The 70,044-nt window shown below is 51.3% G+C and overlaps 1 protein-coding gene and 2 long non-coding RNA genes across 4 annotated transcripts in view; all 3 read left to right on the top strand.

Annotated features, from left to right (window-relative positions):
- Positions 1 to 1,411, top strand: part of LOC138994543 (uncharacterized) — a 3,641-nt gene extending 2,230 nt beyond the window's left edge. Inside the window, exons 2-3 of the long non-coding RNA XR_011468447.1 lie at positions 1 to 204; positions 1,248 to 1,411. The exon at positions 1 to 204 is cut by the window's left edge and continues 21 nt beyond it. This is a non-coding gene — a long non-coding RNA (uncharacterized lncRNA). The remainder of the gene's footprint in view (positions 205 to 1,247) is intronic.
- Positions 1,412 to 9,280: 7,869 nt separating this feature from the next.
- On the top strand, positions 9,281 to 20,764 carry LOC138994473 (uncharacterized). 2 transcript variants are annotated; one of them, XR_011468439.1, is made up of 2 exons: positions 9,281 to 9,530; positions 19,849 to 20,764. It is a non-coding gene; the product is annotated as an uncharacterized lncRNA (long non-coding RNA). The 2 variants fall into 2 exon arrangements; XR_011468440.1 differs by lacking the exon at positions 9,281 to 9,530 and adding an exon at positions 17,555 to 17,594.
- An 18,292-nt stretch (positions 20,765 to 39,056) lies between these two features.
- LOC138994414 (transient receptor potential cation channel subfamily V member 2-like) lies at positions 39,057 to 59,706 on the top strand. Its single transcript, XM_070394315.1, has 15 exons — positions 39,057 to 39,095; positions 41,006 to 41,215; positions 43,242 to 43,375; positions 45,378 to 45,671; positions 46,243 to 46,541; positions 50,385 to 50,558; positions 50,861 to 51,016; positions 51,584 to 51,679; positions 52,525 to 52,595; positions 53,086 to 53,251; positions 55,216 to 55,282; positions 55,388 to 55,725; positions 56,630 to 56,757; positions 57,589 to 57,668; positions 59,532 to 59,706. Exons 2-15 carry the CDS (start codon positions 41,034 to 41,036, stop codon positions 59,624 to 59,626), a joined length of 2,280 nt encoding a protein of 759 aa, XP_070250416.1. The 5' UTR covers positions 39,057 to 39,095; positions 41,006 to 41,033; the 3' UTR covers positions 59,627 to 59,706.
- The last annotated feature ends 10,338 nt before the right edge of the window (positions 59,707 to 70,044 follow it).

The raw sequence follows: 70,044 nt of genomic DNA, 5'->3' as shown, positions 1-70,044 counted from the left end.
CCCCAGGATGGCTTCCGCCTCTGGGCCCCCGCCTTTCAGGCTGGAGACCTATGGAGGCTGGGAAGATGGAGCTGATGTGCACACAGGACAGTGGGGCCTTGGGGACGTGCTGCCCCCCATGGAGTCACCGTATGTTCCGGAAGACCAGAACTTCTCCCCTCAGATCAGAGTGAACCTCAACTACCGAAAGGCAGCAGGTGCCAGGTAAGGCAGTAAATGGGGGTGCAGCTCGGGGTCCCTCACTTCCAGCAGAGCACTTGGTGTCCCTTCCCCCACAGCCTGCAGGGTCCTCATTCTGACTGTGACAGCTCCTGGCCCTTTGCTGCCCCTAGGCTCTGTGCCTAGAGTTGCTGGGCTGGCACGGACTAAGGGGGCCCAACTGTGCAGTGAAAGTTGGAATTGCGGGTTACCTTCTATGTGGAGCCTGTAGTCTAAAAAGTTGATTTTAAAGAGGAAGGGAGAGGGAGAGAGAGAGAAACAGTGGAGAGAGAGAGAGAGAGAAATGGCAGTGAGAGAGAGAGAAACATCAATCTGTTGCCTCCTGAGCTCACCCTGTGAAGGAAAACCCCTATTCTGTAAAACTACTGTTTGGAATTCTCTGCTATTCTTTAGACGGCCTCTTATTCTAAAAAAAAAAAATAACTTTGCTTTCTAGCCTGCTTTAGCCTACTTGAATAATGAGGAGGATAAACTTAGCTGTCTGACCTTGTAGGCCAGAGTCTAGATATGCCCAATGCCATGCCAGGTGCATTTTTTTAATTGGATAGAACTGTGTAGTTTTCAAGGCCACTTGCCAGAGTCCATTCATTGTCTTCACTAGCTGAGTTTAGACAGAGACCCCCAAAAGCTAGTAACCTTTGAATTCCTAGCAAAGGTCAGAACTGCACCACCCAGTTAATCTAGGAACCACCCAGTTAATTTAGGTAATAACAGCTGAAGCATCCCCACCTTAGTTCCCTTAATTCCTTAGATACTTGTGTAGATCCTTGTTGATTATTGTTGATCAGATATTCTGCCTATTTCTGGAAATTGTCTACCAATGAGCTGATCCATGTGTCATTCAAACCTCCTTACCCTAAGGCTACCTCAGACAAACCTCCTTACCCTAGGGCTACCCAAGACCAAATAAAAGCTTGGAGTGGCCTGAGCATCGGTGGAAGTCCTTCGGGACTTGCCCGCCTGGTCCCCCAATATTGCAAAATTATCTCGTGTCTTTTTCTTTCACTTGTGTGTGGCTCTTCTTTCAGATACCGAACCCTACTCCACGCAGAACGTGGAGGGAGTGTTACTCGACAGCCACTAGCAAGATAACCATAAGTGCACATAGGGCTGGGTCTTTCATAAAAAGTGATGTTCTGCTTGTAGCTTTGCTTAGAATTTGAATTCATTTTCTCTAAGTCCACCGCGGTGAATAAAGTGTAACTCCAAACTCTCTGAGCATTGCTTGGTTCTTCTCCGGTTTTTCTGTAACATTATTGGTCCCCTGACTCGGGAAAACCAACCATACGTGGCCTCTTGACCTCTGGTGTGGACTGGGTTTGGGGACCGGGGGAGCCGGGTAGGCCCCCGGGAGGCGGCACTCTGCTGATTTAGCTGAACTGAACCAGGGGACTCCGGGCGCTCCCGGACCTCAGCCCAGGACCCGGCCTGCATCTGGAGAGAGCGGACGGACACTTCTGGACCTGTCGACAGAATCGGTAAGGTAGGGGCCCCAATCAGTTTGGCCCACTCCAAGTGAGTGGCAGGGGAGCTTGATCATCTTCCGGGAAGCCATAGAGCTCCCTTAGGCAATTAGTTAGGATTTGGGTGGATTGTTTAAACTCTGAGTGAATGTCTGGTGAAAATGTGTGAGTGTGGAGGGAGAGGGCCTGCCCTCTCCTCTCCTTTGTGTGGCTCCACGACTTCGGTTACGGAGTCTCAGTGGGCCCCAACCTGCAGTTCCTTGATTCGTCATATAGCATAAGGGTGACTCACCCCCAGGTGGAGGTGACCAGGCCCGAGGTTTATACGGGTGCACCTTAGCTAAGACGAATCTAAGATCCCAAGGGACGCGGCCAGGCGGGCATCTGAGTGGGGATTTGTGAAAACAGGTCACCCCCTCCCTTGTCTGTCTCTCGCCACTGATCATTATGGGGTCGGGACAAAGTAAACCCACTGTTCTCAATTACATGTTGAAAAATTTTAAAAAGGGATTCAATGGGGATTATGGAATTAAAATGCATTCTGAAACATTGAGGAAATTCTGTGAAGTAGAATAGCCAGCCTTCGGGTCGGCTGGCCCTCAGAAGGCTCTTTAGATGAAGGATTGTTCAGGGCGGTCTGGAATGTAGTCACAGGAGACCCTGCACACCCAGGTCAGTTTCCCTACATAGACAGCTGGTTAGGAATTGCTCAAACCTTGCCACTTTGGGTCCGGTTCTGTGTGTGTAAGAAGGGACAGAGTAAGGTTTTAGTAGCAGGAGTGGAGAGGCAGGCAGGGCAGGAGCAGGCTAAGGAGAGGCAGGCAGGGCAGGAGCAGGCTAAGGAGGAAGAAAAGAGAATACAAAGAAGGGCCAAAGTAATAGCAGCAGCTTTCAGAGGTTCCGGCCCCCAGACAGCCCAACAAGGGAAGCAAGAATACAGATCAGGAGGGAAAGGAAGAGCAAGCCTGAGACGGGACCAGTGTGCCTATTGTAAGGAAGCAGGGCACTGGAAAAATGAATGTCCTAAAAAGCCTAGCAAGAAAACAGGGCCCCCTTTTCCACCCAGTCGCTATCAACCAGAGCCACCTGAAGCAGACCTTATTGGGCTGGCAGCAGCTGACTCTGACTAGGACAGATGGGGCTCTTTTCAGCTGAGCCCCCACAAGCCCATGGTCAGAATGAAAATTCGGGGCCAGACTGTGGACTTTATGGTTGATAAGGGAGCGGAGCACTCAGTGGTCACACAGAAAGCAGCACCTCTTTCAGAAAAGAAAGTCACCATTATTGGAGCTACTGGGGACCAGACCCATAGACCATTCTGCCAGCCTCCCCGATGCCAACTTGGCGGCCACCAAGTAATTCATGAATTCCTGTACTTGCCAGATTGTCCAGAACCTTTGATGGGTAGAGACCTTTTAGCCAAAATGGGGGCAGAAATCACCTTTGCCCCAGATGGCTCGGCACAGCTACGCCTAGGTGAGGTGACTTCTCCAATGATCCTTCCTAAGCAGTGCCCTGGGAGGAAGAATGGAGACTTTATGCCCCTCAAAGGCCACACCTTTAGAGCCTGAATTAGAGGAAGAATTTCCGCTGGTCTGGGCAGAAGGAAATCCCCCTGGCCTGGCCGAAGACCATGCCCCGATACTAATTGACTTAAAGCCTGGGGCACAGCCTGTCAAAATCTGCCAATATCCAATTCCGAGGCAGGCATGCCTAGGAATTCAGGTCCACTTAGACTGGCTACTTCAGTGGGGACTCCTTAAAAGATGCCAGTCACCATGGAATACTCCCCTCTTGCCTGTCAGAAAGCCTGGAAATAATGACTACCGGCAGGTTCAGGATTTGCAGGCTGTTAATGAGGCCATTATAACCTTGCATTCGGCGATGCCAAACCTCTACACGCTTCTAGGACTCATTCCATGGTTTACATGTGAAATGGTTTACATGCCTAGATCTGAAAGATGCCTTTTTCTGCCTCCGATCAGCCCCCTCCAGCCGGCCCGTTTTTGCTTTTGAGTGGGAAAACCCAACTACGGGGACCAAGGAGCAGTTCACCTGGACCAGATTTCCACAAGGATTCAAAAACTCCCCTACCCTCTTTAGTGGAGCACTAGCATCTGATCTAAGTTCCCAGGACAGGACTTGGGGTGTGTTCTACTTCAATATGTAGACGACCTCCTACTAGCCAGCTCCACAAGAGCTCAGTGCTGGGAGGGGACACGAGCCCTCCTGAGACTGTTAACTGAAACAGGTTACAGAGTGTCCAAGAAAAAGGCACAGATTTGTCAGAAGGAAGTCAAGTATCTAAGCTTCCAAATCATCCAAGGGAAAAGAAGGCTAGGGACTGAAAGAAAGCAGGTAATATGTGCCATACCAGTCTCTATCACCTGGCTGCAGATTCGGGAATTCCTGGGGGCGGCAGGGTTCTGTCGAATCTGGATCCCAGGGTTTTCAGACCTGGCCAAGCCTCTCTATGAAGCTTTAAAAGGGGAAGAGAAGGCACCCATTGACTGGGGCCCTGAGCAGGAGAAAGCCTTCATCAGCATAAAGGCAAAGCTCACGGAGGCCCCAGCACTAGGGCTACCAGATGTGACTTGGGACTTTAATCTCTTCATACATGAGAACAGAGGGGTAGCCCTAGGAGTTCTAACCCAGGAGTTTGGGCCCTGGCAAAGACCAGTAGTCTATCTCTCCAAGCAGATTGACCCAGTTGCCTCCGGGTGGCTCCCGTGTCTCAGGGACCTTGTAGCCACGGCATTATTAGTCAAAGAAGCAAATAAGCTTACCCTGGGACAAAACTTAAATGTAAAAGTACATCATTCTGTTATTACCCTAATGGAGCTAGGGGACAGCACTGGCTACCTCATGCTCGGATGACTCAATACCAAGGACTGTTATGTGAAAATCCAAGGGTATGACTAGAAGCAGTAAGAACTCTTAATCCTGCTACCTTTCTACCCATTCCTGAGGAGGCTCATGAGCATGATTGCCTGGAAGTCCTAGAGGAGGTTTACTCTAGCCAGCCAGATCTAACAGATAAGCCCCTAAACAATCCAGACTTAGTATTGTTCACAGATGGCAGCAGCTTCTTAGATGAAGGAAAAAGACAAGTCGGATATGCAGTGGTATCAAACTTTGGGACAATTGAGGCACAGGCCCTGCCTGAAGGATGGTCAGTGCAGAGGGCAGAACTTTGGGCCCTCGCCAGAGCCTTAGAGCTCAGTAAGGATAAGCGTGCCGACGTCTACACCGATTCACGCTATGCCTTCGCTACCCTGCAAATTCATGGGGCTATATACAAGGAAAGGGGACTCCTGACAGCAGGAGGAAAAGGAATCAAAAATCAAAATGACATCTTAAAGTTACTAGAAGCAGTTTGGGAGCCTAAAGAAATAGCCATATTCATTGCAAAGGCCACCGGAAAGGGAAAGACTCAGTGTCGGAAGGAAACCAGCGTGCGGACGCAGCAGCAAAGCAGGCTGCCAAAGAACAAGCAGCACCGGCACAGATCATGTTGGCCCCCGAATTACCTGAACCTCCAAAGTACACTCCTCTGGAGGAGGAATGGGCCCAGCAAGAAGGGGGCAAAAGAACAAAAGAAGGTTGGTGGATACTCCCAGGTCATAGGGTCTATGTCCCAGAATAGTTAGCCCATAAGTTAGTCCTCCAGCAGCATGAACTTACTCATTTAGGAAAGACTCCTCTCGAAGCTTTGTTAGGCAGATACTACCCGTCTTCCCTCCTTGTGTCCCTCAGTTTCTCAGCGTTGCCTCCTCTGTGCTCAGAACAATGCCAAACAGGGTCCTGTGGGACTGATAGGAATTCAGCGCTGTTGGAAAACTCCCTTTGAGGAATTAGAAGTACACTTTACAGAAGTAGGGCCTAGCAGAGAAAATAAATACCAACTAATCTTTGTTTGCACTTTTTCAGGTTGGGTCAAGCCATATCCCACTTGCACAGAAAAGGGGAGAGAAGTCACTAAAGCATTGCTAAAGGACATAATTCCGCAGTATGGAATGCCTCTGACCATAGGGTCTGATAATGGCCCAGCCCTTGTAGCAGAAATAGTACAACAGGTAACTAAGGCTTTAGGAATTAGATGGAACCTACATACAACTTACAGGCCTCAGAGTTCAGGGAAAGTAGAGCGCATGAACCGTACTCTAAAGCAGGCTATGGCTAAGCTATGCCAAGAGACAACCTTACCCTGGACAGATATCTTGCTTCTTGTATTCCTACCGGTACACTGTGCCCCGAGGGCCAGGGTAGGTTTCTCTCCCTTTGAAATTCTACATGGTAGACCCCCTCCCTTAATTCGGCCAAAGGGAGATTTGGGGGAAATAGGAAACTTAGAAATCCAGAAGCAACTACAAGGACTTGGAAAAACTGTCTTTGAGGTCCACAGATGGGTTACTGACTGACTACCCATCTCTCTAGGAACAACTGTACATCCTTATAAACCTGGAGACCAGGTTTGGGTAAAAGACTGAAAAAAAGAGCCCCTTCAGCCAATTTGGAAGGGACCCTATCCAGTCATACTAACCACCCCCACAGCTCTCAAGGTTGCAGGACTGAACACCTGGATTCACCACTCCCAGGTGAAAGCAGCCCACCAGCCCAGTGACGCCCAGCCTGAGTGGAAGGTGACCTCTGACCAGAAACACCCGCTTCGGATCACCCTCAAGAAGACAACCAACCTGGCGGATCAACCTCCTCCAAAGAATTCAGATAACACCCTGCTGAATTCTTCCTTACACTAATCTTTCTTTCTTATCTTCTCTTAAAGGCAAAATGCTCTGATATTTCTGGATAATCATTGTTTTTTATCTTTCTAGTAATTCTCATTTTGTCTTTTTATGAGTGCCGCCGGAACTCGAGGCTAGTCCCAGGAGGAGAACTCTTCTGCCCCTGCTGGAATACAGAATTCCATAAATTACTGCTTCCTACACAGAAAAGGAACAAGATGAAGCTAAGGCTAACTCTTTTGCTGTTACTGAACTTTCTTAATCTTGACCACTCTCAGGTTTGCACTCTGCCTCTTGAGAGCTTCCTAAGTCCTCACTATCTCTACCAAACGCTTAACCTCACCCTCTCCTTATAGCACTTGGCATTTCAACAGGGGTTAGCACTGGAATAGGGGGACTAGCAACTTCCCTCTCCTACTATCAGAGCCTATCCAAGGACCTTGCTGACAGTTTAGAAGAAATAGCTCAAAGTATTATTGCAGTACAGGACTAGATTGACTCACTGGCAGCTGTTACTCTCAAGAATCGAAGAGGACTAGACCTTCTCACAGCGGAGAAAGGAGGGCTGTGCCTCTTCCTTGAGGAAGAGTGCTGTTTTTATGCTAACCAGTCTGGTATTGTAAGGGATGGGGCCAAGAAACTAGCTGATCGAGCTTCAAAAATAAGACAGGAGTTATCTGAGACCTGGGCTGCATGTGGGGAGGGGGGTGTCTGGAAATGGCTCCTTCCATTGACAGGACCACTGTGAATGCTACTCATAGCCATAACCCTATGACCATGTCTTCTGAATCTGTTAACTTGTTGCCCTAACCAGTTTGGCTCAGTGGATAGAGCGTTGGCCTGCGGACTGAAGGGTCCCAGGTTCGATTCCAGTCAAGGGCATGTACCTTGGTTGCAGGCACATCCCCAGTGGTGGGTGTGCAGGAGGCAGCTGATCAATATTTCTCTCTCATTGATGTTTCTAACTCTCTATCCCTCTCTATTCCTTTCTGTAAAAAATCAATAAAATATATTTAAAAAAAAAATTTTTTTTAAAAATCTGTTAACTCACTTTATCTCATCCCGTCTAGATTTTTTTTTCAGCTCTGTGAATAAAACTTTAATAATGTACAGCAGAAATTGGACAGGCTCATTCATATATTAAAACAAAAGATTTCCTATATTACAACTTATTTACATTTGCATACTGAAGAGGTAAAGTGTCAGTGGCTATTTTACAATCCTTTCTAGTAAAATGTACAAAAACAAACGGAAGTACTGAGAATGCCATTCGGGGGCCTCGATGGCAACAAAAGAACAGGCTTGGCCTTGGTCTGTGAACCCAGAATCCAGAGGTGCAGGTCACCCTAAGGGTCAGGGTTAGCCTCAGGGGGCCAAACACCACGGCTTCAGGCTGTAGTTTCTCCCCAGCTCTCTAAACTCCTAACACTTATGGTTAAGAGTGGTGAGGGTGAGGATGGGAGCTTCCCAAAAAACTGCTCAGTTTTCCCCAGGGGGGAGGAGCCGGACCTACGTGTGGTGAGGACAGAAGGGCCACCTAAGGAGCAGGCTAGTGGCTTGGGAGTCCCTGGGTCGAGGAGTGTTGGCAGATCCCAGAGGCTGGTTGTGATGGGCACGGGGAGTCTAATCCCATAACCACTTAGAACCCGCCAGGTTCTGCAGGGCAGAGGTGAGGAAAGGAAGTCCCCTAATGACACAATTGGTATTCAAGGGAAATTAGTCAATAGCCAGTAAATTGGCCCAAACAGTTAGGGGGAAATCTCCTTTAATGCAAGGAAAGGGGCAACTCATCAGGAAAATAAATAGAAAGGCCAGGGGCATCGGGGAGACAGAAGCAGGGAGACGGCTCCCTCCTCCACAAGCTTTGGCAGCGAGTCGCTGGCTGGAGGCAGGGGTGCTGTGCAGCTGCATCCACACCATCCTCCCCGGGCAGGGAGGAGGCGCAGAAGGAACGCAGTGACTGGGCGCTCGTGCCCACCACCGGTCTCTTTGGCGTGGGAGGCATCCTTGCTCCTCGTGGTCTTCTATGAGAGCAATCATTCCGGCTCAAAGGCTCTCAGAACCAACAACTGTATGGAACTTCTGGTCTCAAAACAGGCACCCACCCACCTTTAAACTTCAAATGGTCCTACAAGCCAAAAGAATCCCCTACAAGGGGAAGAAACTGGTTGATAACCCCTTGGACGTCGTCTCTTTTCAGCAGGAAGCAGTAAAAGATCGATCAACACCCCTGTTCACCTTAACATCCCGTAGTTATTGTACCATGAGGCTAAAAAGCTTGTGGAACAAGGGGGGCGATGAAAAGGCTAACCCCTATTCTGTAAAACTACTGTTTGGAATTCTCTGCTATTCTTTAGACGGCCTCTTATTCTAAAAAAAATAAATAAATAACTTTGCTTTCTAGCCTGCTTTATCGTGCTTGAATAATGAGGAAGATAAACTTAGCTGTCTGACCTTGTAGACCAGAGACTAGATATGCCCAATGCCATGCCATGTGGGAAACCGCCTATTGTCTTCACTAGCAGAGAGATATGGACAGAGAACCCGGAAGGCTGGTGACCCTTGAAGCCCTAGCCAAGGTCAGAGCTGTGCACCCACTGTTAGTCTAGACAATGGTAGCTGAAGCAACTTCCCCACCAGATAGTCATGTAAATCCTTATTGATAAGATAGTCTGTGTGTTCCTGGAACTTGCCTGCCTAAGGGCTATAGGTGTATCCCAAACCAATAAAAGGTTGGCAAGGCCTGAGCACCGGTGGAAGTCCTTCCTCTTGAGTTGGACTTACCCGCCTGGCCCCCCAATATTTCCAAATTATCTCTTGTCTCTTCTCTTTCATTTGTCTGCAGCTCCTTTTCCAGATCCTGAACTCTGAACCACACGGGACGTGGGGGGAAACATTTACAACATCTGGCTCCCAATGGGAAATCTGAAAGTGAAGGCTTCGCCTAGAGCAAAAAAACGAAGTTTCACCAGCAAGGTGGGGAAGAATTCACCATAAAGGTGGGGAGATATTTCGCCGCACGCAATGCCCAGGATCAACTGCAGAGTAGGGTGGGAACATTTTCTTTAGCCAGGCTAATGGGGCAGGATTCGGCTTTAAAAGGGTAAGAGAAACTTTATTATAGACTTTTGATTTGCATGCTTAAGGAGTTAAAATTTTAGAAGGGAATCTCTTATAGTTTTTGCATGTTATTATAGAACATAACCCTTGGTTTCTTGAAGAAGGTACATTAGATCTTGAATGTTTGCCAAAAAGTTAGTCAGAACTTGAAAAAAGCTCAGCAGCAGGAAAAAACTTACCTCAAAACACTGTTTTTCCATGGGAAACACAATATTGCATTTGCTAGAGCCTTTTAGAGAGGCTGAGGAGGAGCCTCCTCACCTGGTTCCCTCCGCTCCTCCTAGAGAGGAGCAGGAAGAAAAATTGGAGGAATGGCCTTCATTGCTCCCTCCACCTCCATGTCCTAATCCTGAAATGTTTAATTCTCCATTAATAGAATCATCTGTGCAAAAAGGTCAAATTATGAAGAAATTGGAATATTAAAAGGTACTCTTTTAAATCAGGCTGAAAAAAGAGTGCCATGGTCATCTTAATGTGGTTTCTTGTCCAAATTAAAATCTTAATTTGTATTTGGAACCTAAAATTTGTAAAAAGAAATGAAACCCTGCTGCCGAATCCACCTCTGGTTTGGAGAGATTCAAAGGTGGCAGGAGAAGGCAGAGCTATCGGCTTGCCCGCAAAAAGACCAGCTTTATTTAAAAATTACCGGAGAACATCTTATGATAACCAAATTTTGGCTAAGATAACCTTGGGTGCTAGCTATTACTTTGGGAAGCAAAATAGGAAAAAATTTAAAATGTCTTTTTCTATTAAGCATGACTTTGGGAAAAAATATGCCATCTGAGTCATTTGCTGAAACTTCCCCCAAAGCAGGATGTGGGGGAAGGGAAGAAGGGAGCACATGGCAATCCAATATGGACGCCCCCTCCCCAAGTATTCTAATTTAAAGTCTCCTTCTTGTAATTGAAAAGTTTTACAAAATTTAGAGATGCATCTGGGATTTTTCTACTCATAAAGAGAGAAACTGGTTCAAGACAAAATGTGCGCACAGTCCGATTTTGGATTTTAATAAAGTCTTGAGCTAGGCTTAAATCTCTCTTTGTGATGGTACAAAATAAAACCCAAGACTGATTATTTCCTAAGAAAAATGGCGAATTTGACCCAGGGAAGAAAGAACTACAGGCTTGGTTCTAGCAACAAGATTGGTATTTTTCCATAATAAAGTGATTTTTGAAATGTTAATGAAGCCTGTTCCAAAGTTCATCTTAAACCCTCAAAGAAATTCAGTAAAATTGTCTCTGTTACAAAAATTTGCTAAAGAATATGCCTTAAAATAATAATTTGGATTTGAATCTCAAGAATTATTGAAATATATATATATATATATATATATATTTGATTAAGATATTACATATGTGTCCTTATCCCCACGTTATCCCCTACCCCCCCACACTCATGCTCTTACCCCCCCCCCCCTCCCGCCCCGTTGTCCATGTCCATTGGTTAGGCCTATATACTTGCATATAAGTCCTTTGGTTGATCTCTCCCCCTTACCGCCACCCTCCCCTACCTTCCATCCAAGGCTCGATAGTCCAATCAATGCCTCTCCATCCCTGGATCAGTCCTTGTTCATCAGTTTATGTTGTTCATTATATTCCACAAATGAGTGAGATCATGTGGTATTTATCCCTTAAAGAATATCCTTCAGCATTTCATATAATCCTGGTTTGGTGGTGAACTCCTTTAGCTTTTTCTTGTCTGTGAAGCTCTTTATCTGACCTTCAATTCTACATGATAGCTTTGCTGGGTAGAGTCATCTTGGTTGTAGGTTCTTGCTATTCATCACTTTGAATATTTCTTGCCACTCCCTTCTGGCCTGCATGGTTTCTGTTGAGAAATCAGCTGACAGTCGTATGGGTACTCCTTTGTAGGTAACTAACTGTTTTTCTCTTGCTGCTTTTAAGATTTTCTCTTTATCTTTAGCCCTTGGCATTTTAATTATGATGTGTCTTGGCGTGGTCCTCTTTGGATTCCTTTTGTTTGGGGTTCACTGTGCTTCCTGGACTTGTAAGTCTATTTCTTTCATCAGGTAGGGCAAGTTTTCTGTCATTATTTCTCCAAATAGGCTTTCAGTATCTTGCTCTCTCTCTCTTCTTCTGGCACCCCAATAATTCGGATGTTGGTGCACTTAAAGTTGTCCCAGAGGCTCCTTACACTATCTTCGTATTTTTGGATTCTTTTTTCATTTTGCTTTTCCGGATGAGTGTTTTTTGCTTCTTCATATTTCAGATCTTTGACTTGATTCTTGGGATCCACTCGTCTGCTGTTGGATCTCTGTATATTATTATTTATTTCAGTCAGTGTATGTCTAATTTCTGACTGGTCCTTTTCCATTTGTTTGGCATTCTCATTAAGGTCCTTGAAGGTCTCACTAAGTTCCTCGGAGGTCTCACTAAGTTTCTCGGAGGTTCATAGAAGATTCTTGAGTAATCTTATAACTGTGGTTCTGAACTCTATGTCCTCCATTCATTTGCTTTCCTCCATTTCTTTCATTTGTGACATGTTTCTCTGTCTTCTCATTTTTGGCTGACTGAGAGAACCCGCTGTGTCGATAAGAAGAACTGCTACAGCGATATCAACAGATTTCTCTGCTTTGTTTGTAGTTTGGAAGTTTTGGAGCTTTCTGATCCAGCTGCAGTTTGTTCCGCTGCAGAAGTGCAGGTGCCTCCTTTGTGCAGCCGATCACTGCTTGGGAGGGGATGTGAATAGAGTGGGGCGGGGTCTCAGGGAGACACCAGGGTGGAGCAAACAATGGTGTCATCACATCTCCGTGATTCCGATTCCCCGAGTGCCGCGCTTCCCCACTGCCACAATGATCCCTGCGAGCAGCTCTGTGAGAAAGTCACCCTCGCTTTCTGACCCACTGCAGGACAGTCCCGTTTCTCCCCGTAGGAGCCTGGGACCCCAGCGTCTCACCGTAAATGAGTTCAGTGCGTTCAAGAGCTTGTATCCCCTTCCGATTGAAAGAAACCACTCCTCTGTACCTCTGTTCTTGGTGCCGCTCCCCTCCTACTCGGTCTCAATGCGCTTTTTTCTTTCCTTCTAGTTGTAGAACTTCCACTCGGTCAGCTTTCCCATGGTTCTGGATGATAGCTGTTTTGTCTTATAGTTGTGGTTTTAATTTTGTTGTGAGGGGCAGCACGTACAGGTTTGTACCTTATGCCGCCATCTTGGTTCTCCCGAAATATCCTATCTAATAAAAGAGAAACATGGTAATTAGCCGTACCTCTGCTACCCTTCCCATTGGCTAATCAGGGCGATATGCAAATTAACTGCCAGCCAAGATGGCGGCCGGCAGCCATGCACTGAAGTGAACAGGGAGGCTTGCTTGCTCCAGTGATGGCAGACTCCAACGTTCCCCACCTGACTTGCCAGCCTCTCAGCTGCAACTCTAAGCAACTATGTTGCAAATATAAAAGCTAAACAAAACCCCAGAAACCTGCTTTAGTCAGCCAGGCTTCAGTCAGCTGGACCGCAACATTGTATCAAATACAGAAGGTAAACAAAGGCCAGAAACCTGCTTTCAGCAGCGAGGCCTCAGAGCTAAAGCTAGCCCAGAATAAAAAAAAGAAAAGAAAAGAAAAAAAGGAGCGGATGGAAGCTTCAGTCACCTGCCAGCCTGAAAACGGCCCTCAGCCCCTCAGCCAGACTGGCCAGGCACCCCAGTGGGGAACCCCACCCTGATCCAGGACACCCTTCAGGGCAAACCAGCCAGCCCCCACCCGTGAACCAGGCCTCTATTCTATATAGTAAAAGGGTAATATGCCTCCCGTCACCGGGATCAGCATGACAGGGGGCAGCGCCCAAACCCCCTGATCGCCCTGCAGCTCTGTGTGTGACGGGGGTGGGGCCACAACCTCCCTACCCGCCCTGCTCTGTTTGTGACAGGGGAAGGAGCCCCAACCCCCTGATCAGCCCTGCTCTGTGCCTGATAGGGGGGAGCTCCCCAATGCCCTGATCGCTCTGCGGCTCTGTGTGTGACAGGGTGCGGCGACCCAACCCCCTGATTGGCCCTGCTCTGTGGGTGATAGATGGCGGTGCCCCAACCTCCCCCACGGGCCCTGCTCTGTGTGTGACGGGGTACAGCCATATCCTCCCCATCAGCCCTGTCCTGAGTGTGACAGTGGCGGCGCCCCAACCCCCTGATCGGCCCTGCTCTGTGGGTAATAGAGGGAAGCGCCCCAACCCCCTGATCCACCCTGCTCTGTGTGTGACAGGGGGCGGTGCCCCAACTCCCCTATCGGCCCTACTCTGTGAGTGACAGGGGGGAGCTCCTCAACCCCCTGATCCGCCCTGCTCTGTGTGTGACAGGGTACGGAGCCCCAACCCCCCTGATGGGCCCTGCTCTGTGCATGACAGGGGGCAATGCCCCAAGCCCCTGATCGGCCCTGCTCTGTGTGTGACAGGGTACGGAGCCCCAACCCCCCTGATGGGCCCTGCTCTGTGCATGACAGGGGGCAACGCCCCAACCCCCTGATCGGCCCTGCTCTGTGTGTGACAGGGTACGGAGCCCCAACCCCCCTGATGGGCCCTGCTCTGTGAGTGACAGGGGGTGGCGCCGCAACTTCCCTATCGACCCTGCCTTGAGTGTGACAGGGGGCGGTGCTCCACCCCCCCAATCGGCCATACCCATCGCAACCTCCTGATCCACCCTGCTCTGTGCATGACAGGGGGCAGCGCCCCAACTCCCCAATCGGCCCTGCTCTGAGCCCGACCAGGGGCTGCACCTAGGGATTGGGCCTGCCCTCTGCGACCCGGGAGCAGGCCTAAGCCAGCAGGTCATTATCTCCCGAGGGGTCCCAGACTGCAAGAGGGCACAGGACAGGCTGAGGGACCCCCCTTCCCCACCCCGAGTGCATAAATTTTTGTGCACCGGGCCTCTAGTATTAATTATAAAAATCTAAGTAGCCCAGGTAAAAGACAGTTACACCCTTTAATTAAATCTGGCTTCCCAAGGCAATTTCTAATAGAGGAAGGGCTAGCCTCCCTTCCCCCAACAGAATAAGCAGGTAGGCCAAAAATCCCTCCCCCCCCCCCTCCCCCCGTCCCCCGTGATAACTTCTAAAGTCAGGCTTGCTTCCTGGTCTCCCATCCTTGGGGCTAGTCACAGTTCCAGCATAATGTAACTACAGTGGGGTCTTGACTTACGAGAGTCCCGACTAAGGAGTTTTTCGAGATATGAGCCGTCTATCGGCCAATTTTTTGCTTTGAGTTGAGTTGCAAGCTAAAATTTGAGTTATGAGCCAGCTTCAGATACCCCACCGCTAGTTGGCACAGCGAACGTCACAGTGATTTGACATATGAGTAATTTGAGTTATGAGCTCCGTCACGGAACGAATTAAACTCGTAAGACAAGGCCCCACTGTAATTTGCATCTTAATAGTTACCTGTTTCCAGTCAAGGGCAGCCCAATACTTTGGGAGTTTGGTAAATTGAATTAGATATTTTGAAATAACAAAATGCTAAAATATTAATCTAAATTTACCTCATAAAAAATCAAGAGGACAGAATTAAATCTATTGATTGTGTCTTGTATTTTTAAAGTTTATTCTTAAAATTTTTGAAGTGTTATTAATCTAAAGAAATGCTAAATATTTAACTTGCCAGCTGAGAGTTTAAAGTTTTAGTTAAATTGGGAGAAATTATTATATTTGTGGTACTAACTAAATGCCTAAAGTATAGAAATTTATTTTTAAGAAAATCTGGTGTTTTCTCTGAAAAAATAGAAATTCAAAATGTTACTAACTGGTCTAATTGAAAAAGAGGATAAATTCTGTGATCCCAGCCAAAAAATTTTTTTTAATAAGAAAAGCAGTTTAGGGGGTAAGAGATCAACCGAGAGACTTGTATGCATGCATATTAAGCATAACCAATGGACATAAGACACTGGGGTGTAGGGGAGGCTAGGAGATTGTCAAGGGCAGAGAAAAAAAAGAGATATATGTAATACTTTAAGCAATAAAACAATTTAAAAAAAAAAGAAAGATAAAGAAAACCAGTTTAAATTTAATTGATATCTCTTACTAATTATAAAAAGTATATAATCTTTAAATCATATACACATATATATTTGATGGTCTTTCAAGTTGGATTTCAAAACTATAACCAAGGAATAAGTTTTAGACATTTCACGGGCCCTGAAATGTTTTCAAACGTTTATTCTCTCTTTTTAAAGGATTTTTTAATTCAACCAAATTTAATATACTTGAATTCACATGGAAAACCTTATCAAATAAAAATTAATAAATATATTTTAACTTTTTGCCTCTAAGAAATGGCAAAACAAGTTATTTTGTTTAATATTTCTTAAAATACAGCAGTGGAATTTTAAGATGTAATTTAAAATAGCAAAAGCTCCTCGCAGCTGCATTTTAAATTAGGCTGGAGGTGGGGCAGCGTTTGTGCCTTGTGAATCATACTTAAAAGTTTACTAAATTTACTAACTTTGCTTTATCAACAAAAATATCTACTTAAATTACTAATTAAATTAACTTTTAAAAATATAATCAAAGTTTCATATAGTTTAAGTTATATGAGAAGCCAATATCTTTATAAACAATTGAATCCTAGTAAATTCTTCTTAAAAAGTTACTGAAGGATTCCCATGATCCCTCTGTATATGCAAATAAGCCGAAAGGGAATGCTGTTTAAAAATATTATTTTAAATTTATTAAAAAGGAGAAATTTTAAAATTTTGAAATATCTTCCACTAATATTTATAGGATAACCTAATAATTTGCTATTAAAATACCAAATCTGAAAATAAGTATAGTCGCCATAAATGTGTAATGACTGACTTGAAATAAGGCCATCAGTCAACATCCAAGAAGTAACCCTGTAGGTTACTTGGTATTAAAAAAAAAGATTTTTCTTTTTTAAATTGAAGTTCTCCAAGTGTAACCCAGCTGTGAGAGGGAAAGGATACTGATTGGAAATTACTCTGCAAGAAAATAATAGAAAGAGGTTTTGCCTTCAAACATATGGAGGACTGTAATTAAATGTACTAGGTTTGATATAGAAAGGTAAATAATTTGGGTGTTTGCCTCCCTGAATATAGCTAGTGTAAAGTTACTGAAAGACTAATTGAAGAAATTTAGTTAATGTCATTTACTGTCCATAACTCTAAAAATAATAAAAATTTAACCTTATTTCAAATTAATTTATTGGCTAATATTATTTAAATCAAAAAAGAAGGGAGATAGTGGCATAATCCCCTGTGAGTAAATTACATCAAGAAAATTTTACTTTAAAAATTATTTTTCACTTGTAATGCATTATAATTCCTTTGGACACCTTGGGGCATTACATGTCTCTGTAGATACCTTTTCAAAAGTCCTGTGGGCTACTGCATCTACAGAAGAAACGGCAAAACATGTTATTAATCAATGCCTAGCTGCTTTTGCCGTCATGGGAATTCCAAAAATTATTAAAACTGATAATGGGCCTGCTTATACAAGCTGTCAATTTCAGGAATTTTGTAAAAGGTGGAAAATTCAGCACATTACAGGAATACCATATAATTCCCAAGGATAGGTCATTATTGAACGACAGCATCAGCGGTTAAAATCCCAACTTGAAAAACAAAAAGGAAGGATGATGGAGAAATCACCTACGGGTAGGCTGCACCAAGCCTTAACTACTTTAAATTTTTTCACTTGTGATGCTGATGGAAAGACACCTACGGAGTTACATTGGTGTCAGAATAAAACAAAAGAAAATCGTCTAGTTAAATGGAAGGATCCCGAATCTGGTTTATGGAAGGGACCTGACCCATTATTAGCCTTTGGCAGAGGGTATGCTTGTATAGTCCCAGAGAATTTTTCCAAACCCGTGTGAATTCCTGCTAGAAATATTAAACTGCAAGAGGGATCCAAGAGAGAAACTAGCCAGACTAATGAGGACATTGCACCTGGAGCCACACCATGCAGCTGCAGACAATCAACTACCTCAGCCACAGAGAGCAGCGACTCCAAGCAGTCCACTGAAGATGAGGAGCAGGAGGAGGACTAGCCAGTCAACAAACAGCCCAGAGACCACCTGGGGCATGGTAAAGTGAAGTATGGTAACAATTATCTCAGGTAGAAACTATAGTTTAACTCTAACCCTGCTGTTTGGCTTCTGTACTTATTTGCTCTGTTTAACAATAGAAAAGTTATTTTGATTTTCTGAATTATATTGTTGTGCCCAGATTTCAAGATTCCCAAGAAACCACATCAGGGGGCCAATTCGATGCAAAAGCATAAGAATCTGTATTTCAAGTTAACTTGGGCTCCCCATCCACAAGGCTTACCGACACCAAAGCAAACCAAGTGGCTGAGCGCGCCAACCCCGCCCAGGGACCGGTTATATGGGGGGGGGTTGGAGTAAGGGAGGAGAAAGGACTGTGCTTTGCCGATTGGCCAGGCACAAGTCGATGTCCCGTTCCTGGGTGTGGCTAGCAGAGTCTTAGACTTCCGTGAAGAAGCTCCTTGCCCAACACGTGGCCAAGGTAAGATGGAGGACGTAGCCCTTACCCTGGGGGAAGGTGGAGGGCGTAGCCTTCGCCCTTTCATATATAAATCATCCCATTCGATTGGATACCCTATTGATTGTAATGTGAAATCCCATTTGTAGTGGTCATACTGGTCTTAGAAAGTACATTTTCCTTTACCTGGGAAGGACAGCACAGTTATCCCAAGGTCAGAGGGATCCAGTTAAAATGTCCCTGCTGACTCAGTGTTCCGAAGAACCAAAATTGTAATTTAGATAACATGCCTAAGTTTAACCCAGGTTACCCAATGACTCTAGATAATGTGTTTACCCAAAACTGTAATTTAGATAGCATGCTGTTTCTGCTTTTGTAAACTGCCTTTTTGCAAACCAGTTTCCTCATTCCAAACCTTGAGACAGCCAGTTTAAAATTGAATTGCCATGGCCTAGAGCAAAGAATATCCTTACATGATATTATTCTACAATGTCATTAATAATTTTTTATATTTTACAACAGCATATTGTACATTTATCCCAAACAAACTTACAAACTAATTCTTTGAATGTTTGGCAGCAATTTAATAAGTGAAAGGATTTAATCCCTTCCACTGTGTGGAAGGCCCCCTGGAAAGGCACTTGAGCATTCTGTATTGGCCTCTCTTGCCTTTTTTGCCAAAAGAGTCCCTATTTTTACAATCCAATTGCCCACAGCTGTTACCTGAGCTCTCTGTTCATGCTGAGGTTGAAGCCTCATGGTGGCTGGTACCATGGATCTGTCTCTCGCCCTATGGTGTGAGCTGGGCCCTCCCTGGAGAAGAAACCTGGGTTCCCCAAGATATGTGATCAATGCCAGGGCCCCACCAGCAGGCGAGGGGATCCCAAGGCAGTTGCTGGGCGTGGAGGCCACAGGGGCATAGGCTATCAAGGAGACAGAACTGAACCTTACATCACCCTGCTTGGCCCCAGAGGATGACTGCTTAGTCAGAGACGGGTAAGATTCCTCAGGGAAGGAACAACCTAACAGGCACAGTCGCAGAGGGGCCATCAGGAGAGAACTTGGAGGTCAACAGAGGTGGGGCACAGATCCTCATCCCTCCTCCAACTATGCAGAGGCTTGAACACTCGCCCCTAATGAGGGAGGTCTCCTGCCCCTATGGCTGCTTCCCACTTCCCATGCCCAGCTCAAATCGGGACCCAGATAACAGAAAGAAACTTGGCCCAGCTCAGATCATAATCTGGATAACAGAGACTTGGCTGACAGCAGCTACTCTATATCTAAATCCAGCCTAACAACAGGAATGCTCAGGGCCTTTTCAAGGATGCAAAATAATCTTTTCTATTAATATTTACAGTGTAAACTAAGATTGTTGTTAGAGTATTAAATTTGACAGTAAAATAGTAGTCAAGTTTTCAGATTTATTAAAATTGGCTAATATTGAAATAAGTAAATATACAAGAAGTATTAACCAAAATTTTCATTTCATGGTAAAATTGCTTAACATGCAATGAACCTAAAACAGTCATATTTTTGTGCAAAAAATTAAAATTTAAAGTTATCTAGACTGCATTATAAAAATTTTCCAAAAGTCTCCTAATAATTAAATTAAAAAAGGGGGGATAGTGGAAAAATACCATGTAAGGAAAAATATCCTGTAACTAAATTACATCTAGAAAATTTTTTTCATTTGTAATGCTAACAGCAAGACACCCATGAAAAACATACACGGTGTCAAAATAAGCCATAGGAAAATCATTTGGGCAAATATAAAAAGGATCCCAAGTAAAATTTCCTTTGTTAAGTTTTGGTAGAGAATATGTTTGTATATTTTCAGAAAACAACTCCAAGACCGTGTGGATTCCTGCAACAGAGAGGAATTATCAGGAATGCTCCAGCCATGAAGACAAGAGGAAAAACAATCCAGAGATGGAAGGCGCTGACGATGCTTTCCCATGCTAGCAGTCAGCAGCTGTGCGTCGCTGCAGGTTGCCCAGGATCAAACCAGAGAGGGTCGGACCTGCACTGCCACCATTTGTCCACCATCTGGAACTGAAATATCATTGCTGACATGTACACATAAGGAACTGTCGGACATTGAAACTTGGACTCAGAACTGTTGGACATTGAAATTGGGACTTAAACATTTTTTGTTTTTATATGTTTATTTCTGGTCTGCAGATACAAGTTTTTTTAAGGAAAAGAGAAAGGGGAGATGTGGGAAACCACCTATTGTTTTCACTAGCAGAGAGATATGGACAGAGAACCCGGAAGGCTGGTGACCCTTGAAGCCCTAGCCAAGATCAGAGCTGTGCACCCACTGTTAGTCCAGACAACGGTAGCTGAAGCAATTGATAAGATAGTGTTCCTGGAACTTGCCTGCCTAAGGGTTATAGGTGTATCCCAAACCAATAAAAGTTTGGCAAGGCCTGAGCACCGGTGGAAGTCCTTCCTCTTGAGTTGGACTTACCCGCCTGGCCCCCCAATATTTCCAAATTATCTCTTGTCTCTTCTCTTTCATTTGTCTGTGGCTCCTCTTCCAGATCCTGAACCCTGAACCACGCGGGACTTAGGGGGAAACATTTACAACAATTGGATAGAACTGTGTAGTTTTCAAGGCCACCAGCAAGATAACCACTAAGGACACATAGGGCTGGCTCTTTCATAAAAAGGGAAGTTCTGCTTGTAGCTCTGCTTAGAATTTGAATTCATTTTCTCTATGCCCACCGCAGTGAATAAAGTGTAACTCCAAACTCTCTGAGCGTTGCTTGGTTCTTCTCTGGTTTTTCTGTAACAACCCCAACCAGGGATCAAACCAAAACCAGGCGTGTGTCCTGACCAGGAATTGAATCAGCAATCTTTCTATGCACTGGGCAAGGATCAGCCCACTGAGCACCCCGGCCAGGGCGTGACTGGCTTCTGTCACTTAGCCTAATTTTTTTAAGGTTCATCCATGTTGAGCACGTACCAGTACTTTATTCCTCTTTGTGGCTGAACAGTATTCCATTGTAAGGAGAGATCACATTTTGTTTTCCCATTTATCAGTTGGTGGACACTGGGTTGATCCACTCAGCTATTATGGATAACGCTGCTGTGAACGTTTGTGTAAGAGTGTGTGTGGGCATCTGCTTCCGTTTCTTTGGAGTACATGGCCCAGTGGCATTGCTGGGTTGAATGGTAACTGTGTTTAACCCTTTGAGGAACAGCCAGGCTCTCCCAAATGGCTGCACCATTTTACACCCACTAGCAGAATATGAGAAATTCCAATTTCTCCACAACCTCACCGACGCTTGTATTACCCATCTCTGTTATCTGGCCATCCTGGTGGGTATGAAGTGGTTGCGTATTTCCCTAATGGCTGTTAGATTGGAGGGAAATCCAGGAGCCAATGCATGCAACCACAAGGTAGATGGTGATGCAGATACTAGTCCCTTCCTGGAACCCGTAACAGACCAGTGCACCAGACAAATGGCAACACAGATACTGATTCTTTCCTGGAACCCATGACGGACCTGCACGCACCGGAGACTCCCACAGCTCATGCTCCCCCGCCCTCACTGAATGGCCCAACTCCCAGAGGGTACCACCTCTCAAGAGGCCGAGCTCATCACGCTGACCCGCGCTCTACATCTGGCCAAAGGGAGGAGGTAAAAATATATACAGACTCCAAATATTCCTTTCTGATAGCCCATTACCACGCAGTTATTTGGAGGGAGAAGGGCTTTCTCTCCACTAAAGGCTCACCTATTATCAATTTTAGACTCATAACCCCCTTACTTGATGCCTTACAGCTTCCCTCCCAGGTAGCCATCATGCACTGCTGAGGCCATCAGACTGACTCCTCGCTGGTTACGCAGGGAAACCCCCGAGCAGACGCGGTGGCCAAAGGCTTAACTCAGGGTGAAGGGCCCCCAGCTCCGGTCCTGTTCCTTTCCCTTTCCTCCATTACTCCTCAAATATACAGAAGAAGAGAAAAATAAACTCCTGCAGTGGGGAGGCTCTCCTGGTCCTGAGGGATGGATCTTTATAAATAACAAAATCGCCCTCCCTCGGGCCCAGGCAGGGGCCATTGCCCAACAGATCCACAGGTCGTTGCACAGTGGACCACTGGCACTTTGGAGGTTCCTCGAGCCCCTCTTCACCTCGCCCGCACTGCGAGAGGCGGTCACGAGTGCCTGCTTCTCCTGCCCGACGTGTGCGGCTGTCTCACCCTAGGGAGGAATGAGCCTCAACTTTCCACCCATTGCCGGAAGCCGGTCCATCCTTGCTGCTTGACACAGTCGCTGCAGGAAAGAAACATCTGCACAGCGTATGTTTCAAGGGACCTGGCATATATAGCATATTGTTCTTTATATGTTTGCTCTCCTTAGTGCCATGTGTTTTAACCAAGGTCACCTCTCTGAGAAAGGTTGTTTCCCCAGGTGGGGATTTTTCCCTGAGGTTAGGGAGGGGATACAACCCCTTAATTAAGTGCCAGGCGGGTAGTTAAGCTACATAATCTTTACTCCCTGGAATGGAGATAAGAAACGCCCTAACCTTTATAATAGAAATTGACAGGATTAAAATCGGCTGGTATAAATACGGATGTCACAAGACAATAAACATCAGATCCTCATCAGATCCTAACCAGATCCTAACCAGAACCTAGTCAGAGAACATGGCAAAAGGTCCTGGACAGAACCTGGCTACAGAACTTCACTGGAGATCCTAGACAGAACCTAGCCAGAGAACCTGGCTGGAGAACGTAACCAGAACTTTGCTGGAGATCCTAAACAGAACTTGGCTGGAGAACCTAGACAGAACATGGCGGGAGAACCTGGCTAGAACCTGGCTGGAGAACCTGGCTGGAGAAGCTGGATGGAGAACCTAGCAAGAGAACATGGACATAGAACCTGGCTGGAGAATTTAGCAAGAGAACATGGACACAGAACCTGGCTGAAGAACCTAGAGACAGAACCTAGCAAGAAAACATGGCAAGGGAACCTGACTAGAATCTGGCGACAGAACCCGACTGGAGATCTGGGCTAGAACCTGGCAAGAGAACCTGGCTACAGAACTTGGCTGAGGAACCTGGCTAGGAGGAACCTGGCTATGATGATCACCTGAACGCTGCCTCCATGTCATTCCTTATTCGCTGACTCCGTCCACACCTTTGGGGACCCCTGGACCTGCTGGGGCTGGACCCCAACATATGGGTAGAGAACCTTGCAACAGAACCTGACTACATGGAGAACCTGAACAGAACCTGACTACAGAACTTGGCAAGAGAACCTAGACAGAACTTGGCTGGAGATCCTGGAGGGAGAACCTCGCTATGCTGATCAACTGAAAGCTGACCTTGTGTCATTCCTTCTTCGCCGACTCCGTCCACACCTTGGGGAACCCCTGGACCTGTTGGGGTTTGACCCCAACATCTGGCGCCTGAACAGGGACCCCTAGGTAAGCCCCCCTGCACTCGGGACGGATAAGGACTCCACCGTAGAAAGAGGGTGGATAGTCTTCGCTGACTCCGTCCACACTTTTGGGAACCCCTGGAACAGGATTCCCCTAGGTAAGCCCCCCCCATTGAGAACCCCCACATTCGGGACGGATAGGACTCCACCAGGGTGCTACAGACCCCCCTATAGAGGATAAGTAGGGTAAAAAGGTGGATAGTACAGAACTTAGATTGAGAAGATGTGCCATACTGAGTCCAAAGAAAGAAGACTCTGTATTGATCTTTAGATTAAGAAGATGTGCCATACTGAGTAAAAAGAAAAAAGACTCTGTATTGATCTTTTAACACATATGCTTGCTAGCAGAGGAGTTAAGGTTACCCCCAGTCAGACGAAATGTTTTATACAAGAAGTATGTCCATGCTTTTCTGAGGAAGGAAAGGTGCCGGAAAGGTAAATGTAGAGGCATGGGAGAAGATAGGCCCAAGGAGCCTTATCCTTAACTCCACTGCAGCCTTTCCACCCCGGAAAAGTGCAGGATTGGAAAGCTCTCCCTGGGGTGATAGATCAGGACTCAGGTAATAGCAGAAAGCGCCAATCCTACTCTTAAAATGGATACAAGAGAGCATTTGGGGTTTTTCTTTTTAATGACTGCCTTGTATTGAGTAAATGCACTACGTGCGTCACCACAATGGACCCAGAGAAGCTCCTTGTCTCATCGTTCCAAAGACTTAGAGTTGCCCCAATGACAGAAAAACGGAAAAAAGAAGAAAAGAAAGGCTATGCAAGGGACTGAGTTGCCAACATGGGGTCAACTGAAGAAGTTAACAACTGAGGCCCAACAGATGGTAGAAAAGCAAGATGTGGAAGCTACTCTCTCAGCCAAGTCCGAGGACTCTGAGTAAATCAGCAAAAGAAACTTTCATTTGGCAGAAACTCACTTATTTCGTCAAATGAAAAGACTTACTTACAGGAGCCTGGAAGGGACCTGATGTACTTTTAACCTGGGGTAGAGGAGATGCTTGTATATTTCCACAGGATGCAGACTCACCTGTGTGGATTCCAGACCCTCTAATCCGACCTTATGTCACACCACCCTCCGTCTCCTCCTCATCCTCCTCCTCCCCGATATCATCCATATCCTCCGACCCAGAGGGCACAGCTGACTCCTCCCCAGACACTGACACTACCATCAAGCACGGCCCTGATGGACCCTTTGATGCAGCCCTTCAACTCGCTGACACTTCGGGAAGCCCATCGCCAATGACGCTGCCCGCTAGCCAGATCAACAAGGACAACCAAACCACAACTTGAGGACAGCTGAAATCCCTTGACTAAAGAGGCCAGCAACCTTCTACAGGAACAAGGCTCCGTGTGCACTCCATCCACTATGTTTATAGCTATGCTCGCTATCATTGCTTGTCAGTCTTCTTCCGAGTCTTAAACAACCCAATCCGAGAGGTGGCCGCTGATTTACATGCACTATCATTTAAAAAATAAAAAGGGGGGAATTTGCCGGGAGCCAGTCCATCCTTGCTGCTTGACACAGTCGCTGCAGAGAAGAAACGTCTGCACAGCATATGTTTCAAGGGACCTGGCGTATATGGCATACTGTTCTTAATATGTTTGCTCCCCTTAGCGCTATGTATTTTAACCAAGGTCACCTCTCCCCGAGAAAGGTTGTTTCCCCAGGTAGGAATTTTTCCCTGAAGTTAGGGAGGGAATAAAACCCCTTAACTAAGTGCCAGGTGGGTAGTTAATCACTTTAACTAAGAACAATCACTCTTAAGCTACATAATCTTTACTGCCTGGAATGGAGATAAGAAACACCCTAACCTTTGGAATAGAAATTGACAGGATTAAAATCAACTGGTATAAATACAGATGTAACAAGACAACAAGACCCAGAACCTAGAGACAGAAACTAGAGACAGAACCTAGAGACAGGACTTGGCTGGAGATCCTACAGAGAACCTAGACACAGAACCTTTGGACAGAACCTAGAGACAGAACCTAGACAGAACATGGCAAGAGAACCTGGATAGAACCTGGCAACAGAACCTGGCTGGAGAACCTGAGGAACCTGGCTGGAGAACCTAGCGAGAGAACATGGCACCAGAACTTGGTTGGAGATCCTGACCAGAACTTTGGCTGGAGATCCTGGCTAGAGGTCCTGACTAGGCTGCTGATCAACTGAAGGCTGTCTTCGTGTCATTCCTTCTTCGCCAACTCCGTCCACACCTTTGGGGACCCCTGGACCCGCTGGGATTGGACCCCAGCAACCCATCAAATGAGGGGACACCTCCCAGGGCAGGACTGGCAGGTAGACTTCACCCATATGCCTCCCCACAAGAAGACCAGGTACCTGCTTACCATGGTAGACACCCTGACAGGGTGGGTGGAAGCCTTTTCCACCCGCAAGGAAACTGCTGAAGTGGTGGCTGAGACCCTAATAACACACATGATCCCAAGGTTTGGCCTCCCCACCTCCATACAATCAGACGACGGTCTAGCTTTTATATCAAGGGTCATCCAGCAGGCTAGCACCTCTCTTGGCATCTCCTGGAAGCTACACATACCCTACTGATCATTGGGTAAGATCGAGAGGATTAATGGCCTCCTTAAAGACCATCTAACTAAACTCTCTCTAGAAATACGCAGCTTCTGGCTGGACCTCCTGCTCATGGCCCTGACCAGAATCCAGGCTACACCAAGGAGCCCCACCTTCTTAAGCCCTTTTGAACTCCTATATGGGAGACCCTTCTTACTCAACCACCATCTCCCTACTGATCCTCCTCCTCCTTATCTTCCATATCTGTCCTTACTCAGGCAATTGCTCCGAGAACACCTGGACAGGTTTCTGCTCATGCCAGAACCTACCGACCAGGGCTCCCAAGGACCAGCCCTTCACCCGGGTGACTCGGTCCTCCTTAAGAATCTACATCCAAAAGCCTTGGAGCCTAGGTGGATAGGACCTCACACTGTAATCCTTACAACCCCCACCAAGGGCAAACTACTTGGCGATCCATTGTGGCACCGCCTTTCCAGGCTCAAGAGGACCCCGGAGCAGCATGACTTCTATAAATGTGAGGTGTTGGGCCCCACTAAGGTCTGCCTTAGTCATCCTTCCACTCCTCCTTCTCCTCCCAACCCTGAGCAACCTACACCCACCCCCACCCGCTTATGTGTGGAGGTTCAAGGTCCATGAGACCTACTACCAGGACAGCACACAAGTCACCCAGCAGGTAAGATCTCAGGACTGCCCTCTGGTCAGATGCCAGGCGGAGATCCTGATGGCTGTTGACCTCCAGTCAGTGTCCAACAGTGGTCGGCCTTATGCCTGTTTTGCTTATGACCAGCAGAACCCAGACAGGTGTAATCAAGATGTCAACACCCATGGGGGTTGCCGCTGGTCAGGCTGTGTCACCCATGATGCCTATAATGAGGTCATGTCTGGCCCCCTTTTCTGGAAGGATGGGACCTTCAACATCAGGGTCTGAGATCCTTAGGACCAGTGATGGGTCACGGGCATTATGAGAAAGCTATACTGGAGTGGTTGGAGCTCGACCCCTTCAGGGACCATCTACATCTCCCGGAAATATGTCTTGGCTCAGGAGGCCCAAGTCCAGGTCTCCAACAGCATCCTACAGGCCGAACAGTACCTTAAAGGGAAGCTGCCCGACTCCCCCCGGGTAGAAGTCCTATCTTCTTTGCTCCAACTTATTCAACACACTCTACTATTCCTCAACGAGACCCGCACCCTGCCCAATGTCTCGCACTGCTTTCTATGCACCTCTCTCCAAAGACCTTTGCTGGCTGCCGTCCCACTCATAACTCCTCCAGGAACCCAGGGGCAAGGTGAATGTCAGTCTCCCTTGGCTGGTATTCCCCTTTGGGAATTTGAAACTCCAAAGCTCACCCTGCCCCCAAGGATATGATACCAGACCAGTAATCCGGTAACTGGGGGACGAGTCACTTGAAACTGTACCCAAAACCACACAGCAGCCAGACCAAGGCCAATGCGGGTACCTTCTTTCTTTATCGCTGCCTCGGTAGGCCTCATGGGGTGGGGGTTGGGGGGGGGGGGGGCCTCGGGAACAGCCTAGTCTCTGCTCAGGATTTCAAGGACAAGCTCCAGATAGACCAGGAGTCTATTACTGCCTCTTTAGCCTCCCTACAGCGGCAAGTAACATCGGTAGCCCAAGTAACACTGCAGAACCTGCGGAGACTCCCACAGCTCATGCTCCCCTGCCCTCACTGAACAGCTGTATTTAAAAAAAGCCTCCACTCCCTTTTGGCGCGACTTCACTGGCCCGCCTTTGAACCCGTGAATCTCCTGCAGGAGTGCAGATGAAAGTTCCTCCTTTGACTTGCCGGACTCTCTGACTTCGTCTCCTGCACCGCGAATCTTACAATGGCTACCGATCCGAGAACTTTTTATGAGCTGCTTTTGCTTTTGGGGTTGTCTGCCCAATTGTCATTGTCACCTGATGTGGTGATGTCTCTGAGGGGTTTGAGGGTCTCCCCTTGCTCTCCGTCCCCCCCCCCCCCCAACAGTATAGTAATGCCCTCTGTGTTATGATTGGCCACCCAGTCTTTCAAAGCCTTCTTGTGCTGGACACTGTTCTGGGTACTGGGGTACAGAAAAAATATAAATAAATAAAAGGTAAGATCTCACCCCATGGAGAGCTTGGTGGGTAAGGGTATGGATCTAGATTTGAATGGCCTGGGAAGTGTACTGGGCTGCATATCTGGCGCTTTGGCCAGACGGGTCATGCTGTGCTGTCTGTTCCTAAAACACACAGATAGGAAGGTACTGACATCAGGCCAGGCCTTGAGATATGGTCTTATGGCCCCTTCCCAGCATGCAGGCCTTCTTTCTCAGAAGGCCCGGAAGTCTCATTCCAAATTTGGGAGACAAAAGACTGGAAAAAGTATAAATAAAGAGAGTTTCCTCCATATTGGGGGGCCCAGAATTTGAAAGACACATTTGTCTCTGGGCCTCCACAAAATTTAATAATAAAATGTAACTCTTGCAGTCTGGGCTGCAGTTCAGCCTCTGCTTCGGCAGGGTGCTATAACTGTAGTCAGCTGGCCAGCTTAATAAAGGCTCTTAAATTTAAATTCTAATTCGGTGGTCTATCTCGCTGAGTGAACCCATAACATTTGGAGGCCCCCAGCGGGGTGAGAGGGACCCCTTATTTAGGGCAGGAAGCTATGCCCCGGCAGGGGTAACAGGAACCCCTATTTAGGGCAGGAGGCTCTCCTCTGGCAGGGGTGAGAGAGACCCCCTATTTAAGGCAGGAGGCTCTCCCCCATTTATTGCCGGGCACACAGTGAGATACCCCACATCCCTGTGGGGAACAACCACCAAGGAGGCCTCCAGTCTCCATCCCGGGTCCCAGGGAGGTGGAGGAGACTCCACCCAAAAACTTTCAATTAGGAAACTGAACCACCTGGACTCTCGAGAGAGGTAAGGACAGGTCGTTAATCTGGAATTGGGACATCCCACGGAAGGACCTATACGGAGGGCTGGACGCAGCGGTACTCCTGGTCCTGACCCGCGGCCACGACGGTGGCCGGGGTCTCTGGTTTGTGTGGCTTTAGGCTGCACCAGGTTTGTTTGTCTGGTTTGTTTTGTCTTTGTTCTTTGTTGTCTTTGTCAAAATGGGTCAGGGTCAGTCATCTTCGTGGACTCCTATCAATCAGGCCCACTCCAAACGAGTGGAAGGGGAGCTTGATCACCTCCCGGGAAGCCATAGAGCTCCCTTAGGCAATTAGTCAGGAATTGGTTGGATTGCTTAAAATCTGAGTAAACATTTGGTAGAAGTCAAAACTCAGACTGTCTGGTGTATGAATGTAAGTGTGAGAGTCTGTGTGAAGCGAAAGCTACTTTGTGCTGTCTGGCTATACACATAAGTGTATTTGTTATCTCTTTCTGTTGTTTGTTTAAAGATAGGGCAAACCCTGCTTTAAGGGGAAGACAGTAGAGAACTTTTAATTGCTTTTCCCTGAGGTATAATTTTGCTGTGTTAGGTTAGAATTTTAGAAGTCTAAGGTTAATTTAAAGGTATAAGGTTGCAAGCCAAAGAAGTTTAACAAAGGCTGGTTAGGTTAAGATAAGTACATTTTCTCATGGCCTGTGTAGGGTGAGGGATTTTTATCATGTGGTCCCAAGACCTGCGACTTGCCTGCCCTTCCTGATAGATTTACAGTAGGTCTCTGTCAGGGACAGCATCCGCTCTGACTGGGGGAGGAAGAGAGCCAAAAACTGCTCCGGAGCAGGTGTGAGATGGGGGAGTGCCAGTAGGATTCACTAAATAAGGTAGTAGGCTCTCAGCCTGCTGAGATGGAGGAACCTTAGGCTGGGGGACAGGGGGATAGTCAGATAGGTCAAAAGAAGTAAAAGAGGAGAAGGATTTGAGCCTCTGGGGCTTAGAGTAAAGAAGGAAAAATCTAGGAGGGAGAGCAGCTGAGGAAATGGTTAATGCAGGAAAAGTGGGGTCGGGGGGCTGTCGGCAGGGAAAGCAGACCAGAAGTTATGTTGATTTTTACTTATCTGCTGGACTCAAGGCCGAAAGCTTCACAGTAAGTTTTTCTCTGCCCTGCTTTGTTCTCTTTAACCCTTCCAAGACTAAATTAGACGGACACAGTATACTTGAAATTGCATAGGGAAGGGAGCACCTGCTCTTAGTAATCTAAGAAATACTGGCTGTTTACTTTATAGTAATCATTAAAGGATTGAGGTTTCTAAGAATAAGGAATTACTGAGTAGAAGGTCTGAGGCATAGTTATGCATTTTTAAAGGACATAGAAAGAAGGTTTAAAGGCTAATTTGAAAGTATGAAATTTAGAAAGGTTGTGTATGTGATAAGAAGGAGAAGAGAAATGTTGAAAGGAAATTAATTGGATAATACAGTAAGCCAGAAAGGGACTGGCAAGGAAAATCAGAAGATCTTAAGGCAGGTCAGTAGCTTTTTCTCCTTATGAAATTCCTCCAAAATTTGGCAATGCTAAATAAGTCATGGCAATACATTTCTTTGCATAAATTCAATAAGACCGGTTTCCAATAGTGGTTTTATTGACCAAAAACTTTGATTGGAGTATCATGTTTTAAGGAGTCCTGTCTGAGCTCTGAAGACTTGAAGCCAATAAGAGTGCCATGGAGAAAGCCTGGTATCTTGCTTGGTGGCCCTGAAAATAGCTGGCGCTGGAGTGTCAGGCCCATGCCCTACCATCACTGGCGGTTGGCCAGAGTAGAAAGGGAGCACGGAACTCCCAAGCACTCTGGGCCGTGATGAGTAGGAGGGCTGCTGAGAAGGGCCTTGAAGCAAGGACAATGGGCAGCAGATACTGCAGGCAGGCCTGATGGCAGCTGGATGGCTTGGCTTCCTGGCCCTATGGGGCACATTAAGATTCAATGATGAAATTCCAGCAAAGGTAGTCAGTTACCATTCTTGTTGTGTTTATGCAAACAATCAGGCCAAATTGAATACAGTAAATAAATTAGTATTTTAATAAACAGGGATAATTTCAAGGAGAAAAACTCTATTTCAATGGAGGTTATTAAAACGGAAATGTTTTCTTTCCCTCCCACCAGACCATTTGTTACAGTTTGTCTCTGCCAGGTAACAAGCCCACCTCCTTCTATGCCCAGGCCTCATCGTCCCTCTGACAGACAGCAAGGATCTCTTGGCTCTGAGAGAAACTTCTGACCCTCCTCAGCATGAAGCAGTTACAGAAGAGAATTCAATGCCCATTTTCACGAAAAGAATTCAGAGCCAGGATCCTTGAGGTAATATAGTAGGCAGTTAGACAGACATGAGCAGAGCAGGGATGATGGGCCAACTAGCACGGACTCCCCAGAAGCAAGAGGAAACTAGGCTGCAGACGAAGCAGCCCAGGAGGCTTCCCTAAAACCAGTGAGGCCTTTACAGGTTCTAGTGACTCTTCCAGACCCTGAACTACTCATCTCACCAGTTTACTCAAGTTCTTTCAGGCTTTACAGTCTACCCAGGAAGCAGACCAGAAGCACATCCGAGATGCTCTGCCTGTATCCAGTTCCTCCCTTCCAACTTGGTGACTCTGTTTGGGTAAAGAAATTTGCCACCCAAGGACTGACTCCTGCCTGGAAAGGACCACTCCCACAGCAGTCAAGGTCGACGGGATCCTGATGTGGCTTCAGCACACCCGGCTTAATTCGGCAAAGAATTCCTGAAGGGTCAATATAACTCCCTCCCCAACAATGACCCAAAAGAGTCAATGATTTGACTCATGTACATAAAACCGGTGGGGAATGTACTGGGCTGCATATCTGGCACTTTGGCCAGATGGGTCATGCTGTGCTGTCTGTTCCTAAAACACACAGATAGGAAGGTACTGACATCAGGCCAGGCCTTGAGATATGGTCTCATGGCCCGTTCCCAGCGCGCAGGCCTTCTTTCTCAGAAGGCCCGGAAGTCTCATTCCAAATTTGGGAGACAAAAGACAGGGAAAAGTATAAATAAAGAGAGTTTCCTCCATATTGGGGGGCCCAGAATTTGAAAGACACATTTGTCTCTGGGCCTCCACAAAATTTAATAATAAAATATAACTCTTTCAGTCTGGGGTGCAGTTCAGCCTCTGCTTCGGCAGGGTGCTGTAACTGTAGTCAGCTGGCGAGCTGAATAAAGGCTCTTAAATTTAAATTCTGATTCGGTGGTCTATCTCGCTGAGTGAACCCATAACAGGAAGGTACCTCACTTTGCCTCGCCTCAGTTTCCTCATCTGTGAAATGAGGTTAAAAGTAAAGCACTTAGCATAGTGTCCGGCACAGAGTGAGTGCTCAGTAGGCATTTGTTACTGTTAAAGGCGAAGCCAGACCATTAATAAATGGTAACAATAATGAATAATGACTTCTGATCAGAGAAGGACAAAGTGTTGTGGGAACACAGAGTGGGGACTCCCAACCCAGTTCATGGTCTAGGACAGGCTACTCAGGGGAAGCGATGTTTTAAATGGAGAGGTGACAGATGAGCAGGAGTTGGCTGGAGTAAGGCAGTGTTTACCTGTGTGTGTGTGTGTGGGGGGGGGGGGTGGTGATTCTGGCAGATGGAACAGCTTGTGCAAAGGCTCAGAGGCAACAGAGAAGAGGCTAAAATGTGTTCAGAATGTCTAGAACAGTGCTGTCCAATAGCATTCTCTATGACGATGGAAAAGTTCTGCAATATGATAGCCACTAGCCAACCACATGTGACTATTGAACATTTGAAAAGTGGGTAATGTGACTGTAGAATTGAATGTTTAATTTTATTTTATTATAATTAATTTGAATTTAAATAGTCACCATGGCTACTGACCACCATATTGACAGCAAAGGTCTAGATCAGTGGTTCTCAACCTTGGCTGCACATTAGAATCACCTGGGAATCTTTTTAACATCCTGATTTCGGGGCCTCATGCTCCGGAAATTCTGTTTCTTTGTGACTAATGTTGTGGCCCCACCCCATAACAAAGAAACAGAATTTCCAGAGGATGAGGCCCAGAAATCAGCATTTTAAAAAGATTCCCAGGTACCCTGAATGGTTTGGCTCAGTGGATAGAGTGTTGGCCTGCAGACAGAAGGGTTCCAGGTTCGATTCCAGTCAAGGGCATATACCTTGGTTGCGGGCACATCCCCAGTATGGGGTGTGCAGGAGGCAGCTGATCGATGTTTCTCTCTCATTGATGTTTCTGACTCTCTATCCCTTTCCCTTCCTCTCTGTAAAAAATCAATAAAATAATGTTTTTAAAAAATTTAAAAAATAAAAAATAATAAAAAATAAAAAGATTCCCAGGTTATTCTAATATGCAGCCAAGGTTGAGAACCACTGGTCTAGAGTGTAACAGGGGTGCAAGGAGAGACCAAGGTGGGGTGACGGGAAGCCCCTCCGGGCTGTGCAGGGCTGTGTGTGGAGGATGCATTTTATTCTAAGTATCTGAGGAAACCCTTGGTTGGGGTGGGCGCAGGGCGTGTCCTCACGGGGTGTGGCCAGTGGTCCAGAGGTCAGTCCCTGATGTCCCCCGGCCCTGACGGGAGAGAGCACCCCCCCCCCCCCATTCCACCTTGCGGCGGGCTGAGGGTGCGGGGTCCCCGGGAGCCCCCGCAGGCTGCAGCCCGAGCTTTGGGTGCCGCGCCCGCCCGGCTGTCAGCCTCCGGCTTCACTTCCTCCACCGCCGCGCCCTGCAGCCCTGGCTCAGCCTGCAGGGTAAGTCGGGGGACCATGCCCCCGTCCCCAGGCCTGACAGCGAATGAAGGGGCGGGGCCCCCGATGGGCCTCTTGCTTCTCCAGGCCGGAGCGAGCAGCGAGCGGGCTCTGCTGGGCGCGCGTCCCTTCCCTGCGGGGACTAGGGGGGCTCGGGCGGGGCGGGATTGGACCCCAACTGTTGCTGGGACGATCAGGAATGGTGGGGTGGGGGGGCCGACCTCGGCCAGGCTGGGTGGGTCTGTCCCCAGAAGCAGCCCGGTGGGGGAGGGGGGGGCAGAAAGGTGGTGCGTCAAAACGGCAAGTGGAGGCAACCAGTGAGGAGCCCGCGCCCCGTTTCTGTGGGAGCCGGAGCCGGAGGGAGAGGCCCCGGTGCGACCTTCTCCCCAAGCACGTCCCCACCCCCCTTCCCTCCTGCGTCCCTGCTCCCAGCCCCCTGTGCCCCCCTGCGGGGGCCTCCCGTCTCTGACTCTGCTCCTTCCCTCCGGGCAGAGTCCGGCCCCTCCCCGACGGGGGCGCCCCGTGCCCTGCAGGTGGAGGGGGCTCCATCCAGGAGGGCGAGGCGCTGGCAGAGCTCCTGCCAGCGGGCCGGCTGCCGGCCTAGGGCGCCGGGCAGCTGAGGGCCCCCTCCTACTCCCATCTGGAGCCCCGAGAGCCTGTGGCGCACAGAGGGGCGCTAGGTGCCTTCAGTGGTGGGGCAGGCGTCTCCCAATGTTGGGGACAGAAGAGGAGCGTCAGGAGGGAGGTGGTGTCGCCAGGCTCGGCCACTGTTGGGGTCCAGCCCCAGCAGGTCCAGGGGTTCCCAAAGGTGTGGACGGAGTCGGCAAAGAAGGAATGACTCCGAGGCAGCGCTCAGTTGATCAGCAGCCTAGCCAGGTTCTCTAGCTAAGTTCTCTCTTTATTCTCCTGTTACATCTGTACTAATAACACTTGATTTTAATCCTATCCATTCTATTCCAAACGTTAGGGCGTTTGTTATCTCCATTCCAAGGTCACTACTCCACTGTTCTGTTAAGCTACAAGGAAGTAACTGAAGGAGATTATCCTAAGCAAAGATTATATAGCTTAAGCGTGATTGTTCGTAGTTAACGTGATTAATTACCCGCCTGGCACTTAGTTAAGGGGTTTTACTGATTTATTCCCTTCCTTAGTCTTGTTAATCCCTAACTCCAGGGAAAAACCCCCTCCTGGGGAAACAACCTTTCTCGCAGAGGTGATCCTGGTTAGAACACATAGTGCTAAGAAGGGGAGCAAACATATTAAGAACAGTATGCCATATACGCCAGGTCCCTTGAAACATATGCTGTGAAGATGTTTCTTCCCTGCAGCGACTGTGTCAAGCAGCAAGGATGGACAGGCTTCCGCAGTCCACAGCTAGTGAACTTGGGGAATTCACTTCCCTTTTGAGCTGCAGCTGTCCTGCAGCAGATGCAGGGTTTCCAACCCCCCACCCCTCCCACCCACCTGCACCCTTGTCAGCGGACCCTCCATGGTGAGAGATGAGCACCCCGCACCCACCCCACTACTGCACCCTCATCTGTGGTGACTCCCGGCCGCTGGACAGAATGTGCCTAGAGAGAGGGCTATGCTGGTGATGCAAACGCTTGCTACCGCCAGGCCAGAGGCTGTGGCCTCCACATCAGGAAGTCCTGGAGGGAAAGTCAGGGACACCACGGCCCCTTCCCGTGGGACAGCGGCAAAGAGGCAGGCCTGCTGGGTGCTGTCCCCCTTCTGAGGGCACCGCCATCCTCACACCAGAACTTCTCTTCGTCTCCTCACTGGGGCCTCTTTCCTTCCTCGCAGCCCATCCCCATCCATGTGGGTGGGTGTACTCAGCGTCTAAACCCCTCTGTCTGCAGCCCAGACAGACCACCTACCCCTCCCTGGGCAAAGGCAGGTGGGGCCTCTGATATTTCTCTCCACAGAGGTTCCCGCTGGGCCGCCACCACCAGGATGGCTTCCACCTCCGGCCCCCACGCTTTCAGGTTGGGGACCTCTGCACTCTGGGAAGATGGAGCTGATGTGGACACAGGAGAGCGGGGCCTTGGGGATGTGCTGCCCCCCATGGACTCACCGTATGTGCCCGAGGACAGGAACTTCTCCCCTCAGATCAAAGTGAACCTCAACTACCGAAAGGCAGCAGGTGCCAAGTAAGGCAGTAAATGGGGTTCAGCCCGGGGTCCCTCACTTCCAGCTGAGCACTCGGTGCCCCTCCCCCACAGCCTGTGGAGTCCTCATTCTGACTGTGACAGCTCCTGGCCCTTCGTTGCCCGTGGGCTCTGTGCCTAGAGTTGCTGGGCTGGCACGGACTAAGGAGGCCCAACTGTGCAGTGAAAGTTGGAATTGCCAGCTATGTCAAGCCTGTAGTCTAAAAAGTTGATTTTACAGAGGAAGGGAGAGGGAGAGGGAGAGAAACAGTGGAGAGGGAGAGAGAGAAAGAGAGAGAGAGAGAGAGAGAGAGAGAGAGAGAGAGAGAGAGAGAGAGAGAAACGGCAATAGGAGAGAGAGAGAGAAACATCAATCTGTTCCCTCCTGAGCTCACCCCAACCAGGGATCAAACCAAAACCAGGCATGTGGCCTGACTAGGTTTTGAACCACCGATCTTTCTATGCAACAGGCAATGCCCAGCCCACTGAGCACCTAGGCCAGGGAGTGACTGGCTTCTGTCACTTAGCCTAATTTTTTTAAGGTTCATCCATGTTGAGCACGTACCAGTACTTTATTCCTCTTTGTGGCTGAATAGTATTCCATTGTAAGGAGAGATCACATTTGTTTTCCCATTTATCAGTTGGTGGACACTGGGTTGATCCACTCAGCTATTATGGATAACGCTGCTGTGAACGTTTGTGTAGGAGTGTGTGTGGGCATCTGCTTCCGTTTCTTTGGAGTACATGGCCCAGTGGCATTGCTGGGTTGAATGGTAACTGTGTTTAACCCTTTGAGGAACAGCCAGGCTCTCCCAAATGGCTGCACCATTTTACACCCACTAGCAGCTTATGAGAAATTCCAATTTCTCCACAGCCTCACCTACGCTTGTATTACCCATCTCTGTTATCTGGCCATCCTGGTGGGTATGAAGTGATATCTCATAGTGGTTGTGGATTTCCCTAATGGCTACCGATCCGAGGACTTTTTATGAGCTGCTTTTGCATTTGGGGTTGTCTGCCCAATTGTCATTGTCACCTGATGTGGTGATGCCTCTGAAGGATTTGAGGGACTCCACTTGCTCTCCCTTCCCCCCAACAGTACAGTAATTCCCTCTGAGTTATGATTGGCCACCCGGGCTTTCAAAGTCTTCTTGTGCTGGCTTCTGTTCTGGGTACTGGGATACAGCAAGAAAAAAAATTTTTTTTAAAGGCAAGATCTCACCCTGTGGAGAGCTTGGTGGGTAAGGGTATGGCTCTGGATTTGAACAGCCTGGGAAGGTACCTCACTTTGCCTCACCTCAGTTTCCTCATTTGTGAAATGAGGTTAAATGTAAAGCACTTAGCATAGTGTCTGGCACAGAGTGAGTGCTCAGTAGGCATTTTGTTACTGTTAAAGGCGAAGCCAGACTATTAATAAATGGTAACAATAACGAATAATGAGTTCTGATCAGAGAAGGACAAAGTGTTGTGGGAACACAGAGTGGGGACTCCCAACCCAGTTCAGGGTCTAGGACAGGCTACTCAGGGGAAGCGATGTTTTAAATGGAGAGGTGACAGATGAGCAGGAGTTGGCTGGAGTAAGGCAGTGTTTACCTGTGTGTGGGGGGCGGGGAGGGGTGGTGATTCTGGCAGATGGAACAGCTTGTGCAAAGGCTCAGAGGCAACAGAGGAGAGGCTAAAATGTGTTCAGAATGTCTAGAACAGTGCTGTCCAATAGCATTCTCTATGACGATGGAAAAGTTCTGCAATATGATAGCCACTAGCCAACCACATGTGACTATTGTTCATTTGAAAAGTGGGTAATGTGACTGTAGAATTGAATGTTTAATTTTATTTTATTATAATTAATTTGAATTTAAATAGTCACCATGGCTACTGACCACCATATTGACAGCAAAGGTCTAGATCAGTGGTTCTCAACCTTGGCTGCACATTAGAATCACCTGGGAATCTTTTTAACATCCTGATTTCGGGGCCTCATGCTCCGGAAATTCTGTTTCTTTGTGACTAATGTTGTGGCCCCACCCCATAACAAAGAAACAGAATTTCCGGAGGATGAGGCCCAGAAATCAGAATTTTAAAAAGATTCCCAGGTGATTCTCATTTGCAGCCAAGGTTGAGAAGCACTGGTCTAGAGTGTAACAGGGGTGCAAGGAGAGACCAAGGTGGGGTGATGGGAAGCCCCTCCGGGCTGTGCAGGGCTGTGTGTGGAGGATTCATTTTATTCTAAGCATCTGAGGAAACCGCTGGTTGGGGTGGGGAGTTAAGCGGGGAGTGGGGTGAACTGGTTTTACTTTTGGAAGATACTCCAGTTGCTGTAAGGAGAATGGATTATGAGGGTGAGGGTGGGGCAGGAGTGAAGCGGGGAGACCAGTGTGGAGGTGGGTGCAGTCTCCCAGGGAGCGATGAATGTGGCTTGGACCAGACACAGAGATACATTTGGTACATTTGCTCTGTGTGTGTGTGTGTGTCTGTGTGTGTGTGTGTGTGTGTGTGTGTGTGTGTGTGTGTGTATAGGGGGAGGGAGAGAGACATCCTAGGGCTACTTGGATGGTGGCTGTGTCCCCAAGCATCCAGGGCTGAGTCCAGACCAGGGCAGTACAGCAACTTCCCCCGCCTCCCCTGCCCCCCACACACGCACACATAGCTGGAAGTCCAGGAGTCCTCTGAGCCCCTGGCTTCGATGGCGGTGGGCCGGGGGGGCAGGAAGGGGGAGGCCCCAGGCGGTGGGAAAGTCCCTTCAAACTCTTGGGTGGTGGGTGGGGTGAATTCCCACAGGCATGTGCTGGGCATGTGCTCCTCTTCTTCTCCTCTGTCCCTCTGTCCCTCTCCCCCTTTCCCTGGGGCCATCCACATCAGCTCTGTCCTGCGATGGGTCAGCCAGTCCGCAGTGGGAGCCACGCGGCTTTCAGGAGGCCCACGGCGAGGAAAGGGAGGGAGGGGAGGTGCCGGTGTGGTGGGCAAGGCTCCCCACCCGCACTCTGCGCTCCAGGGCTGCCCCTGCTCCCCCCACACCCCCTGCAGTGCACCAGGCAGCGGGTGGGGCGGGCGCAGGGCGTGTCCTCACGGGGTGTGGCCAGTCCTTGATGTCCCCTGGCCCTGACCGGAGAGAGCACACCCGATTACACCTTGCGGCGGGCACGCGGGCTGAGGGTGCGGGACCCCGGGAGCCCCCGCCTTCTCCAGCCTGAGCTTTGGGTGCCGCGCCCGCCCGGCTGTCAGCCTCTAGCTTCACTTCCTCCACCGCACGCGCCCGGCAGCCCCGGCTCAGCCTGCGGGGTAAGTCGAGGGACCATGCCGGGGTCCCCAGGCCTGACAGCGAATGAAGTGGCCGGGCCCCCGATGGGCCTCTTGCTTCTCCAGGCCCGAGCAAGAGGGGCTCTGCTGGGCGCACTCCCTCCGTCTGGAGCGGGGGCTCCGGCCTTCCCTGCGGGGACTAGGGGGGTTCGGGCGGGGCGGGATTGGACCCCAACTGTTGCTGCGACGATCGGGAATGGTGGGGTGGGGGGGCGGACCTCGGTCAGGCTGGGTGGGTCTGTCCCCAGAAGCAGCCCAGGGCGGGCAGAAAGGTGGTGCGTCAAAACGGCAAGTGGAGGCAACCAGTGAGGTCCCCGCGCCCCGTTTCTGTGGGAGCCGGAGCCGGAGGGAGAGGCCCCGGCCCTCGACCTTCTCCCCCCGCAGGTCCCTCCCCCTCTTCCCGCCGGCGTCCCTGCTCCCAGCCCCCTGTGCCCCCCTGCGGGGGCCTCCCGTCTCTGACTCTGCTCCTTCCCGCAGGGGCGCCCGGTGCCCTGCAGGTGGAGGGGGCTCCATCCAGGAGGGCGAGGCGCTGGCAGAGCTCCTGCCAGCGGGCCGGCTGCCGGCCTAGGGCGCCGGGCAGCTGAGGGCCCCCTCCCACCCCCATCTGGAGCCCCGAGAGCCTGTGGCGCCCAGAGGGGCGCTAGGTGCCTTCAGTGGTGGGGCAGGCGTCTCCCAATGTTGGGGACAGAAGAGGAGCGTCAGGAGGGAGGTGGTGTCGCCAGGCTCGGCCACTGTTGGGGTCCAGCCCCAGCAGGTCCAGGGGTTCCCAAAGGTGTGGACGGAGTCGGCAAAGAAGGAATGACTCGGAGGCAGCGCTCAGTTGATCAGCGGCCTAGCCAGGTTCTCTAGCCAGGTTCTCTCTTTATTCTCCTGTTACATCTGTACTAATAACACTTGATTTTAATCCTATCCATTCTATTCCAAACGTTAGGGCGTTTGTTATCTCCATTCCAAGGTCACTACTCCACTGTTCTGTTAAGCTACAAGGAAGTAACTGAAGGAGATTATCCTAAGCAAAGATTATATAGCTTAAGCATGATTGTTGGTAGTTAAAGTGATTAATTACCCGCCTGGCACTTAGTTAAGGGGTTTTACTGATTTATTCCCTTCCTTAGTCCTGTTAATCCCTAACTCCAGGGAAAAACCCCCTCCTGGGGAAACAACCTTTCTCGCAGAGGTGATCCTGGTTAGAACACATAGTGCTAAGAAGGGGAGCAAACATATTAAGAACGGTATGCCGTATACGCCAGGTCCCTTGAAACATATGCTGTGAAGATGTTTCTTCCCTGCAGCGACTGTGTCAAGCAGCAAGGATGGACAGGCTTCCGCAGTCCACAGCTAGTGAACTTGGGGAATTCACTTCCTTTTGAGCTGCAGCTGTCCTGCAGCAGATGCAGGGTTTTCAACCCCCCACCCCTCCCACCCACCTGCACCCTTGTCAGCGGACCCTCCATGGTGAGAGATGAGCACCCCGCACCCACCCCACTACTGCACCCTCATCTGCGGTGACTCCCGGCGGCTGGACAGAATGTGCCTAGAGAGAGGGCTGTGCTGGTGATGCAAACGCTTGCTACCGCCAGGCCAGGGGCTGTGGCCTCCACATCAGGAAGTCCTGGAGGGAAAGTCAGGGACAACCACGGCCCCTTCCCGTGGGACAGCGGCAAAGAGGCAGGCCTGTTGGGTCCTGTTCTCCCCTCTGTGAGGGCAACGCCATCCTCACACCAGAACTTCTCTTCGTCTCCTCGCTGGGGCCTCCTTCCTTCCTCACAGCCCACCCCCATCAATTTGGGTGGGTGTACTCAGCGTCTAAACCCCTCTGTCTGCAGCCCAGCCAGACCGCCTACCCCTCCCTGGGCAGAGGCAGGCAGAGCCCCTGATTTCTCTCTCCACAGAGGTTCCTGCTGGGCTGCCACCCCCAGGATGCCTTCCACCTCCGGCCCCCCTGCTTTCAGGCTGGAGACCTATGTAGGCCGGGAAGATGGAGCTGATGTGCACACAGGAAAGGGGGGCCTTGGGGATGTGCTGCCCACCATGGACTCACCGTATGTGCCCGAGGACAGGAACTTCTCCACTCAGATCAAAATGAACCTCACCTACGGAGGGTAAGGCAGCAAATGGAGGTGCAGCTCGGGGTCCCTCACTTGCAGCAGAGTACTCGGTGCCCCTTCCCCACAGCCTGTGGGGTCCTCAGTCTGACTGTGACAGCTCCTGGCCTTGACAGGCTGACCTCTGCTCTGCTCTCTGGGATGTCCCTTTCCAGAACCTTCTCTATTCTTGGCCTTCAGCCTTCTGAGGTCATGTTCTTCTTCAAAGGGACATACTCTTCCAGCTCCAAGTGCTCAACTGACCCTTGCACCCCCCCTGGCCCCCACCCTGTCATGGTCCCTCTGACGGACGATAGCAGGGCAGGGAGTCAAAGAAGATTCTGCACCAAGGCTGAGCCTGTAGACCAAGGGATGTGGACTCTGAGATTGTGGACGGCAGGCTTTTGCTGGGAGCACCTTCACCTTGAGTTCCCTGTGATCTGTATCAGTTCAGACTGTATAAGACCCTGCCAGTAGTGACTCTTCTAGCCCTGCAGGGGGCGGTGCACCTGGCATCCCCCCAGTGTGAGGTCTGACATACAAGGTCTGACCAGGAGACTCTCCGTGGTCCAGGTGGGACTCTGCCAGGGAAGGCCCCTCCTTCCCCCTCATGCCTGGGACACGGTCTCCGGCCTTGGCCTCCCAGCCCAGAGCCCCCATGCTGCCTGTGCTGGAGGCCCACAATCAGATGCAGACCCAGACAGGAGAGGCTGCGCATGAGGCTGTTGGGAGCTGGGTAGCCAGCCCGACAGGCAGAATGGGTCCCTCAACACCCTTTGGTTTCTCAACCTGTGCCCCTGAGGGGCTTCCTACCCTAAGACTGTGATGTCCCCCTGGGAAAGGAAGTACTTTGTCCAAATAGACACTTCCCCTGTCTAGGCTCCCCGCAGGGCTCCCTAGTCAGTTGCAGAGCCCTTGGTCATGTTGTGGCCACGTGGGCTGCGGGCAGATGATGGTGTGTCTGGCCAGGCGAGGCAGAAGTGCAGCTTCCTGGGTGGAGGAGGCAGATCTGGCCCTCTCAGTCATGTGGATATGACTTAAAACACAACTGATCCCAACAATCCCCTCACTCATCAGTCGCCAGCCATCACTTGGTTGGCCCATCCTATGGGAGTTGTGAAGCCAGGACCTGAGGGTCCCCAAAGTGTAATAGTCCCTTTGTCTGTCCCTTCATATCTGCTGGTCATGGTGCCAGGGCCCCAAGGATAAGCTTGTTTCTGTGAATAGTGACAAGTCCAGGAGGGGCAGTCCTTCCCTTTCCTGTCACCAGACACTGCGAGATTCTGAAGATTATAAGGCCCTTCTGGGGGTTTTCCCGGAAGTGTGGCTTCTCAGCAAGATTCCAGTGAGCATCTGCTCGGCTTCGGTGCTGGGCCCATGTGTCTCTGAGAAACCGCTGTCTGCCAGCCTAGAATCTCTCTGGGGTTGAGGGTCAGGGGCTGGAGTTGATTAGACAGGCCCCGGGGGAGCCCTGGGTTCTGCATCATGTGACTGGGGAAGTTACTGTATTGCCTTGTTTGTCTAAAAGAGAAAGTAGTGATTCCTGACCCCCAGGCTGAAGTGAGTGCAGACACTGCATTACTCGTCCAAACATGGTTTCTGAGAGGAGGAGGGACTTTCCTCGATCCCTTTGTCAAGGCCAGCGAGGCACACAGCCCTGATGGTCAGTGGGCACCTCCTGCAGCCCTGTCCTGACCTGACTCTAGCTGAGGAGCCACGACAAGTCCCTATGCTGAGACCCACCCTGTGGGATAGTGAGCCTATTGAGAGATCATCCAGGCACCTTGCAAATGACAAGGACCAATGCTGGGGAACAGCTGTGATGCCTAGAGCCACAGACATGGGTCCTGTTCCCCCTCTCCAGGCAGCCCCCACCCCTGCTCCTGGGCTCTGGGTCGGGGTCTCCCGGTTTGCTCTGGGAAGGAGCTCTCATGGGTTACTGGCATGAAGTGCTCACAGGGCTTCCTGAAAGGGATCCCGGGATGAGCACTTTCTGTGGGGCGTGGATCTTTCACAGCATCAGTCACAAACCACATTCTTGCAGCCAGCTGGACCTAAACCACTTTGACCGTGACCGGCTCTTCAGCGTGGCTGCCCGGGGTGTCCCCCAGGACCTGGCGGGGCTACTGAAGTACCTGCGTGCTACCAGCAGGTTCCTCACCGACTCGGAGTACACAGGTAGGCCTGTCCTTCGCAGAGCCCGTGTCCTTGGCTGTGCTGGGACTGTGCTGGCTGGTTCAGGAGAAGACAATGGATGGGGTTTCCTTTTCCTTTTTTAGTTTTATTTTTTAAGGGAGAGTGTTCTTAGCAGCAGACTCTCCTGCCAGAATGGCTGTAGGGGACCCTGCTGACAGAGCCAAGGACTCCACTTACCTCCCTATCATGGCTGTGCCCACCACTTCCCACCACCCCACTGGCACCCGGGTGCATGGGTACTTGTGGGCATCCTCAATGCTTCCTCTTTCTCTCTGTCTCTCTCTTTCTTTCCCTTCCTTCCTTCTTTCTTTGATCTTTTTAAATAATAGCATTATTGAGACACTAGAGGCCCAGTACCCAAGATTTGTGCACTGAGGACAGGCAGGCGGGGGCATCCCTCAGCCCGGCCTGTGCCTTCTCACAGTCCAGGACCCCTCACTCCTTACCGCCCACCTACAGTGGAGGTGGGAGAGGCTCATGCCACCGCCACTGCGCTTGCCAGTTGAGAGCCTGGCTTCTCACTGAGTGGTGCTTCCCCTGTGGGAGCACACTGACCACCAGGGGGCAGCTCCTGCATTGAGCGTCTGCCCCCTGGTGGTCAGTGCACATCATAGCAACCAGTCATTCCGCCATTCAGTCAATTTGCATATTAGGGTTTTATTATATAGGACTAGAAGCCCAGTGCACGAAATTCATGCACAGGTAGGATCCCTAGGCCTGGCCAGCGATCAGGGCTGATCAGGGCCTTCTGGCTGCTGGCCAGGGCCTACTTTCCCAGCTGCCAGCTGCTGGCCGGGGCTTTCTTTCTTTTTGTGCCACCCCCTGGTGTTCAGCACACATCAGAGTTAGCGATTGGTCTCCCGGTCGAACTCCCTCTGGAACAATTTGCACATTAGGCTTTTATATTTATAGATAATACAGATATCATAGACTTCACCCATCTCAGAGTATTCTTTACCCCAAATCTAAATATCTTTATTATTTGGGGCTAATTAGAAAGATAACTTGTGTGTTCTATAAGATTAAAATAGCAATGAAATGTATAAAGCTGAGGGTAAAATGTCTGTTGTCCTGGACCCCTGTCGATGGTTTGGGATACATCTTTTCAAACTGTTTAAATATGTTATGTGGCCCTGGCTGATGGGGCTCAGTTGGTTGAAGGGGTCCCATGCACTGAGAGTTCACAGGTTTGATTCCCAGTCAGGGCACATGCCAGGGTTGTGGGCTTGATCCCCAGTAGGGGGTGTACAGGAGACAGCCAATCAATGTTTGTCTCTCTCTCTCTCCCTCTCCCTTTCTCTCTCTCTCTCTCTCTCTCTCTCTCTCTCTCAAAAAATAAATAAATAAATAAATATTTTTTAAATATGTTAGGTGTATATTTACATAGATGAGGTCATGTATATACACTCGTTTGTAATGAGCTTCCCCCCTGCTTACTACATCTTGTAGCACAATCCATTTCAGTATATATGCCTGTGACTTAGTCACTTTACAAACTGCAGAGTTTTCCATATTGTAGCTGTACCATAATCTCATTAACTCATTTCTCACTGATGGTTGTTTAGGTTGTTTGTAGTTTTCGGCCTTCGCATAGTGTACCAGGCCTTCTGTGTGCTAAGCACTTTGCATATAATTCCATCTGATCCTTACAATAACCCGGGAACATTCCCACTTCCCAGGAAAACTGAGCTTGAGAGAGGCCAAGGGACCTGACTGAGGAGACAGAGCCATTAAGCAGGGAAGCCACTTAACAAGCGCTGTGCCAATGTTATTGCACAGACAACGTTGCACGTGTGACAAATTACATTTGAAAACAATTTCTAGGGCAGAAATGATAGTCCCCGGAGCCGTAATACCCAGCATCATGGCTGTGCTCCCACCAGTCGCGTGTGGCATCTGTCCTCCCGAGGGGCATTTTGGCACTGGGCCCAACTGCTCCAGGTCTGAGCACCCTCGAGCCCCTTGCCCTCCCCTCATCCCACAGAGGGCTCCACCAAGAAGACATGCCTGATGAAGGCCGTGCTGAACCTTCGGGATGGAGCCAATGCCTGCATCCTGCCGCTGCTGCAGATCGACCGGGACTCGGGCAACCCCAAGTCTCTGGTCAACGCCCAGTGCGAAGATGAGTACTACCGAGGCCACAGCGCCCTGCACATCGCCATCGAGAAGAGGAGCCTGCAGTGCGTGCGGCTCCTGGTGGAGAACGGTGCCGACGTGCACGCCAAGGCCTGCGGCCGCTTCTTCCAGAAGAAAAGCCAAGGCACTTGTTTTTATTTTGGTGAGGAGTCTTGATTAAAGTGAGGCCTGGTGGGCAGAGCGGGGTGGCACACGGTTAATGGGTGGTAGAGCTGGCCCTTAAAACCAGCTCTATCTAACCCTGGGGCCCATGCTGCCAACCCCCAGGCTGCCTGCAGAAGCAGTTAGTCTTAACTTCGAGATGTTTATCCTTGTCTGACCACATCCCCCAGCGGGGCCAGGCCTGGGGATGGCTGCTAGAACTGGCATGTGACCAGAGTCAACCAGACGGCCTGGCTGAAGGGCATCTCCGTCAGGCAGCAGCGGGCCTGGGCGCTGCTGAAGGAGAGGAAGAGGCAGGGAAGATGGGGACCCTGGTGGCTGGCCCCGTGCTGTTCCCTTAGGTGGTAGTGGTTGGTCCCCTCTCCCTGTGTCAGAACGGGTACAGCTGCTGTCACCAGTGTTCACAGAAGGCACAGCTGCCCTCAGCGGGGCCGGGACCTCCGGCCAGTGCTTCATCCTTTCCCCCGGGTGCCTGGCCGGCCTCCAGGAGGCCTGGCCTCTGTCCAGGGAGTGTGAAGAGTAGGCGGTGAGCGCTGCCCCTTGGCCCCCAGGTGAACTACCCCTCTCGCTGGCGGCATGCACCAATCAGTGGGATGTGGTGGCCTACCTCCTGGAGAACCAGCACCAGCCTGCCAGACTGCAGGCTGCCGACTCGCTGGGCAACACGGTCCTGCACGCACTGGTGATGATTGCAGACAACTCTGCTGAGAACAGCGCTCTGGTGACCCACATGTACGACAGGCTCCTCCAGGCTGGGGCCAGCCTCTGCCCTTCGCTGCGGCTCGAGGACATCAAAAACAAGCAGGGCCTTACACCCCTGAAGCTGGCTGCCCAGGAGGGCAAAATAGAAGTGAGTGGCTGCCCCCCCAACTTCCCTCCCCCAAACCTGCCCAGGAAGCAGAAAGAGCCTGAGGAGGTGGTGGAAAGCAATTGTTTCCCCATTTTTCAACTGAACACTCCTGTTCTTAAGAACAGTTCAGCATGCACCTCTGCCATGTGTGTTTATTGAGAAACTGTATCTAACTACTGAACTAATATCTGATCTAATAAAAGAGAAACATGCAAATTGACCGCACCTCTGCTATGCCCAAGCCATGCCCACCATCCAATCAGAGTGACTATAGGCAAATTAACCCAACCAAGATGGCCCCCAGCAACCACCAAGCTGGAGCAAGCAGGAGGCTTGGTTGCCCCGGCGACGGAGGAAGCCAAGCTTCCCGCCTGCCCTGGCTGGCTGTGGCCTCCACTCAAGGCAACAAAGTTTCAACTATAGAAGATAAATAAATCCCAGATACCTGCTTCCAGCTAGCCTCCACTGGGAGCTTGGGTGGCTAGGGGCCATGGCCAGCCTGCAAACAGCCATCAGCCCCTCATCCAGGCTGACCACACCTTCATGGGGTGAGGGTCATCGCTGGGAGGCTTGGCCAGCCTGCAAACAGCCATCAGCCCCTCACTTAGGCTGGCCAGGCACCCCAGCAGGACCCCCCTCCCTGAAGGGGGTGTGGCAAGCCTGAAAACGGCCCTCAACCCCTCACCCAGGCTGGCCAGGTACTCCAGTGGGGACCCCCACCCTGAAAGGGGTGTGGCCAGTCTGAAAACGGCCCTCAGCCCCTCACCCAGGCTGGCCAGGCACCCCAGCGGGACCCCCACCCTGATCCGGGACACCCTTCAGGGCAAACTAGCCAGCCCCCACCCATGCACCAGGCCTCTATCCTATATAATAAAAGGGTAATATGCAAATTGACCCTAACAGCAGAACGACTGGGAATGACTGGTCACTATGACACACACTGACCACCAGGGGGAAGACGCTCAATGCAGGAGCTGCCCCCTGGTGGTCAGTGCGCTCCCACAGGGGGAGCTCTGCTCAGCCACAAGCCAGGCTGATGGCTGCCAGCACAGCGGTGGTGGCGGGAGCCTCTCCTGCCTCCTCAGCAGTGCTAAGGATGTCCAATTGCAGCTTAGGCCTGCTCCCTGCTGGCAAGTGGACATCCCCTGAGGGCTCCCAGGCTGCCAGAGGGATGTCTGACTGCCAGCTTAGGCATTACCCTGGAGATTGAGCCTAACCCAGCAGTTGGACATCCCCCGAGGGGTCCCAGACTGTGAGAGGGCACAGGCCGGGCTGAGGGACCCCCCTGAGTGCACAAATTTTTGTGCACCAGGCCTCTAGTATTATATTATAAAGCACAGGGATTTTCCCCATTTTATTTTTAGTTTTTATTGAATTTATTGGGGTGACATTGGCTTCAGTAAATCACAGGCATTTTTTTAAAAAGTCATTTGGGTCCTAGCTGGTTTGGCTCAGTGGATAAGAGCATCAGCCCATGGCCTGAAGGGTACTGGGTTCGATTCCTGTCAAGGGCATGTACCTTAGTTGCAGGCTCCATTCTCCACCCAATGTATGTCTCTCACATCCATGCTTCTCTCTCTCTGTCTCTCACCCTCCCTTCTCTTCTCTCTAAAAATCAATGGAAAACTATCCTCAGGTGAGGATTAACAACAACAACAAAGTCATTTGGGTTTCTTGATTAGGAGACAATCTATTCACGTCCTTTTCTATTCTGCCATTGGACTTGCTCTTGGGTTTTCTTTACCTGGGTTGGTAAGTGTCCTTTATACTGAACAATTAGCATTTTATTTACTCTCACAGTTGCAAAATTTTCTCTCAGCTCAACATTAAATAAAAATTTTTATGGTGCTTTGCCACACAGAATTGTCACATTTCTAACTTTACAAGTTGTAATTATCCTTTCCTTTAGAGTTTAATCCTCCAGCAAGGTCATCCTATCTAATAAAAGCCTAATATGCTAAGTGTCCAACTGTTCCTTTGAAAATTTGACTGGTCGTTATGATGCTCACTGACTACCAGGGGGCAGATGCTCTGACCAGTAGGTTAGCTTGCTGTTAAGGTCCTGCAGATTGGGACTGGGCAAGGTGGGCTGGACATGCCCTGGAGCCCTCCTGCAGTTCCTCCTTGGCCCCGATTGTGCACCAGTGGGGTCCCTTAGCCTTGCCTGTGCCCTCTCACAATCCAGGACCCCTCAGGGATGTTGGAGAGCCGGTTTTGGACAGATCCCCGCAGGCTAGGCTGAGGGACCTGCCAGTGCACGAATTCGTGCACTGGGCCTCTACTGTTATCTATAACCTTGTGTGTGTGTTTATTCCACATCCTTATTTTCTCCCAGACTTTTGCAGTTTCACTTTCTTTTTGAAAAAAATATTTTTATTGAAATCAGAGAAGAAGAGAGAGGGAGAGATGGAAACATCAATGGTGAGAGAGAATCATTGATTGGCTGCTTCTTGCACGTCTCACACTGGGGATGCAGCCTGCAACCCAGGCATGTGCCTTTGACTGGAATTGAACCTGGAACCCTTAAGTCCCCATTCTGATGCTATATTCATTGAGCCAAACAGGCTAGGGCTGCAGTTTCACTTTCAATGCCTACAACATTTTTTTTAAGTGCCCTTGACTGGAATCGAACCTGGGACCCTTCAGACCACAGGTCAATGCGCTATCCACTGAGCCAAACCCACTAGGGCTATGCCTACAACTTTGAAGTCATCTATAATAATAAAAGTGTAATATGCAAACCGACTGAACGGCTGAACAGTGGAATGACCATCCGGACAACCATGCTATGACACCCACTGGTGCAAGGCCAGCCAAGGCGGGTGCAATGCGATTGGTCAGGGGCCCAGCCATTGCCCCATGAATGCCCTGCAGAGGGAGGCCCAGGCCTGTGGGGTGTGGTGGGTGGGTGGGGCCTCCCTCTGTGGGGGTGATCCATCATGGAGCCTGGGGGGAGGGGGGACCCCTATGTTTTTGGGGAAATTGATGGCAGGGCTCCCAGACCATTCAAGTGTGCATGCTGGGCTGAGGGAGTACATAAATTTTGTGCACCAGGCCTCTAGTTTTGGTATAAAGAGTAAACATGATCCAGCTCTACCTTTTTTCCAAAATGCTTACCAGTTCCCACTATTGTCAGGGCTGGCTTCATGGCTGACACTGTGTAGCTTACAAAGCCCTGAGAGAGCTTAGAACACAGGCACTTTTAAAGGCTAAGATAGACGTAAACATGAGTAGAACTTTTGCTATATTATTTCTGCCCTCCAAGCTCCAGGTGTGGGGCCCTCCCTTTGGTGCCTGGAGGCATGGCTGTGTGGTGCTGTGTGGCCTGTAGATGCTGCTCCCCATCTGCCCCTTCCTTTCCCCCATTTCTCATTTGTGAAACCAAATTATTTCTCTCTCTCTTTTTTTTTATCCTCACCAGAGGAGTGAGGATTTTTCCCCCACTGACTATTAGCAAGAGTGGAAGAGAGGGGAGGGAGGAGAGAGATAGAGAGAGAGAGAGACATTGATGTGGGAGAGACACATTGGTTGCCTCCCACACACACCCTGATCAGGGGTAGGGATCAAACCTGCAACCCAGGTACATGCCTTTGACTGGGACTCGAACCTGAGACCCTTTGGTGCATGGACCGATGCTCTACCACTTGGCACACCAGCCAGGACACCAAATTGTATCTTAACCTGCTCTGGTTAGTGACCCTTTCTGAGCGTTTGTACATACAAGGACCATGTGTACAGGGCGTGTGCACGGCAGCCGCAGTTCTGCAGACAGAGTACTTCCCAGACTCCCAGTCACGCTGGGAGGTGGCCAAGAGGGCCAAGCTCACGTGGTCCCCCCTGCAGATTTTCAGGCACATCCTGCAGCGAGAGTTCTCGGGACCGTACCAGTGCCTTTCCCGGAAGTTCACTGAGTGGTGCTACGGGCCGGTCCGGGTGTCACTGTATGACCTGGCCTCTGTGGACAGCTGTGAGGAGAACTCGGTGTTGGAGATCATCACTTCTCGGTGCCAGAGCCCGGTGAGCCCGCCCTGCAGACACTCCCTGCAAGCTCGCCACCCGGGCTGTCTGCTGGCCAGTGGGGTATGGCTGTAGGTCCTGACCCAACACTCATCCCACACGCCAGTCCCACCTGCTCTGGACAGAAGAGGCCCTCGGCCACTCCCTAGTCAGGAGGGTGGGGTGGAGGCAGGTGGGAGGGGTCAAGTGGGGCTCCCATCCTCTCCTCTCCTCTCCATTCCCTCAGCCCTTGCACTGAGCCCATGAGTGGGCTCCTGTGTACACCTGCTGAGTGTCCCCTGGTGCTCACATTCCCACCCCAGCACCGACACAAAATGGTGGTTTTGGAGCCGCTGGACAAACTGCTGAAGGCGAAATGGGACCTGCTCAGGCCCAGGTTCTTCTTCAACTTCCTGTGTTTCTTGATCTACATGCTCATCTTCACCGCTGTTGTCTACTGCGAGCCTGCCCTGGAAAAGGCAAGGCTGGGGAGGGGCGGGGGCATACCCTGGGGAGGCCCCTGGAAATAGTCCTGGAAGAAGCTGGGACAAGGACACCCCCCAACCCCCAGCCCCCTTTTGTGTTGAGGCTCTGACTGCTGAGTGATCCTCAGGCTTCCCAGCCGGGCCAGTGGGATGCCAGCTCCACAGGAGTTCACACTCACCATATGTGAGAAAGAGTCTAAGTGATTGACTTGTATTCACTTTAATTCAATTTCACAACAACCCTCTGAGATGAACCATTGTCCCCGTTTGCAGTGGAGGCAAGGGAGGGACAGAGGGGCAGGTAACTCACCCAGGCTCACACAAGCTGTAAGTGTGGAGATGGGATCTGAACCAGGCAGCCCGGCTTCCGATTCCCCCTCACAACTGCTCCGCAGGGTGGACTAGAATCCAGCGGGCCTGCCCGGAGCCCAGGTTCCCGCTGCCGCTCCGAGGGGAGGGGCCGCTCCACAGCTCAGGCTCAGAGTGGGTCCTCAGCTCTGGCGCTCGGAGGGAGGGCCATTGGGAGGGGACCCTAGGTCCTACCTGAGTGTCTCCTCACAGGCCTTCCTCCCCATGAAGGGGACAGTGAGAAACTCCCTGCAGCTACTGGGCCACATCCTGATCCTGTTTGGGGGCTTCAACCTCCTCCTGGGCCAGGTGAGGGCTCCTTCCTCTCCCCCACTCCCTGTGGCTCCAGCCTGCCCAGGGGCCACAAGGAGCCTTAGAGCCAGGTCACCACAGTACCTTGGTTTATGGGGAAACAGAACCAGTCCCACCCTGACTGCCTCTGGGCGGTTGAAGGCCTCTCCTGCTGGGGCTGCTACCCTCCTACTGTGCTTTCTAGAGCAGCAGTAGCCAACCTTTCGGACCTCATGGGCCACCGGTTGGCGACCGCTGCCCTAGAGTGCCTGTGGTGTGGAAATGGCTCCTACGACTCCTTGTCAGTGCCAGCTAGCGCCCCCCCTCCCCCCGGGAAATCGAGCTGGAAGCCCCAGCCCCTAGGTCCCTGGGCTGGGGCATTCCTCCCTTCGGGAGCACAGAAGGTGGGGTTCAGCCCACTCCCCCAGCCGGGCTTCAGCCTTTGAAAGTGCTGCAAGCTCGCAGGAGACAGCTGGGCTGGCACTGACTCTCAGAGTGGGCAGAACCTGGGCACCAACTCCAGGTGGGTTGGAGCCCAGGGTGGTGCCGGGAGGCAGGGAGAGGGAGGGCAGGGAGCTCCCCGCTAACCATAAGCAGTGTTTGAACTCTGGTTCCGGATCCACACAGAGCCAGGAGGCCCTGGCATTGCCTCGGTGTCTGTGGGTGGCTGCACTTTTTGGAAACAGGGTCCTAACCTTTCTTAGCTATCAGCAAAATTCATGAGCTCCTCTGAAAAGTTGCACAGGCTCCCACATGGCGAGAAGGCAGGGGCAGGTGGGGGCCCTGCCAGGGCCTGGGGGGTGCGGGGAGGGCTGTGTGTGGCCTGGAGAGCAAGTTTCCCACGCCTGTCCTTCCTCCCGCAGCTGTGGTACTTCTGGAGGCGCCGTCTGTTCATCTGGATCTCGTTCTTGGACAGCTACTTCGAACTGCTCTTGTATGTGGGGCCTCGCTCCTCCTCCATCTCGGGCCCTGGAGCGGTGGTTGTGGCAGAGGGCCCCCCGCAGGCTTTAGAGGGGGGGACCCAGGGCCGAGGGGCCCCAGGGTTGGAACCAGAGGCCAGACTCATGAGTCCAGCTGTCCAGCTTGGGGTTCCCTGCGCTTCCATCCGAGTAGAGCATTTACTGACCCTCACTGTGCATGGATGGAGCCTGAACTCTTTCTATGTCTTGTCTCATTGAATCCTGACAAATGCTCTGTGGGTCAGGTGGTTACTGTTACCTCATATCCTGGGGAGGGAGCTGAGGCCCACAGGGGTGAAATAACTGCTTGGCGTGGAGGTCAGGATCTGATGGGGTCTAGACAGAAGGAGAACTCACCTATCAGACTGCAGCGGGAGAGGCAGTGGTGGTCAGCATTGGCCAGTGGGGACTAAGAGGGTCTTGTCAAGTGGCCTGCAAGCTGACCCTGTCCCTGTCCCCATTCAGCCTGGTCCAGGCCCTGCTCACGTTGCTGTCTCAGCTGCTGCATTTCCTGGCTATTGAGTGGTACCTGCCTCTGCTTGTGTCCTCGCTGGTGCTGGGCTGGCTGAACCTGCTTTACTATACACGCGGCTTCCAGTACACAGGCATCTACAGCGTCATGATCCAGAAGGTGAGAGGCAGGGGTGGCCCCACTGCAACCGACTGGGCAGGGCTGGGCACCACACTCCAGCGGGACTCCTTCGGCCTCAGCAGTCAGGTGACTTCTTCCACAGCTCACCTGGGCAGAGAACATGAGTATGTGCATCACAGACCCAGACACTCGCGGAGTGTCAGCAAGAGTGTGGGTGTGCACATACCTGCTCTCAGGGGTCTGCGCTCTGCCTACAAATACCTGCACTTGTGTGTCTGCAAGTGTCCACATGGGAGCACGTGCATGTTTGCACACTGAAGGAGCAGAGACTATGCACACAAGCCCATTATATGTCTGGACAGCTGGGCATATGGGTGTGTCTGGATTTATTTATTCAACAAATGTTTAGCAAGTCCATACTATGGCCAGGCCCTGTTTTAAGTGTTAGGAATACACTCTTCTGCTCACTAACAAAATAGACAAGTCCATGCTCTTCTGAAGCTGACGTTCTCTTGGGGGAATGAAGGCACCACAAAAACAGATGAGAAGATTACTGACTGCTAACTCCTATGAAGGGAACACAGAGGACAGTGTGACGGAGAATGACAGGGCAGAGGGCTTTAGATAGAGTGGTCTGCAAGGCCCCTCTGAGGAGGTGGCGACTGAGACTTGAAAGAGTGATTCAGCATAGACTCAAGGAAGAAGATTCGAGACAAAGAGAACAGCAAGGAAAAGGCAGGAGTCAAAACAAGGTTGAAGTGCTGAGACAGATTAGGAGGTGGGGTGAGTGAATGAGGTGAAGGTGAGGAGGCGGGGTGAGTGAAGGAGGTGAAGGTGAGGAGGTAGGGTGTGTGAAGGAGGTGAAGGTGAGGAGGCGGGGTGAGTGAAGGAGGTGAAGGTGAGGAGGCGGGGTGTGTGAAGGAGGTGAAGGTGAGGAAGTGGGGTGTGTGAAGGAGGTGAAGGTGAGGAGGCGGGGTGTGTGAAGGAGGTAAAGGTGAGGAGGCGAGGTGAGTGAAGGAGGTGAAGGTGAGGAAGTGGGGTGCATGAAGGAGATGAAGTTGAGGGGGAGTTGTTGCCCATAGGAAGGGGTCTGGAGGCCCAGAAGGCTCTAAAAAATTTTTAATTGTGGTAAAATATACATAAAATTTACCATTTTAATCTTTTTTAAAAAAAAAATTATCAATCCTCACCTGAGGATATTTTTCCATCGATTTTTAGAGAGAGTGGAAGGGAGGGGGAGAGACACCGAGAGAGAAACATCAATGTGAGAGAGACACATCAATTGGTTGCCTCCAATATGCACCCCACCGAGGTACGTGCCCTTGACCAGAATCCAACCTGCAACCCATTGGTCCACAGGCCAACGCTCTATCCACTGAGCCAAGCCAGACACATTGATTGGTTGTCTCCTGTAGGTGCCTCAGGGATCAAACCTGCAACCCAGGTACATGCCCTTGACTGGGAATTTAACCTGTGACCCTTCAGTGGGTGGGGCGACACTCTAATCATGGAGACACGCAGGCCAGGGCAGAATTTCCTTCCTTTTAAGACTGAATAGTATCCCATTGAATGAATATACCACGTTTTGTTTATCCCTTCATTCATAAATGGACACCTGAGTTGTTCCCACCTTTTGGTATTGTGAATAATGTTGCTATGAACACTAATGTGTACAAATATCTATTTGAGTTCCTGTTTTCAATTCTTTTGGGTATATACCCAGATGTGGAATTGCTGAATCATATGGTAACTCTACGTTTAAATTTTTTTACCCTGGAGGGTTTTAAGCAGGAAAATTATATGATCTGATGTAGACTTTTAAAAGACCGTTTGCTCAGTGCAGCTCCACAGGGCCTGTGTATGCACACACGTGTGTGTGTGTGTTTGTATGTGTGTGTGGTATGGACATAGGAACCCAAGCTTGGGATCAACACAGGGGTCTGGGGTCATGTCCGGTCTGGTGGCCCAGCCACCCACCCCAGCTCCTGGTCCTTGTGTTCTAGGTCATTCTGCGGGACCTGCTCCGCTTCCTTCTGGTATACTTAGTCTTCCTTTTCGGCTTCGCTATAGGTAAATGTTCCCCTCCTACCCCTGCCCATCCCTTGCTCCCCTGTAAACCCCCAAGTCTACCAGCTGGTCTCCTCAGGCTGACGAACCCATTCTACCCTCCTGCAGCCTTGGTGAGCCTGAGCCAGGAGGTCCGGGACCCCAGGGTCCCCAGAAGTTCGAATGCCACGGAGGCAGCGTTGTCTGGAGCAGGACAGGAGGATGGGGAGGGCAGTGAGGTCCCATACCGTGGCATCATGGACACCGCCCTGGAGCTCTTCAAGTTCACCATCGGCATGGGCGAGCTGGCCTTCCAGGAGCAGCTGCGCTTCCGTGGGGCTGTGCTGCTGCTGCTGCTGGCCTACGTGCTGCTCACCTACATCCTGCTGCTCAACATGCTCATCGCCCTCATGAGTGAGACTGTCAGCAGCGTCAACACCGACAGCTGGAGCATTTGGAAGCTGCAGGTGCCCCTGAGGGCTCCCCTCTCCCTCCCCAAGTTCTGGCCCCAGAGCAGATCCAGGGCCCTGGGTGGTCTTGCCTTTGTCGGGGTGTCCATCATCCACTACTTCCTTCAAAGGGCTGCTGTGAGGCTCGAATAAGCTCATATATCTGAAGCCCTTAGAACAGTGCCTGACACACAGTAGGTGCTCAATGTGTTAGTTATCATCATAATTATTATTAAGTATTTCTTGAGTGCCTACTATGGGGCTAGGCACAGTTTTAGGCTCTAAACGCATAGCAGAGAACAAGACAGTCTGCCCTCATGTAGCTCCCGTTCTGTGCTCAGCATATACTGAGTGGGTGGTTTTGGTGGGCGAGGCAGGCAGGCTGTGCCATCAGAGGTCCCTGCAGCTGGGGCTGATAAGGCACCCCCTACAGTGGAGGAAGCCAAGCTGCTCCTTGACCTGGGAAGGTGGGGTGCAGGCCTGGGCAGTTTGTGTAGGGGGAGCCTTGCCCAGGAGGCTGGACCGTGTTACCAACTCCCTGCTGACCTTGGGTAAGCCCCTGTCTTCTCTGAGACTCCGTGGCCTTACCTGCAAAGATCTGTCCCCACCTACTTTGTGTGTCGGTGGGCAGGCACATGTGTGGGTGAGAGCAGATGAACTTCGGTACCTGTCGGTGTGACATTCTGGGGCCTGTAATGATGCCGTAACCAGTGACTGCCGAGCACTCTACATGCAGACTTCCCCCAAGCCCCCAGGTCTGTAAGTGGGGAAACAGGTTCCCGGGGTTGAGGCTGACACCACGAAGTAATCAAACACTGGAGCTGGGTCCAGCCTGGTGCTCAGTGGACTTAGGCCTATACTTACTGTAAAGTGCGTGGCGCATCTCCCTGGCTGCTCTGTCTGATGTGTCCTTTGTCCCCAGAAAGCCATCTCTGTCCTAGAGATGGAGAATGGCTACTGGTGGTGCAGGAGGAAGAAGCAGCCGGCAGGGGCGAAGCTGAGGGTTGGCACCAGGCCAGATGGTAGCCCGGATGAGCGTTGGTGCTTCAGGTGAGTGAGGGGCAGGGGAGGGAGCTGAAGGCCGGCCTTACTCCTCTGAAAGCCAGGGACAGCGGCCAGGAGCCGGGGCGTTAGGAGAGGCAGGACTTAGGAGTGACAGAGGACTGAGCCTGCCCTGGGAAGGCGAGGTCAGGGATGCTGGGTCTCATAGGCCCGGGGCTGCCACTGCCTGTCTGGCCATCTGCCTGTCCCTGTGGCTTAAACTGAAGGTCCCTGACCTACTTCTCTGGCCTGGAATTGGGTACAGTTAAGAGGCTGAGAAGCCAGAGGGACCCTCAGGTTATAGCACGCCAGCCTCACCGTGGCTGGTCTGACCTGCCCTCCCAACTCCCCACATGACCAGGGGCTACAACCCTTTCACAGAGAACAAACTCTTCCATGCCTGTGGGGGACCCGGCACTGAGAGAGGCCACTCGGTGACAGATGCACAGACAGAAACAGGCTTTCAGGAGATAAGAGTTAAGCAAGGAGAGGGAGAGTCTCAGGCAGGTAGCGCAGCTCACTGGGCCCCAGCGGGGCCACGGAGGCACACCTGACCTAAACGCTTCGCTGGACGTTCCGGGCACCCGGGTCGCTGGGGACCGCCTGCAGGACAGGTGCCTGTTCCTCCCCATGGGCACCCGGCTCAGGACAGTGGCCACAGCTGCAAGGGCTGAGGGGGCTGGTGGTGGCCGGGGTCTTGTGGAGAGGGGCAGAGACCCATCCTCCTGGCAGTCCCTGCGTCCCCCGGAAGGTCTGCTCAGCCCACCACCCAGGGCCAGGGCCCTCCTGGGCGCAGCAGGCCGCACTGGCTCCGCAGCTCACAGCTGCTCTGCCCCTCAGATCGGAGGAAGTGAACTGGGCTGCCTGGGAGCAGACGCTGTCCACGGTGCATGAAGAGCCTGCGGGGCCAGGCGACCCTGGTGAGTAACCCTGTGGGAGACTGTGTTCCCATGTGTGTGGTCACATGCGTGTATCCGCATGTGCGTGTTTGTATGTGTGTCTGCTTGGCCACATAGCTATGCAGAGTCTGGGGCAGGACCTTTGCTGTGGCCACTCCTGAGCTACACTCATTTGAATAAATGCCCCCCTGAAAGTGGTGCTCCCCCCGCACCGCCCACTCCCCTGGGAAACCCTCCAGGCCATTAGTGCTTTCACAGCTCAGCCTGCACCCCGACCTCCTCACCTGCCTTCACCTGCCCTCACCTCCCATCTCTTCACACCGTCCCCTCCTCCTCACAGGCTCCAACCCCCCGCCTGCTTTCCCCATCCAAGTGCCAGGGCTGAGCCTGGAGCCCAGCAGGGGAACTGGCTAGGGAGGCCCCTCCCCACCATAGCACAGGTGGCATCTCTGGCCCCCACGGGCTCTGTCCTCTCGGCCCTGCTGACCAAAGCACCGAGCCGCTTCCCCCCTCCAGCCGGGTCCTCTGTGCCTGTCCCGCCTCTCCGGGCCTGCGTCCTCTCCTTCCCAGCCTGTGAGAGCCCCCCTTGTTCCCTCCCTGCTTCCCACCACGGGTGACTCCTTCCTCCCACCCAGAGGCCTCATCCGAGAACCAGCTCTCTCCACAGCACACCCTCCTGGAACCTTCGGTAGCTCCCATCTCAGCCTCCGTGAGCTCCTTCCTCTCCTTCCTCATCCTCCTTCAGAAGACTCCACTTGCTTGCGTCTCTGGCCCAACCCCTCCCACGACAGCCTCCTGTGTCTCCTAGGACCCCTGTAGGGGACTCATCTGTCCTCCTGCTTCACAGCCGACTGGCTTCCCAGGTCCAGGGTCCCTGACGAAGGCCCTGGCAGCCCGGCGGGCTTCCTGTCTACCCGCCTTGTCCTTAATTCCGAGTCCTGCTGCCCCGTCACTTCATTGCCAAGATTCTAAAGGTCAACTTGCTCCTCATCTTGCCCCAAGCATCCCATACCCCAGCCTCACACCCGGTGCCTGCTGGGCCTCCACCGGGACATCCCAAACAGGAACAGCGGTGGGGCGGTCCTACCAGGCCCATGTCACTGCACCCTCTCCCCACCAGGTGAGGGCCTTGCCCGTGTCTTGCCCTCCTGCCCCCATCTGGTGCCCAGTGTCCTGGAGACCCCACGGGCAGCCCTTGTCCTCTGCCCGACTCCTCATCTGCTGACTGTGCTGCTGCAGGGCTGCTTCGCCTGCACCCCGACCTCCAGACAAGCCTCTCTCTCCAGTGTCTCCTACTCCAACTCCTTTTAGTAGGAAAAACTACACACGGCCGCACAACACAATGCCCTCCTCTGCCTGGAAGGCCACCCTTTCAGTGCGCAGGTCAAGGACCAAAGCTGCTGTCCACGCGCCCCCCCCCCCCCCCCCCCCCACCTCCGCCAGCTCTCTCCACGTGACAGCCAGTCCAGTCTACAGTGCTCCCTATCCTTCGCCTGCCTTGGGTCTTCTCTCTGCCCTTCCTGCTCCTCTGGGTGTCCAATCTGCCCCCGCCCTGTGGGTGCGGTCCCTCTCTCCTCTGAGCTCCCCGATCAGCTAACTCTCACTTCCCTCCAGCTCTTCAGCGAGTGAGTCTCCGTGTCCTGGTTTCTAATGAAAAAGTCTGTCTCCTGGGACGAGGCCCACCCCAGGCAGATGCAGGGGTTCAGGAAATGCTGTGGAAGGAGGGAGGCGGGGGACGGGTTGCTGGGGACTTCAGGATCCCCTGCTGTCCACAGGCAAGAAGTGGTTTCAGGGGGGTGGGGGGGCCTTCTGCTGCTTCCCTAGCGCCTGCCTCCCGGGCACACATTGCAAGGGCCAAGTCCCAGTGTCTTCATCCATTCACAGGCACCAGGAAGACCTCTGGCTCGACCAACCACCCCAGGAAGGACGGTGCCCTAGAGGAAGACCAACTGCCCCTCCAGCCCCTAAAGTCCCACTGACAGACGAGGCCAGCAGGACAGCACCAAGGAACTCTCCCAGGGAACAAATCTCAATAAATATTTTCTCAGGACTAACCCTATCAGAGAGATTCGAGCAAAGTTACCGGGCCTGTGTCTAAGGCTGGGTGCTCCTGCCCTCACCTGGGCACAGGAGCCCTCACCTGCTGCCCCCCAGCCTTGAGCTGTTCTCTTCCTGGGGGCAGGGAGCTGGCCAGGTGGCTCCTGTTCTGGCAGCTGCGTGGTGGTGGACATGCAGGAGCACGGCCTCTCTCCTCCCTCTCCCATAGCCCCAGGCACCTCCAAGCCGCCTCCAGGACGCCTCTCAAAGCCCTTGCGGGCCTCGGCTTAGTTTGGACTCTGGAGTATTGCTTTCTCTCCCCACTGGCGTCCTGCTTAGTTTATGCCCTGGCAAGCCGTTCTCTCAGAGCAGGCAGAGGGCACTTGCTAAGACACGAGAACCGTGATACGTCTGTGCTCGGGAGGCTTGAGGCTCCCTGTGCGCACAGGAACTCTAGCTGGCACCCCAGCACTCTGCGGTTTTGCCCAAGCATTTCCAGGCATCTCTCCCATACCCCTGCGGCCCCCATGTTCTCCTTAGTACTTTCACCAGATTCTTCACGCAGGCGGAGGGGCCTCATGTGGGTCTGACCCCATGACTTGGCTCTCTCTGGAAATGAAACTGGAAAAGTTGGTGTTCATGCTGCCTGTCACCATCAGAACCAATCAGTAGAGATAAGGATTGCATCTTTATGGGTGTGATCTGAGAAGACAGAGGGTTATGTACCCTAAAAAGACTGTCTTGCATCTCAGATCAAGCTGACCCTTTTTATAAGAAGAAAAGTGGGAGAACCAAGATGGCGGCGTAGGGAGCGGACCTGTGTGTGCTGCTCTCTCACAGCATCATTGAAACTATCAACTATGAAGTAAACAACCGCCACTCAGAACCATGGGGAAGTTGGCCCAGTGGGAGATCTACAACTGGAGGAAAAGAAAGAAGCACAGTGAGACTGAGTGGGAGCTACGGAGGCACCAAAACCAGAGGTACGCAGTCACACGCCACGCGGGCTGCAAATGGATTCTCGGTTTTTTACGAACCCTCGAATCCTCTGGGCTTGCTCGGGGCGGGTCTCTGAGGCCCCAGATCCCACAGGGAGAGGCGGCCACGGCCTTGCAGTGGTCGGAGAGCGAGGGAAGCTCTGATATGCTCGCCGGCACCGAGGGACAAGAAGTCCTGGTGTCCCGGGGAGGCGAGGGGCGCGGAGACGCCGCCATCGCTATTTCCTCCATGCTGGTGACTCCCTGTGACCCCGCCCTACCCTCAGGGCTGTGCCAGAGGCACAAGAGGGAATGACTGTGCTTTTACAAACTCTCAAATCCACTGAGCTGGTTCCGGCGGGTCTCTGAGGCCCCAGGCCCCAAGGCGAGAGACGGCACGGCCTTCCAGCGGTCAGAAAGCGAGGGAGGCTCTGGCGCTCGGCTGCTCGCCGGCACTGGGGGACGCAAAGTCCTGGTGTCCTGGATAGGCAAGGGGCCGCTGAGTCTCCGCCCCGGCGACTCCCGGTGATCCCGCCCTAAGCAATTTACATTCCCATCTGGGCTGTGCCAGACCCACAAGTAGAAGCGCCTTTTCTTCTGCAAACTTTCAAATCCACTGAGCTGGTTCAGGCGGGATCATGAAGCACCAGACCCTACAGGGAGAGGCAGCACGGCCTTGCAGCCATCAGAAAGCGAGGGAGACTCTGTTGCACAGCTGTTCGCCGGCACTGGGGGACACAAAGCCCTGGCAGAGATTCAAGGGGCCGCGGAGACTCAGCCAGTGCTATTTGCTTCGCCATGGCGACTCCCTGAGACTCAGCCCTAATCAATTTACATCCCCATCCAAGCTGTGCCAGGTGCACAAAAAGACCCACCTGCGCTTTTGCAGCCTATCCCAACAAATTGCAGACTTCAACTGCTCGCAGCCATGAGAGACACACTCAAGAAGCAGACCCAGGAGAACCAGGATGGCGGCATAAGGAAGAGACCTGTGCGTGCTACCTCGCACAACAACATCGAAACTACCAAATATCAGACAAACACCTATCATACAGAACCATGGGAAACTTGGCCCAGTGGAAGCTCTACAACTGGAAGGAGAGAAAGAACATTGAGACTGAGTAGGATGTGACACCAAGTACAGAGCCCAACCCAACAAACTGCAGATTTCAACTCCTCGCATAGAAAGAAGCGCATTGAGACTGAGTAGGATGTGCTGAAGCACCATGTACAGAGCCCATCCCAGCAGGCTGCAGATTTCAGCTCCTTGCATCTGGGAGGGACGCAATCGGGGGGCAGAGTCGGGTCCGGGGCCGGCCAGGGCTGGGCCTGACTCGGCCGGCACTGTGGAACTGCTGTACCAGCAAGCGCACAAACATGCCCACTGGTCCCAGTCTCTGGTGGGGCGCTGGGGGACAGCAGACAGGCAGTCTGTGCACTTGGTGGAGGGCAGGAGCGCTGGATGTGCAACCACCAGGAATGCCTGGAGATTTTGTCTAGTGGGGAGCCGCCGGCAGGGGACAGAGGGCCAAACTTCCTGTTTCCCCGGTAAGGCTGGGATGGCCCCGGTGAGGTTGAAACGGTCCAGGTGTGGTAGGGACGACCCCGGTGAGTTGAAACGGCCCCCGTGAGGTAGGGACAACCCCAGTCAGGTCGAAACGGCCCCGGTGTGGTAGGGACGACCCCGGTGAGGTTGAAACAGCCCCCGTGAGGTAGGGACGACCCCAGTCAGGTCGAAACGGCCCCGGTGTGGTAGGGACGACCCCGGTGAGGTTGAAACAGCCCCCGTGAGGTAGGGACGACCCCAGTCAGGTCGAAACGGCCCCGGCGTGGTAGGGACAACCCCAGTCAGGTTGAAACGGCCCCCGTGAGGTAGGGACGACCCCGGTGAGGTTGAAACGGCCCCCGTGAGGTAGGGACGACCCCAGTCAGGTCGAAACGGCCCCGGCGTGGTAGGGACAACCCCGGTCAGGTTGAAACGGCCCCCGTGAGGTAGGGACGACCCCGGTGAGGTTGAAACAGCCCCCGTGAGGTAGGGACGACCCCAGTCAGGTCGAAACGGCCCCGGCGTGGTAGGGACAACCCCGGTCAGGTTGAAACAGCCCCGGTGTGGTAGGGACAACCCCGGTGAGGTTGAAACGGCCCCCGTGAGGTAGGGACGACCCCAGTCAGGTCGAAACGGCCCCGGCGTGGTAGGGACAACCCCGGTCAGGTTGAAACGGCCCCCGTGAGGTAGGGACGACCCCAGTCAGGTCGAAACGGCCCCGGCGTGGTAGGGACAACCCCGGTCAGGTTGAAACGGCCCCCGTGAGGTAGGGACGACCCCAGTCAGGTCGAAACGGCCCCGGTGTGGTAGGGACGACCCCGGTGAGGTTGAAACAGCCCCCGTGAGGTAGGGACGACCCCAGTCAGGTCGAAACGGCCCCGGTGTGGTAGGGACAACCCCGGTCAGGTTGAAACGGCCCCCGTGAGGTAGGGACGACCCCAGTCAGGTCGAAACGGCCCCGGTGTGGTAGGGACAACCCCGGTCAGGTTGAAACGGCCCCCGTGAGGTAGGGACGACCCCGGTGAGGTTGAAACAGCCCCCGTGAGGTAGGGACGACCCCAGTCAGGTCGAAACGGCCCCGGCGTGGTAGGGACAACCCCGGTCAGGTTGAAACAGCCCCGGCGTGGTAGGGACAACCCCGGTCAGGTCGAAACAGCCCCGGTGTGGTTGGGACAACCCCGGTGAGGTTGAAACGGCCCCCGTGAGGTAGGGACAACCTTGGTCAGGTCGTAACGGCCCCGGTGTGGTAGGGACAGCCCCGGTCAGGTTGAAACGGCCCTGGTGTGGTAGGGACGACCCCGGTGAGGTTGAAACGGCCCTGGTGAGGCTCAGACGGCCCTGGTGAGGTTGAGACTACTCCAGTGAGGTTGGGACAAATAAAGGGGACCAGTATGGACTGATGAACAGGGGTAGATACAGAAGCAGAGCAACATTGAACAGAATGTTAAACTACAATGGGGAGCCTGGGGAGGGTTGGGGGGGGATTAAGAGACCAACTGAAGGACTTATATGCATGCATTTAAGATTAACCAATGGACACAAGACACGGGGGGGGGGGGCGGGGGTTAGGGGCCGGGGGAATGTCATGGGGGGGAAAAAGGAGACATATGTAATACTCTTTGTAATACTTTAAGAAATAAAAATTATTATTGAAAAAAAAAAAAAAAAAAAAAGAAGAAAAGTGTAGGTAAAGGGTTTGGAATTCAGGGGAAAACAGGTGAGGGGTTTGAAATTCAGGGGAAAAGGTGAATGGGATAGAAGCTGCAGTCCAGGGGTTTTCCTAGCATCCCTTCACCTGCTGACGGGTGATGCTTTTCTTTCCTTTTTTCTTTATTGTTGAAAGTATTACGTATGTCTCCTTTTCCCCCCATTGACCTCTCCCAGCCCACCCCTGTTTTTTTAAGTATATTTTTTATTGATTTTAGAGAGGAAGGGAATGGGAGATAGGAACACCAGTGATAAGAATCACTGATCGGCTGCCTCCTGCACACCCCCTATTGGGGATTGAGCCCGCAACCTCCGGCATGTGGCCTGACCAGGAATTGAACACTGTGACCTCCTGATTCAGAGGTTGACACTCAACCACTGAGCCCCGCAGGCCAGGCCTGAACGGTGACTCTCTATCTGTGCCCTGGGCAGTGGACATTCTTTCCCTGGAGCACATGGCTCAGATACCTCCTTGCAGTCCTCCTGGGGCACAGAGATCGAAGTGCGAGCGAGTGTCATGAAGTCAGGGCAGGTCCAGTCACACATTTCAGGCCGTGGAACAATAGCTTTCTATATGCAGGTTACCAAGCCTACTAACTATATATCTGAAGCTAAAATTTTTTAACTTCTTGAGTTCCCATCAGAAATTCCCTCCCTCTGTATCACGATCTCACTCATATATGGAATCTAATGAACAAAATAAACAGATGAACAAAATAGATCCACAGACATAGACACATGGAACACACTGTGGAATCTCAGAGGGAAAGTAGAGGTGGGTGGGTGGGAAGAGATCTACCAAAGAATTTGTATGCATATATGGACACAGACAATAGAGTGGCGAAGGCCTGGTATGGGAGGGGGCTGGAAGGGGTCAATGGGGGAGGAAAAGGGGACATATGTAATACTTTTTTAAAAATTAAATCTTTATTATTCAGATTATTACAGTTGTTCCTCTTTTTCCCCCCATAGCTCCCCTCCACCCGGTTCCCACCCCACCCTCCGCCCTCACCCCCCACCCCCCACTGTCCTCATCCATAGGTGCACGATTTTTGTCCAGTCTCTTCCCGCATCCCCCACACCCTTCCCCCCCCCCCCCCCCCCGCCAGAGTAGTCAGTCCACTCCCTTTCTATGCCCCTGATTCTATTATAATTACCAGTTTATGCTGTTTATCAGATTATTTATTCACTTGATTTTTAGATTCACTTGTTGATAGATGTGTATTTGTTGTTCATAATTTGTATCTTTATCTTTTTCTTCTTCTTCCTCTTCTTAAAGGATACCTTTCAGCATTTCATATAATACTGGTTTGGTGGTGATGAACTCCTTTAGCTTTTCCTTATCTGTGAAGCTCTTTATCTGACCTTCAATTCTGAATGATAGCTTTGCTGGATAAAGTAATCTTGGTTGTAGGTTCTTGCTATTCATCACTTTGAATATTTCTTGCCACTCCCTTCTGGCTTGCAAAGTTTCTGTTGAGAAATCAGCTGACAGTCATATGGGTACTCCCTTGTAGGTAACTGAGTTTCTTTCTCTTGCTGCTTTTAAGATTCTCTCTTTGTCTTTTGCTCTTGGCATTTTAATGATGATGTGTCTTGGTGTGGTCCTCTTTGGATTCCTTTTGTTTGGGGTTCTCTGTGCTTCCTGGACTTGTAAGTCTATTTCTTTCACCAGGTAGGGGAAGTTTTCTGTCGTTATTTCTTCAAGTAGGTTTTCAATATCTTGCTCTCTCTCTTCTTCTGGCACCCCTATAATTTGGATGTTGGTACACTTGAAGCTGTCCCAGAGGCTCCTTACACTATCTTCGTATTTTTGGATTCTTTTTTCATTTTGCTTTTCCGGTTGGGTGTTTTTTGCTTCTTCGTATTTCAAATCTTTGACTTGATTCTTGCGATCCTCTAGTCTGCTGTTTGGAGTCCGTATAATATCCTTTATTTCAGTCAGCGTATGCTTAATTTCCAGTTGGTCCTTTTTCATATCCTCAAGGGTCTCACTAAATTTATTGGTGGTTTCTAGAAAATTCTTGAAAAACCTTAAAAGTGTGGTTTTGAACTCTATATCCAGTCTTTTGATTTCCTCCATTTCTGTCATTTGTGACTTGTTTCTTTGTCTCTGCATTTTTTATGCTTCCCTGTGTTGGTAGAGTGGCTTACTGTGCTAGGTGTCCTACAGGGCCCAGAGGCTCAGCCTCCCCAATTACCTGAAGTAGACACTCTTGGTGCACCCCCTTGTGGGCTTTGTGCACAGTCTTGTTGTTGTTAAGCCTTGATTGTTGTAGGTAACACTGGGAGGGATTGACCTCCAGGCTAATTGGCTGTGAGAATCAGCTGTGTCTGCGGTGGGAGAATTTCTGTGCTGGAGACACCCCTCCGGGGCAAGACTTGCTTCAGTGGGGCTTTGGTGCTCACTGAGTCTTTCCCCTGAGTGTGTCCTTTATGGATCTGAGGAGCTGCAATCTGGATGGTCCCACTCTGACCACCGGGCACACTGGCTCCTGGATCACTAAGGAGGTGCTAATCTAGCCTCTGCCTGAGGCTACTCAGCAGGAGCCAGCTGTGAAGCAATGCAAGTTGCCTGGGACCTTGGGCCAGCTGCAGTTTGTTAGGTAATTTTCAGATTGCAAAGGGCCAGGCCTTTCATATGCAAAAGCCTCTGTGCGTGGCTTGGGCGGGGCATGGTCCCAGGGGATCAACAGGGCGGAGCAAGCAGCTATGGCTGCTCTCAGTCCTGCCCTCAGAGGCCCCGCTTCTCAGTGTCCCGGCAATCGCTGCAAGCACCTCTGAGAGAAAGCTGCCCTCGAGTTCCGACCGCCAGACAGTCCAGTTTCTCCTGTATGAGTCTGGATCCCCGGAGACTCACCTGGAACTGGAGCTCAGAGCTTGATACTCCCTCCCAATTGAAAAAGACAACCGTGTCCTCAGCCGCCAGCCCTCTCCTTGTGCGCCTCCACACCTCTGTACTTTACTTCCACACCGCACCTCCTCTGAGTCTCGGTATGCTTTTCTCTTTCCTTCTAGTTGTAGAATTTCCACTCAGCCAGCCTTTCTGTGGTTCTGGATGATGTCCGTTCCATCTTTTAGTTGTATTTTTGAAGTGGTTGTGCGAGGCAGCAATCTCCGGTGTTTACCTATGCTGCCATCTTGGTTTCTCCTGGAATACTTTTAACAATAAACAGTTTATTTTTAAAAAAAAGAAATCCCCTCCCTCCAATAAGATACTACCCTTATTTTTTTTTTAAATATATTTTATTGATTTTTTACAGAGAGGAAGGGAGAGAGAGAGAGAGTTAGAAACATCGATGAGAGAGAAACATCGATCAGCCGCCTCCTGCACATCTCCCACTGGGGACGTGCCGGCAACCCAGGTACATGCCCTTGACCGGAATCGAACCTGGGACCTCTCAGTCCGAAGGCCGACGCTCTATCCACTGAGCCAAACCGGTTTTGGCTACTACCCTTATTTTTAAGACTAGCTCAAGAGTTGTCATCTCACTATATAGAGTGTCCCCCCCCCCCTAAAATATATACACACACTCTGAATAATTATAAAGGCAGTGTTTATTAAAATACATTTCACTTTCAAAATTGAGCTACCAGCTGTCAAAGTGTGCATACATTGTTTTGGGACACCCTCATATAGCCTTTCCAATTTACTCCAGTCAAAATAAATTGCTCTCCTGCACCTGGTGTGGCTCAGTGGTTGGGCATCGACTTAGGAACCAGGAGGTCAAGGGCTCAATCCCCAGTAGGGAGCATGCAAGAGGCAGCGGATCAATGATTCTCATCATTGATGTTTCCATCTCTCTCTCCCTTTCTCTCTGAAATCAGCAACAAATATATTTTTAAAAATGAATGAATTGCTCTCCCTTGGGGGAATGGGTGTTTATATAATGTGTATGCACGATTGCATATTAATTTTTGAGAGAAAGAAAAACCTGAGTTTTTTTCATTTGGGGACAGGCCAAGGTTTCCATTGCTGAGAAGAGGGCATGGGGGTCAGGAAAGGACCTGGGCGGGAGGATGGCAGCTCGCTCCTCTGAGGTCATTCTAAGGAGCGCAGGGTGCGGGGCTCCGCCGAGGCTTTGAAATAGTTGCGGGGAGCGTGCGACTGGCAACATTTCTTAGAATCAGGTCGCCCTCCCTGCCAGGCTCTGCAGGTCTCAGGTGCGGGATCTCATGTGATCGTCAGGACAACGTGGTGTGACCCGTTTCTCCATTTTCCTGACGAGCAGGCGGAACCTCACACAGATGAACCCTTTGCTCAAGGTCACGCTGCAAAGCAGGGGCAAGGGCGGGACCTCCACGCGGTCCCCCGCGCTGCCCCAGCACCCCCTCCCTCTAGGGCCCCGTGCGGCGCTGCCTTGGTCCCACCTCCGTCCCCTTCCGCCCCGCCCCCTGCCTGCCGCCCCGGCCCCGCTCTGGCCCCCTGCGCCCCACAGCTCTGCAGGGCGGGGGAGGCCGGGTGGGCCGAGCCCGTGTAGAACAGGCGGAAGGTCCCGGTCTTGTCGGTGTCACCCCCGCCCTGTGCGGAGTGGAACGTCCCAGCTCCTTAAGGGCCTGGGCCGCGGCGGGAGCCGCCTTTTCTCCGTGGCGGCTGCGGTGCTGGTTTGCTCTGCGTCTGACGCTGGTGGCTGGTGGCTGGTGGCCGGTGGCAGGACAAGCAGCCAGTGCCTTCGTCGTGTTTGGGAGATGTTTCCAGGGAGCTTAACCGGAGGCGGCGGGTGGCCGCCCACGTTGTAACGTTTGACCGAAGAAAGGCACTAGAGTCCAAATTAAAAGCAGAATGCACTGTTTATTCCAGAGGCAGATGCTCTCGGGTGAGGACCCGTGGTCTGCGAGCGCAGGCGAGGGGAGTCACACAGGATAGGCGAGGCGGGAGGATTATATAGGCAGGGAGAGCCGTTGCTACCGGGATGTTTGTTGGTGACGGTTGGGCTGGAAACGGGTCGCTTGGCTGGGCTGGAAGGCCCCTTGCCCACGTTCAGTTTGTGTTTGCGGTTCCCTTGGCGCCCCGTATCCACCTGGACCTTACACACGTGGGCATCGGTCGGGCACCGTGGCGGGGACTGGAGCCTGGCGGGGCCGCGCAACGCAGCCGGGCGCTTGCTTTTCCCACAGGCCCGCCGCCCCCGCCCCGGAGCCTGAGGTCGTCGAATGTCAGGGCCAGCCTGACAGGTTGAACCGGGCTGAGGTAGGGAGGCGGGAATTCAGAAAGGACAGGAGAGCGGGATCGGGAGGACTGCAGTCAGGAACTGCAGTAAGTTTATCAACCACGCAATGCCTTTTATGCACAAAACACTGAATAGGAGGTTTGTCAAGAGGAATGTATTCTTGCCGAAACCGGTTTGGCTCAGTGGATAGAGCTTCGGCCTGTGGACTGAAGGGTCCCAGGTTCGATTCCGGTCAAGGGCATGTATCTTGGTTGCGGGCACATCCCCAGTAGGGGGTGTGCAGGAGGCAGCTGATCGATGTTTCTCTCTCATCGATGTATCTGACTCTCTATCTCTCTCCCTTCCTCTCTGTAAAAAATCAATCAAATATATTTTTTTAAAAAAAGAGGAATGTATTCTTTGTTCCTCTTAATCTCTAAGGGAGGGACAGAGCAGAAGGACAAATTCTCGGTACAGCAAATCTCAGTAAATAGTTACAGACTTCTTGGTAAGCCATGAAAGGCTGTTCTCATTCTACAAAGGTTGCTCTCATTCTACTGATAATCACCATCCAAACAAGTCTGGGAAAACTGTGTGGGTAAGGGTCCCAGCTTTGCTAGCCCCTTCAGGTGCAAGGACCCTGTCAGCTTACACCCGGTCTCCAACAGATCCCCCTTCCTTGTTTTTTAGGCGAAGTTCATGTAGTCCTATTTGCAGGGATCGGATGCTGGGTCCGATGGTTCGGAAGCAGACTGGAAGTAAACAGAGAATAATGAGAGCAAGGATAACAACAATTAATAGAGACCAAATAAAAGACTGTAATCGATGAAAGGACATAAGGCTTTCAATTTCATTAAAAATATTCTGTGCGGCCGAAACCGGTTTGGCTCAGTGGATAGAGCGTCGGCCTGCGGACTGAAGGGTCCCAGGTTCGATTCCAGTCAAGGGCATGTACCTGAGTTGCGGGCACATTCCCAGTA

The sequence above is a fragment of the Myotis yumanensis genome, unplaced genomic scaffold (genome assembly GCF_028538775.1).
Source record: "Myotis yumanensis isolate MYYU_CA2020_CCGP unplaced genomic scaffold, mMyoYum1.0.hap1 SCAF_16, whole genome shotgun sequence".
NCBI classification, from domain to species: domain Eukaryota; kingdom Metazoa; phylum Chordata; class Mammalia; order Chiroptera; family Vespertilionidae; genus Myotis; species Myotis yumanensis.
This window is presented reverse-complemented; position numbering and strand designations above follow the sequence as displayed.

Excerpts from the sequence above, each read along its gene's own strand:
- LOC138994414 (XM_070394315.1), top strand. The coding sequence starts at position 41,034 with ATGCCTTCCACCTCCGGCCCCCCTGCTTTCAGGCTGGAGACCTATGTA. Across the intron at positions 53,252-55,215 it reads ACAGCGTCATGATCCAGAAG|GTCATTCTGCGGGACCTGCT; the intron begins GTGAGAGGCAGG and ends CTTGTGTTCTAG. Across the intron at positions 57,669-59,531 it reads TGCGGGGCCAGGCGACCCTG|GCACCAGGAAGACCTCTGGC; the intron begins GTGAGTAACCCT and ends ATCCATTCACAG.